Source organism: Gorilla gorilla, chromosome 1 (genome assembly GCF_029281585.2).
Source record: "Gorilla gorilla gorilla isolate KB3781 chromosome 1, NHGRI_mGorGor1-v2.1_pri, whole genome shotgun sequence".
NCBI lineage: Eukaryota > Metazoa > Chordata > Mammalia > Primates > Hominidae > Gorilla > Gorilla gorilla.
Genome location: NC_073224.2, coordinates 207,894,380 through 207,965,813, shown reverse-complemented (window position 1 = coordinate 207,965,813; position 71,434 = coordinate 207,894,380). Strand labels below are relative to the sequence as shown.

At 44.6% G+C, this 71,434-nt stretch overlaps 1 protein-coding gene across 4 annotated transcripts; it reads left to right on the top strand.

Moving 5' to 3' along the window:
• The first annotated feature begins 22,531 nt into the window (after nt 1-22,531).
• On the top strand, nt 22,532-69,800 carry KHDRBS1 (KH RNA binding domain containing, signal transduction associated 1). Of its 4 annotated transcripts, XR_010131784.1 has the most exons (12): nt 22,640-23,260; nt 39,236-39,360; nt 40,461-40,577; nt 42,127-42,273; nt 45,833-45,966; nt 46,759-46,960; nt 47,476-47,543; nt 48,443-48,501; nt 51,439-51,631; nt 54,233-54,292; nt 62,145-62,206; nt 68,758-69,800. XR_010131784.1 is itself a non-coding variant. In XM_004025352.5 (9 exons), exons 1-9 carry the CDS (start codon nt 22,879-22,881, stop codon nt 51,534-51,536), a joined length of 1,332 nt encoding a protein of 443 aa, XP_004025401.1. In that variant the 5' UTR covers nt 22,532-22,878; the 3' UTR covers nt 51,537-52,788. The 4 variants fall into 4 exon arrangements, 1 of the variants encoding a protein (XP_004025401.1); XR_010131782.1 differs by lacking the exon at nt 62,145-62,206 and having other exon boundaries at nt 69,113-69,800; XR_010131783.1 differs by lacking the exon at nt 62,145-62,206.
• The last annotated feature ends 1,634 nt before the right edge of the window (nt 69,801-71,434 follow it).

Here is a 71,434-nt window from a genome sequence, read left to right as displayed (position 1 = left end):
GCCTTATACAGTGGTGAAGATTGAATTATAATGTAAGCAAACAACATGGCACAATGCTTTGCATACAACCTAGAAAGGTAGGAATTATTACAGTTCCTGGCACCCTGCAGTCTAAACATTATTTTTGCAGCCTTGCTCATTTGCATAGCCAAATAGTAATTTATATAGACTGTGATATTTCACTATAGGTATATCTGCTTCCCAAACCTCTTGCTTTTTCCAACTTTCCATTTTTATAAATGCTACCACTGTTCCAAGGCTCCCAGGAGCAAACCTTGGCAATGTACTCAGCTTTTTCTGCTCTTTCATGGGCCAAACCCATTGGCACTTAACCATGAGCTGTCTCTAACTGTTCTGAGATGTCTTAACTCCCCATTGGGACTGTGCATGCTTTGAGAGCAGGAACCATGACCTGCACTGCCTTGGTATCTATTACACTAGCGTAGAGCAGGGACTCAATACAGATTTGTTTTCTAAAAAAATCCTATCAACAAACTACAGGGGCAGCCATGAAGGAGGTATGACAGCAATCTAAAAAAAGAATAAGATATTCTGTAATTATGTTTTATCCTCTCCTCTTTCTCTAATTCGTGTATTCCTGCTACTCATTCTTTTTTTTTTTTTCAGACAGGGTTTCACTCCTGTCGCCCAGGCTTGGAGTGCAATGGTATGACCTCGGCTCACCGCAACCTCTACCTCCCAGCTCAAGCGATTCTCCTGCCTCAGCTTCCCAAGTAGCTGGGACTCCAGGTGCATGCCACCCTGCCCAGCTAATTTTTGTATTTTTTGTAGAGATGGGGTTTCGCACTGTTGGCCAGGCTGGTCTCAGAACTCTTGGGCTCAAGCAATCAGCCCGCCTTAGCCTCCCAAAGTGCTGGGATTACAGGTATGAGCCACAGTGCCCAGCAATTTCTCCTACTCATTCTTTTTTTTTTTTTTTTTTCAGACAGTCTCCCCTAGGCTGGAGTGCAGTGGCACGATCTCAGCTCACTGCAACCTCTGCCTCCTGGGTTCAAGGGATTCTCCTGCCTCAGCCTCCCGAGTAGCTGGGATTACAGGCACCCGCCACCACACCCGGCTAATTTTGTATGTTTAGTAGAGATTCACCATGTTAGCCAGGGTGGTCTTGAACTCCTGACCTCAGATGATCCACTTGCCTCAGCCTCCCACAGTGTTGGGATTATAGGCATGAGTCACCACACCTGGCCCTCCTACTCATTCTTTTTTTTTTTTTTTTTTTGAGACCAAGTCACTCTGTGGCCCAGGTTGGAGTGTAGTGGCAAGATCTTGGCTCACTGCAAGCTCCACCTCCCGGGTTCACGCCATTCTCCTGCCTCAGCCTCCCGAGTAGCTGGGACTACAGGTGCCCGCCACCACGCCCGGCTAATTTTTTATATTTTCTAGTAGAGATGGGATTTCACTGTGTTAGCCAGGTTGATCTCGATTTCCTGACCTCATGATCCGCCAGCCTTGGCCTCCCAAAGTGTTGGGATTACAGGCATGAGCCACCGCGTCCAGCCCCTCCTACTCATTCTTTAAGGCCCAAATCAATATTCTCTCCTCCAAGGTCTGCCATAAGCATTATTTCCTTTTTTTCTTTTATTTATACTACATATTTAATTGCATAGGGATTTTACCAAATTTTTTAAATTAAAAATTGAAAAAATTAAAATAATGTAGAACTATGTAAAGTGATTATAAAGCTTTTTATCTTCTCCCCAGTTCTCAAAGGTAACAACTGGGAACACTTTGATGGGTTTCCCTCCAAATCTTTTTTCTGTTACGCTGGAAATTAATATACTAAGATAGAATATGAAAATAATCTTTTAAAAATAATTATGTTTATTGTAGATTTTGTGTGCCCAAATTGGCTATTTTGAGGTCAGGGGAAACTAAATAAATCCAATATGTGAAATAAATGAGAAAACTTCAAATCTGTTCCACAGCACCTTAATAACTCTGTTAGAGAGTACTTACCATACCATGCAGCTTATGTACACATCTGTATCCCAGTTGGCTTGTATGACAGGCAGCAACTACCGTTAATTTTTATATCCCAAATACCTAATTTGCACACAGTAACTGCTCAATAAATTTATTTTATTTTATTTTTACATTAAAAAATTCTTTTTTTGGCCGGGTGCAGTGGCTCACACCTGTAATTCTAGCACTTTGGGAGGCCGAGGCAGGAGGATCATGATGTCAGGAGATCGAGACCAGCTTGACCAACATAGTGAAACCCCGTCTCTACTAAAAGTACAAAAATTAGCCTGGAGTGGTGGCATGCACTTGTAGTCCCAGCTACTCAGGAGGCTGAGACAGGAGAATCACTTGAACCTGGGAAGCAGAGATTGCAGTAAACCAAGATGGCACCACCGCACTCCAGCCTGGGCAACAGAGCGAGACCCTGTCTCAAAAAAAAAATTATTTTTTTAGAGACAGGGTCTTGCTCTGTCACCCAGTGGCATGATCATAGCTCACTGCAACCTTGAACTCTTGCCTCAGGACTACAGAGGCATGCCACCATGCCAGGCTTCAAGTGATCCTCCTGGCCTCAAGTGATCCTCCCATCTCAATCTCCCAAAGTTCACAGGGTCTCATGCTGTTGCCCAGGCTCCAGTACAGTGGCACAATCATGGCTCAGCAGCCTCCACTTCCTGGGCTCAATCAATCCTCCCACCTCAGCCTCCCTCAATCCTTCTTAATATGTTTTATGACTTTATTATTTTATTTTATTTTATTTTTTTGAGATGGAATCTCACTCTGTCACCCAGGCTGGAGTGTAGTGGTGCCATCTCAGCTCACTGCAACCTCTGCCTCCCAGGTTCAAGCAATTCTTCTGCCTCAGCCTCCCGAGTAGCTGGGACTACAGGTGCACACCACCACATCCGGCTAATTTTTGTATTTTTAGTAGAGATGAAGTTTCACCATGTTGGCCAGGCTGATCTCAAACTCCTGACCTCAGGTGATCCACCCCCATCAGCCTCCCAAAGTGCTGGGATTACAGGCATAAGCCACCACACCCAGCATGATTAATTTATTTTTAATAATAAACTCAAGTTTATTTCAGTAATTTTGCAATTCACCATTAAATGATTGATCTGTCATTCAGGGTCTTAGCAAGAAACTGAACTAAACTCAGATAATTCAAGAAACTTTAATGAAGGGAATATTCAAGAGATACGGGTAGAGTTGTGGGAACCAAAATGGGAGGTTGAGGCAGCCAGAGGCTAGCAATAGCAGGAAGCCACCACGACTGTGCTTGCTCAAAAAGGCAAGGGGAGGAAATGCAGTTTCCTTGAACCCAATGACACGCCAAGCCCTGGAAGAGGGGCCACAGACAGGAGCTACTGTCTTGGAAGGAAGTAATCATTGCCAGAAAAAAATTAAGATGTGGCTGGGTGTGGTGGCTCACGTCTGTAATCCTAGCCTTTGGGAGGCCAAGGTGGGTGGATCACCTGAGGTCAAGAGTTTGAGACCAGCCTGGCCAACATGGCGAAACCCCGTCTCTACTAAAAATATAAAAATTAGCTGGGTGAAGTGGTGCGCACCTGTAGTCCCAGCTACTCAGGAGGCTGAGGCAGAAGAATTGCTTGAACCTGGAAGCGGAGGTTGCAGTGAGCCAAGATTGCGCCACTGCACTCCAGCCTGGGCGACAGAGCAAGACTCCATCTCAAAAAAAAAACAAAAAAAATCTCTACTGTAGCTACAGACCCTGCCACAGTGAGATGGTCGTGAGGCTGAGTTGGTCCTCATAGCTGCCTTCTTCCACTCTCTAGTCCATGTTCCCCTCACCCTTTGCCAACATGTTAGCCAGAGGAAATTCTTTACTCAGTGGAATGAACCAAACCTTCATTTCCACAGGATTCAAGCCATAAGTGGTCCTGTCTTTATTGCTTTGCTATAGTTTTACGTTGATAGTTATTAGGTATGGGAGTATTAAGAGGTACCCTAGTGTATCCACTGGGAATAAGCATAGGTCTTCTTGCCCCTGTTGGTAGCAGCAACCTAATTTCCATGCAGGATTAATCACCCTAGCCAATAGTGTAATAAACTCCTTATCTGCCATTGGCTCAGTAGTACTAAGAGTCCAAAATGACCAGTGGAAAGTCTCAGCTTCCAAATTACAAGAACCAATGTAATGTCTGTGTTCCCTGAAGGAAGCGTTTCTCCCTTCGAAATAGGACTTCCAAACCTACCGAACCCAGAGTTGCAGGGACAAAAAGGAAAAAAAACATATGAGTTATTAAGTAGAAATGTGAGAAAGATCACTCCCACTCCCACCCTGGATGCAGACGGCACTGTATACTGGTGACTTGTTTAAGGCATATGCCACATCTTTTGGCATCACCTCAAAACTTGTCTTATTTTTGTTTTCTTTTTGTGGAAACAGGGTCTCACTATGTTGCCCAGGCTGTTCTCAAATTCCTGGCCTCCAGCTGTTTTCCTGCCTTTGCCTCCCTAAGTGTTGGGATTACAGGTGTGAGCCATCATGCCCGGCTGATACCACCTCAACTTTCAGGTTGCTGTCTCCTTGATGGCATTCCCAGGAATCAGCTGGCTGTGACTTCCTAAGCCATTCCTACACTATCCAGAGTTTGTCTTAAGGTGTGACATCTGAATTGGAAATTTTCGCTGGTGGCTTAACCACTTCTCTATGAAAGTGTTCAAGGGATATTCTCGTTATTTGAGAACACTTTATATTTTCATCACCAAAAACAAAACCAAGAAAACCATAACCACTCTTATTTTGTAATTTTCTTTTTAAGTTATACAGGGCAGACCCCTACCTCAGATACTTGGGTTTTGCCATGCAATTGATGCCTAATTATCACTCATATCCTTGCTCTCATGGCTTCACCCCACACAGTGGAGAATATGTCCGCTAGGCCTATTTCAGCATTTTTCACAGAGATGTTTTAAATTTGCTATTAAGAACAATTGCAAATGACAATGTGGTAATTATTTCTGTGGATTCATAAACTGTGATACGCTCTGTAACACATCAACAAAGTGTCAAGTGGGTTTTGTGTTGGTCAAGAAAAAAAGATAATGAGGTCAGGTGCAGTGGCTATCGCCTGTACATTTTGGGAGGCCAAGGTGGGCAGATCACATGAGGCAAGGAGTTCGAGACCAGCCTAGCCAACATGGAGAAACCCCATCTCTACTAAAAATACAAAAAATTAGCCAAGCATGGTGGCACATGCCTGTAGTCCCAGTGAGGCATGAGAATCACTTGAACCTGGGAGGCGGAGGTTGCAGTGAGCCAAGTTCATGCCACTGCACTCCAGCCTGGGTGACAAAGCGAGACTCTGCCCCACCTCCCCCACCCCCAACGAAAAAGAAAAGAAAAAAGGATAATGGCCCCTTATGCTTCCCATTTCATAATTTGATCTAATATCTATGATTAAACTGAGGAGCAGTTTGTGATGAAAGAAAGGGTCTGACTTCATGTTCAAAATTCTGGGAGAAACACCCTCATTATAGTAATCAACCTCATGCATTTAAATAAGTGTTTCTTAGAGCAAATCTCCACAATTATTTGGGAGCTATGAGCTCAGACTTTGAAATCAGACAGCCCTGGATTTCAAGCTTTAGTTCACCACGTATGTGACTTGGGCAGATGATTTAAACTTTTTGAGCCTCAGTTTCTTCTTCTCTGTTAAGTGGGCATAACTATTATCCTATCTCCCAGACTTAAAGGCTTATAAAGAGACTGGCATGTACTAAATTCTTTAAAAAATATTAGCAATTGTGATTTCTAATAGTTATTACTTACTAGGCATTATAGGTATTGGGCTCGTAGATGAATGAAAGATTTCAGAAGTCTCTGCTTATAACAGGGAAATTTATCAAGAGGAAAAGACTCCAACTTAAGTTTCCTTTAGGCTGTTTCTTAGAAGGTTGGATCATTTCCCTTCCCCCGCCAAAAAAAAAAAAAAAAACACTTGATAAACTTTCAGAAAGAAAGCACAATTGCTTAATTTAAATTTTATCATAGATATTTAAAATAAAATAGTCAGAATAAATTCATTAACTTAGGTCAACATGATACAGAGAAATTCTGTTTTAACGAGTTGTAAGTTTATTTTGTAGGAGACTGAAACCACTGTATAATCATTGAAGTCAATATAAGTAAACCAAATTTTACAGAACTAGGGGCCAGAATTTTCCAATTTTGGGGGTTTATGATTAAATCTTTGTCTTTAAATCCCTAAGTAAGTCACACCTCTGATATAATGCTTAAAACATTTAGGCTCTCAGCTGGGCACAGTAGCTCATACCTGAAATCCCAGCACTCTGGGAGGCCAAGGCAGGCGGATCACTTGAGGTCAGGAGTTCGAGACCAGCCTGGCCAACATGGGGAAACCCTGTCTCTACTAAAAATACAAAAATTAGCCGGACATGGTGGTGCACACCTGTAATCCTAGCTACTCGGTAGGCTGACGCAGGAGAATTGCTTGAACCTGGGAGGCAGAGGTTGCAGTGAGCTGAGATCACACCACTGCACTCCAGCCTGAACAACACAGCAGGACTCCATCTCAAAAAAAAAAAAAAAAATTGGGCTCTTGAGTCAGACTGCCTGAATTCAAATCCCCAGTAACCTTGCAAGTGACTTAACCTCCTTGTGCTTTTATTTTTTATTTATTATTATTAATTTTTTTTTTTTTTGGAGACGGAGTCTGGCTCTGTCACCCAGGTTGGTGTGCGGTGGCGCAATCTCGGCTCACTGCAAGCTCCGCCTCCCAGGTTCACACCATTCCCGTGCCTCAGCCTCCTGAGTAGCTGGGACTACCAGTAGCTGGGACTACAGGAGCCTGCCAACACGCCCGGCTAATTTTTTGTATTTTAGTAGAGACGGGGTTTCACCATGTTAGCCAGGATGGTCTCGATCTCCTGACCTCGTGATCTGCCCGCCTCAGCCTCCCAAAGTGCTGGGATTACAGGTGTGAGCCACCGTGCCCGGCCCCCTCCTTGTGCTTTTATTTTCTCAGCTGTAAAATGGGAATAACAGTACCAGCATCACAGGACTGTTGTGAGAATTAAGTAACCAAACACATATAGATGTTGGCTATCATTATTTCTTATTCCTGCGATTCTAAGTTCCCAGTAAGTAAATGCAATGTGAACAGAAGTAGGATCAGCCTGTCCTGTCAAAAGAAGTATCTCAAGATGGGTGCAGTGGCTCACACCTATAATCCCAGCACTTCAAGAGGCTGAGGTGGGAGGATTGCTTGAGCCCAGGAGTTTGAGACCAGCCTGGGCAACTTGGCAAAACCTGGTCTCTACAAAAAATACATAAATTAGCTGGGCATGGTGGTGGGTGCTTATAGTTGTAGCTATGCAGAGGGGCTGAGCTGGGAGGATCACTTGAGCCCAGGAGGTCAAGGTTGCCATGAGCCAAGAGCGCACCACTGCACTCCAGCCTAGGGGACAGAGTGAGACCCCATCTCAAAAAAAAGAAAAAAGGTATTTTAGAGTCATAAGTGCCCTAGTGAGCTTGGCACAGGTAGTGAACTGCTGTCCCAAGAAATGCAGACCAACCATGCTGATAAGGTATCCATTTTATACACATCCTCCCCAGAGCTTAGGGACAAGCCTAGTGAGTCAGCTTATTGGGTCACACAATCAACTGACTGGTCCCAAGCTTTGAAAAATTAGATTTTCCAAAAGTTCATTTAAAAAATGTAGGCCGGGCGCAGTGGCTCACGCCTGTAATCCCAGCACTTTGGGAGGCTGAGGCGGGCAGATCACAAGATCAGGAGATGGAGACCATCCTGGCTAACACAGTGAAACCCCGTCTCTACTAAAAATACAAAAATTAGCTGGACATGGTGGCAGGCGCCTGTAGTCCTAGCTAATTGAGAGGCTGAAGCAGGAGAATGGCATGAACCCGGGAGGCAGAGCTAGCAGTGAGCCGAGATTGTGCCATTGCACTCCAGCCTGGGTGACAGAGCGAGACTCCATCTCAAAAAAAAAAAAAAAAAAAAAAAAAAACTTAAAGCAGGCCTCAAGTCTCTTTACTACACTCTACCCCTGAGCTGTGGCCTCACTGACGATAGGATGTAAGTGGTCTCAGGCAGTTTTTCGGGTAGTCCTTTTCCGATACTCAGAGACTAAAAACATCTTGATTTTTCCCTCCTTTGTTCCTTTTCACCTAGGTGGGAAGTGGGCGTGGTAGCTCACACCTGAAATCCCAGCACTCTGGAAGGCCAAGGCAGGTGGATCATTTGAGGTCAGGAGTTCGAGACCAGTTTGGCCAACGTGGTGAAACCCTGTATCTACTAAAAATACAAAAATTAGCCAGACATGGTGGTGCACACCTGTAGCCCTAGCTACTCAGTAGGACCAATATGCTCTCTTCTTTATCAACACTGAGTATAATATCAGATTCAAAGTTTCAGCTCAGCAGTTGATTGTTAAGACTAACTTGAGATTAGGGAGAAAGGCAGGTGAGAGTTGGGCAGGCCCAACCATGAACCATGTCATTCCACTGCTGAAAAACCTTTGAATGCGTTTCCTATGCAAACTTAAGAGGCTTATAAGAATAAAATAGGCCAAGCACGGTAGATGGCCAGGTGCAGTGGCTCATGCCTGTAATCCCAGCACTTTGGGAGGCCGAGGCAGGCAGATCACCTGAGATCAGGAGTTCGAGACCAGCCTGGCCAACATGGCAAAACCCTGTCTCTACTAAAAATACAAAAATTAGCTGGGCATGGTGGTGGGTGCCTGTAATCCCAGCTATTTGGGAGACTGAGGCAGGAGAATCACTTGAACCCAGGAGGCGGAGGAGGTTGCAAGGAGCCAAGATCACACCACTGCACTCCAGCCTGGGTGACAAGAGCGAAACTCTGTCTCAAAAAAAAAAAAAAAAAAAAAAAAAAGAATAAAATAAACTTAGACCAATCTCTTTTTTAACAGGATATAAACCCCTAAGATAGGTAGGTCCTCTGAACTACAGGTAGGTCCTCAAACAACCAAGTTCTCTCTTCGCTCTACAACCTCTCATGTGTCTGGGATGCGCTTCTCCAGCCCTTTACCTGGCTATCTCCTGAGGTCCTTTAAGTTCAGCCTAGATGACACCTCCTCCAGGAAGCATTCCTTAACCTGAGACTGGGTTAGGTGACCCTCCTCTGTACTCCTATAACACCTTGTACTTAATCTTATTCTTATTATTTTACCCACTCTGCTCTGCAATTGCCAGTGTATTTATCTGTGTTGCCCCCTGCCATCATCAGTATCCTGAGGATAGGAACCCACGTCTTATTCACCATTATATCCTTAGCCTCTAGCATAGTTCTGGCACATAGTAAATGCTCAATAAGTAAATATTTGTTGCTTATTTAGTGTAGTAGTCTCCTAATTGGTCTTCATGGTTTCGTTTTTCTCCCAATTTCTACACAACAGCTAGAGAAAGCTTAGCACAGCCTACAAGGCCATGCAGCATTGTGACCCTACCTACCTCACCCACCTCACTTCTACCTGCATGTGCTCACTGTCTTCCCCAGCCATACAGCCTTTCTTTTTTTTCTTAGAATTCACTCCACCAGTACCTGTCTTAGGGTAGCTGCACTCGCTGCACCGTTTGTCCAGAGAGCTCTTCCCCTAGTACTTGCCATGGCTGGCTTCTTCTCCCCGATCAGGAACCCCCGAGAGAGACCTTCCTGGACCATCCTACTTAAAGTAGCAACCCATCCCTTCTCAGTCACTCTATCACAGTATCTTGTTTTATCTTTTTTTTTTTTTTTTTTTTTTTGAGACTAGGTGTGCACCACCGCTCCCGGCTACATTTTGTATTTTTAATAGAGACAGGGTTTCACCATGTTGGCCAGGCTGGTCTCAAACTCCTGACCTCGGGTGATCTGCCCACCTCAGTCTCCCAAAGTGCTGGGATTACAGGCATGGGCCACCACGCCTGGCCATTTTATCATCTTTCTAGAACTTATTTCTACCCTGTTTACTTGGTGCTTATCTGTCTCCCCTATGTAGAAAGCAGCACAAAAGCAGGAACCCTGTCTATCCTGTTTACCGCTTACCCCACATCCAGTACAATGGCTGGCATCTATTCGGTAGGTATGTAATAAATATTCATTGAATGAATTAATGCATGCATGCCTCATGAATGGAGCAAATGCTGCCTTCGAAGTAGTCACCTTGGGCGGGTGTGTCTATCCTTGCTCTGACAGTGCCATATTGCTCAAAGGTATTTTGGGGCCTCATCTTTTAGAACTGACTTCAGGATCACTTCAAAAGTTACACAAGCTCTTAGACAAGATGGCATGAAGAAAAAAATTACAGAAGAAAATTAGATTCACAGCTGGGCATGGTGGCTTATATCTGTAATCCCAGCACTTTGGGAGGCTGAGGCAGAGGGTTGCTTGAGCCCAGGAGTTAAAGAACAGCCTGGTCATGGCAGTGAAACCCTATCTCTACAAAAGAAACAAATTTAAATTAACTGGGCATGATGGTACGTGCCTGTTGTCCCAGCTACTGGGGAGGCTGAAGCAGGAGGATCGCTTGAGCTCAGGAGTTTGAGGCTGTGAGCCATGATTGTGCCACTGTACTCAGCCTGGGCAACAGAGTGAGACGTTGTCTCAAAAATAAAAAATAAATAAAATTTGTCACCTGTGTCAATATTTTGAAGAATAAACTTTAGGCTCTAAAGGGAATTTGCAAAGAGAAATTCAGGCACCTCTCATTCTGATGTGTAAGTTCTCCAGTGTTATGTTACTTCTAAAAGATCATCTTGTTTTACAGTGAAACTCCTTTTTTCTTTAAGACAAAGTCTCGCTCTGTCACCCAGGCTGGAGTGCAGTGGTGCGATCTTGGCTCACTGCAACATCCGCATCCTGGGCTTAATTGATTCCCCTGCCCCAGCCTCCCTAGTAGCTGGGATTACAGGTGCAGACCACCATGCCCTACTAATTTTTGTATTTTTAGTAGAGACGAGGTTTCACCATGTTGTTCAGGCTGGTCCTGAACTCCTGACCTCAGGTGATATGCCTGCCTTGGCCTCCCAAAGTGCTGGGAAGTGAAACTTTATACACTAAGACAACAGCGTTTTCACTTTTGGACTGCTTTCTCATTTTAGTGATTTTTGAAACAGTTCCATTGTGAATAATTCAATTTCTAGAAAAAAAAACACAATGGTATTTACGTTAGAAGGCATCTCAGGGTCTAAACAATTGCTTCCTTCTCTCCTACAAGAATCACTCCAATCTGATAACTTTGCTATTCCTCAAGCATCTCACAGATTCTCACCAGTTTGTGCCCCTCTTTCTGTTCTTTCCTCTGACAAAATAGACCTTCTATCCTTTACCCCAGTCCCTAGTAAAATTGTATTCTTCTTTCTAGGCCCTGCTCAAACATTTGCCTTCCAGAATTCCCACCCCATCTAAACTTCCTTCAGAATTAATTCCATTATTTGCCGGGCATGGTGACTCACGCCTGTAATCCCAACACTTTGGGTGGCCAAAGTGGGTGGATCACTTGAGGTCAGGAGTTCAAGACAAGCCTGGCCAACATGGCAAAACCTGGTCTCTCCTAAAAATACAAAAATTAGCCAGGCATGGTGGCGCATGCCTGTAATCCCAGCTACTTGGGTGGCTGAGGCATGATAATCACCTGAAGTTAAGGTTGCAGTGAGCTGAGATCACACCACTGCACTCCAGCCTGGGCAACAGAGCGAGACTGTTTCAAAAAAAAAAAAAAGAATTAATTCCATCATCCCCTTACTTCCCACTTCCCACACCAGCTAGTATAAGCACCATGAGGGCAGGTGCAATATCTGTCTTTTTCATGACTATGTCCCCAGGACTGAGCACAGTGTCTGGCACATGGTACATGTTCAAAATATATTTCTTAAATGAATAAATGCTTCTCCATTCTATTATCTTGCATATATTACTTAGTTGTTGTTGTTGTTGTTGTTTTTGAGATGGAGTCTCGCTCTGTCGCCCAAGCTGGAGTGCAGTGGGCATGATCTCGGCTCACTGCAACCTCCAGGTCCCAAGTTCAAGCAATTCTCCTGTCTCAGCCTCCCATGTAGCTGGGACTGCAGGCACCTGCAACTACACCCGGCTAATTTTTGTATTTTTAGTAGAGATGGGGTTTCACCATGTTGGTCAGGCTGGTCTCGAACTCCTGACCTCAGGTGATCCACCCGCCTCGACCTCCCAAAGTGCTGGGATTACAGGTGTAAGCCACCGCACCCAGCCTATTATTTAGTTCTTTAAATGCCTTCCTTTCCCTCAAGACTGCCAGTTTCTTCTACAGCGAGGTCCACAGCTTTACTCATCTTTTATCTCTCTGAGGCATGAAGAGGACAGAGGTGAGCCTGAGCCCAGAAGGTGGCATTTATTTTGCTAAAATTCCAAAGCTTGCTCTCAGATCAGCCAGCATCACAGTGGATTCCTTTGTTTTTATATTCTCTTTGAGCCCAAACTAAGCTTCTAATGTGAAAGGGTGGCCCTAAGTTCTGAATATTATCCCCCTCCCCAGCCCCAGGCCTGAGCCTGACTGAGCCCAAATATAGTGTCCCTTGGGTCTACATATCTCCAAATTGAGGGTGAACTCCCTTCTCTCCCCGGGCTTCTCTGACTGCCATTGCAGTCTCCTCTCCCATTCCACGACCAGAATGATCTAGGACAGGATCACTACCTCAATCAAACGCTTAAAGAGGCAGGCTGGTAGCATAAACGCCTGGGGAGTTAGAGGTAGTGCCATCTAAAGGCAGAAGCTAGTTATTGCTTGGAGTATGAGCCCAGAACTCCTGTACGTCCCTAGAACATCTGATGTTTCAAGAAAAACCAGAAATCCAGAACTTTTAAAAAAATGTGAAATATCCTAATGTTTAGGTATTGGCAACTAATTCAATTTTTTAAAGTTAGGTAGGCCTAATTTTATTTTATTTTATTTTATTTTTTGAGATGGAGTCTCACTGTGTCGCCCAGGCTGGAGTGCAGTGGCACAATCTTGGCTCACTGTAACCTCCACCTCCCAGGTTCAAGCAATTCTCTGCCTCAGCCTCCCAAGTAGCTGGGATTACAGGTGCCTGCCACCACGTCCGGCTAATTTTTGTATTTTTAGTAGAGACGGGGTTTCACCATCTTGGCCAGGCCGGTCCTGACCTTGTGATCTACCCGCCTCGGCCTACCAAAGTGCTGGGATTACAGGCGTGAGCCACTGCGCCCGGCCTAGATAGGCCTAATTTTAAAACATATGGACAGGCTAAATCTAACCTGTGAGCTGTGGTGTTCTTCCCTCCTTTCCGCGTCTGACCACGTTATCTCACTATTCTCCACTGGCACTCTATCTCCTTATCTGAGCATCAAGACTCAGACTACCTTTTTTTTTTTTTGAGACTGAGTCTCGCTCTGTCACCCAGGCTGGAGTGCAGTGGCGCGATCTTGGCTCACTGCAAGCTCCGCCTCCCAGGTTCACGCCATTCTCCTGCCTCAGCCTCCCGAGTAGCTGGGACTACAGGCGCCCGCCACCGCGCCCAGCTAATTTTTTGTGTGTTTTTTAGTAGAGACGGGGTTTCACCATGTTAGCCAGGATGGTCTCGATCTCCTGACCTCGTGATCCACCCGCCTCCGCCTCCCAAAGTGCTGGGATTACAGGCGTGAGCCAGCCCGCCCGGCTCAGACTACCTTTTGGCCTTATCTCCTGCCATCTTCCATGAGCCCCTCCCCACTCATCCAAATCTAGCTCATATCCCGCAACTTGCCATTCCAGGGACCCACACCAAGTTTTGTAAAGTTTTGTTGTCTTTGCAAGTGCTGTTCCTATTGATATTCATTGAGTCAACAAATATTTACCGATCAGCCAATCCAGACCAGCACTGTGCTGGGGACATAACCTTAAACACCAAAGTTCCTGCTCTCACAGAGCTTACATTTGAGTTGCAGAGATGGAGGTTACTCAAATAATCACAAAGAGGTAAAGTTTTGTGTGGTTTTTTTTTTTTTTTTTGAGATGGGGTATCACTCTGTCACCCAAGATGGAGTACAGTGGCATGAGCTCGGCTCACCGCAACCTCCACCTCCTGGGCTCAAGCAATCCTCCCACCTTAGCCTCCCAAGCAGCTGGGACCACAAGGCTCACATCACTACACCCAGTGAATTTTTTTTTTTTTTTTTTTTTTTTTTTTGGTAGAGACAGGGTTTCGCCATGTTGCCCAGGCTGGTCTCGAACTCCTGAGCTCAAGTAATCCACCCACCTTGGCCTCCCAAAATGCTGGGATTACAGGAATGAGCCACCACATCCAGCCCCAAAGAGGTAAATTTAAAAGGTGCTGTTTTAGGAAGGAGCCATGAAAGCATGTAACAAAGGGAGCTAAGCCAATCTGCACTAGGGGGCCTAGACACCTTCCCTGAAGAAGTGGCAATTGACTATATCTGAAGAATATATAGGAATTACAGTAGCTAAAGAAAAGAGGAGGAGCTAAAGAAAGAAAAGACAAGGGACTGGATTGGAGGAAGGGGGACAGTGATTGGAGTTTTAAGCTAAGGAACCGGAATGGGTGTGCTCGAGAGGAAGCAGGAGTCTGGCTTATCTGAGGAACTGAAAAAGGCCAGGGTTGCTAAGCACAGGAACCAGGGAGGAGAATGGCATGAGATGAGGTAAGAAAGCCATGTGTAGCTGGGCACAGTAGCACCTGTAGTCCCAGCTACTTGGGAGGCTGAGGAAGGAGGATCATTTGAGGCCAGGAGTTGGAGGCTGCAGTGAGCTATGATGGTGCCACTGCATTCCAACCTGGGCAATACAGTGAGACCCGATCTCTATAAAAAAAGAAAAGAAAGTCAGGCATACAGGTAGGGGCAGGTCAAACATGTTAACAGGACTCAGGTCTTTATCCTAAAGGCAATAGGAAAAATACTATTCTGGCTTCTGGGTTGAAAATAGAAAAGGGGAAAAGGAGTGGAAGTAGGGGACCAGGTCAGAGGTGGCAGAAGTTCAAGAGAGGCATTATGGCACTTCAGATAGAGGCAGAGGCAGGGGAGACAGAGAAATGTGGATGGGATTTTCAGTATTTATGAGATAAGCAACAAAGGACTTAAGAATGGTTTGTATGTGGTGGGGGTAGAGTGATGAGGCAGAGGAGGGAAGTCAGAACAAGTCTCAGATATCCAGGGTGTGCAGTGAGTTAGGGGTGCTGTTCCCTAAGATACAGACACTGAGGAGGAGCAGGTCAGTGGCGAAGGCAAAGGGCAGAGTGGGAGTTTGTTTATTTATTTATTTATTTTGAGACAGTCTTTCTCTGTCACCCAGGCTGGAGTGCAGTGGTGTGATCTCGGCTCACTGCAACCTCCGCCTCCCAGGTTCAAGCAATTCTCCTGCCTCAGCATCCCGAGTAGCTGGGATTAAAGGCAGGTGCCACCACACCTGGCTAATTTTTGTAGTTTTAGTAGAGACGGGTTTTGCCATGTTGGCCAGACTCGTCTCGAACTCCTGACCTCAGCTGATCCACCCACCTCAGCCTCCCAAAGTGCTGGGATTGGGAGCCACTGCGCCCAGCCTATCTATTTATTTATTTTTGAAATGGAGTTTCACTCTTGTTGCTCAGGCTGGAGTGCAATGACGCGATCTTGGCTCACTGTAACCTCCACCTCCCAGGTTCAAGCGATTCTCCTGCCTCAGCCTCCCAAATAGCTGGGATTACAGGTGCCCGCCACCATGCCTGGGTAATTTTTATTTTTTATTTTTTATTATTATTATTTTAGATGAAGTCTCGCTCTGTCGCCCAGGCTGGAGTGCAGTGATGTAATCTCGGTTCACTGCAACCTCCACCTCTTGGGTTCAAGCGATTCTCCTGCCTCAGCCTCCCGAGTAGCTGGGATTACTGGCGCCCACAACCACACCTGGCTAATTTTTGTATTTTTAGTAGATATGGGGTTTCACCATGTTGGCCAGGCTGGTCTAAAAACTCCTGACCTCAAGTGATCTGCCTGCCTTGGCCTCCCAAAGTGCTGGGATTGCAGATGTGACCCACTGCACCTGGCAAGCAGCTCACTTTCTGGTTAGCAGGACAGGCAGGACAAAAAAAAAAAAAGATGATTATAATGCAAACATCACACAAGCCTCAGCGGTCTGTGGATTCAAACAAAGCCACGTGAATGCTAATCATCCCAAGTTCCTGTTCTTGCCCCAGCAAAGTCTCCTTCAAGTATTTCTGGGATTTCTCTAGGGACTTTTCACACAAGGCTGTCACCGGTCACATCAGCCTTGCTCTGATCCCCTCTGCCCCTACCAAAGGTGCCTACTGTGGGAGTGCCTGATGACCCTGTGGGCAGGACTCAGACTATTATGAGGGTGGCAAAGGGCAAGACTCAAAGTGAGTGACTCCTTCAAATCTGCGGGCCCCATGTTCTCTTTCTGCGCTGGAGCAGGCCGGAGAGAGGAAAAGTTCCATGAAAGGGGAGCTGGGCCCAGAGCAGCACTGCTAATGCCTGCAGTTTGGGTTCTACTGGGGACATGTTGAGTTTGAGGAGCCTCTGAGACATCCAGATGAGGATGTCAGTGATGCAATTGGCTTTCTGGATTTGGAATTCAGAAGTTTGAGTTGGAGATCTGAATTCCAGAGCTGTAAACATGGAGGAAGGAGTACCCGCACAGGACCAAGCTTTGCTGAATTCCCAACATTTAAATGCCCTGGCCCTCCCTCCACCTGGCCACTTCCCAAATACTCAGCTTTCCTACCTCATCTGGGCAGTTGGTCAGTCACTCTCTCCTGTGCATACCTATGTGTCTCTGCACAGTCTTCTATTACAACACCTTTCATTCTACATGGCAACTTGATTTACATATTTGCCTCCTTGAGAGTAGGGACTTTCTCTTAATGTTGAATTTTGGTCTCCCCATCTCCTTCCCCTTCCCTCCACATATTTGGCACCAAGTAGGTGTTTAAAATTGAACAAATGAACTACACTTTTTTTCTTTTCCTTTCTTTTTTTTTTTTTTTTTGGACAGTCTCGCTGTGTCACCCAGGCTGGAATGCAGTGGTGTGATCTCGGCTCACTGCAACCTCCATCTCGTGGGTTTCAGCAATTCTCTGCCTCAGCCTCCCGAGTAGCTGGGATTACAGACACCCACCACCACGCCCGACTAATTTTTGTATTTTTAGTAGAGACGGGGTTTCACCATCATGGCTAGCCTGGTCTTGAACTCCTGACCTTGTGATCCACCAGCCTCAGCCTCCCAAAGTGCTGGGATTACAGGCATGAGCCACCGCATCACCTGAACTACACTCTTGGAAGAGAAACTCTCCTGCCCAGGGCTGGGGCCTTTTGTCTCCTGGGAACTGGCTGCAATGCAGGAGAGGTAGATGGGGCCTGCAGATCTCCCACCTGCTGAGATCACACAGGTCAGGAGCTCTAGGCAAGTTTCAGTCCTTCTAGTCATTCCCGTAGGGATTCATGTGAAAGTGAAAGTCTGCAGTAGGGTGCTCAATAAATGCGTGTGGTGATCATAACAATGGCCAATATTGCTTATGAAGTACCTACTAATTGCCAGCCTCTGTGCTAAGTGCTTTATAGATACTATCATGTTAACCCTACATGTTAACCCTAACAGCCCTGGGGCAGGCATTGTTATATCCTCTGTTTTTGGTTTGTTTGTTTTGTTTGTTTTGAGACAGAGTCTTGCTCTGTCGCCCAGACTGGAGTGCAGCAGCGGCGCGACCTCGGCTCACTGCAACCTCCGCCTCCCAGGGTCCAACAATTCTCCTGCCTCAGGCTCCCGAGTAGCTGGGATTACAGGTGCGCACCACCACGTCCGGCTAATTTTTTTACTTTTAGTAGAGATGGGGTTTCACCATGTTGGCCAAGCTGGTCTCGAACTCCTGAACTCATGATCCACCCGCCTTGGCCTCCCAAAGTGCTAGGATTACAGGCGTGAGCCACCGTGCCCAGCCATCTCTGTTTTATCAAGGAGAGGGAAGAGGAGTCTGAGCTAGTGTGATGGTTAATTTTCGGTGTCAACTTCACCAGATTAAGGAATACCCAGAGGACTGATAAAGCATTATTTCTGGGTGTGTCTGTGAGTGTGTTCCCAGAAGAGAGTGGCCTGTGAGTGGACTGAATGGTACAGATCCGCCCTCAATGTGGGCGGGCGCCAGCTAATGGGCTAGGGCCCAGAATGAACACAAAAGGCAAAGAAGGGATTTCCTGTCTCTCTTCCTGAAGCTAGGACACTCTTCTTCTCCTGTCCTTGGACATTAGATCCCCATGCTCTTCAGCCCTTGGACTCCAGGACTTACACCAGCAGCCCCTGGGTTCTCAGGCCTTCATCCTCTAAGCATCACACCACTGGCTTCCTTGGTTCTGAGGATCTCAGATTTGGACTGAGCCACACGACCGGCTTTCCAGGGTCTCCAGCTTGCAGAAGGCCTCCAATGGGACTTCTCAGCCTCCATAATCATGTGAACCAATTGCCCTCACAAGTCCCCTCTTGAATGTCTATATCTATCTATATACTGTATTTATTCTGTCTCTCTAAAGAATCCTGACTAATGCAGCAAAGCAAAACACTGGGCTCAATCACCCAGCAGGTAAGAGGCAGAGCTACCAACCTCCATCTGAACCATTATGCACTGCTGCTGTACCCTATACCATAGTAACTGGATTAAGGGTAGAAGAAACTTGCTCTTTTTGGAACCTCCTCCTCCCCACAAAACAAGCCTAGCTATACTCAATGAAAATTATACAGATTAGAGAGTAGGACTTGGCCAGGCGCGGTGACTCATGCCTGTAACCCCAGCACTTTGGGAGGCCGAGGCAGGCGGATCACGAGGTCAGGAGATCGAGACCATCCTGGCTAACATGGTGAAACACTGTCTCTACTAAAAATACAAAAAAATTAGCCGGGCATGGTGGTGAGCACCTGTAGTCCCAGCTACCCGGGAGGCTGAGGCAGGAGAATGGCGTGAACCCAGGAGGTGGAGCTTGTAGTGAGCTGAGATCCCGCCACTGCACTCCAGCCTGGGTGACAGAGCAAGACTCCATCTCAAAAAAAAAAAAAAAGGAGAGAGAGAGTAGGACTTTCAGATCCACAGCCAACATAAAGCACCCACAAATCTTCATCAGGTACTAAAGGGTATAATAGTGATTACTTCTGTTTATAAGCCCTACTATCAGGAGGTTTACACTGATATTTGTTAATGTTCACAACAAGCCTTCAAGGTAGATGACATTACCCCACTTTATAGAAGAGAAAACTAAGTTTCAGAGGTCTTCCAAATGATACACAGTGAGGACAAGGCATTGCCGGGTTGTTTGACTTTGCCCCACTCCAACGTTAGTCTTTTCACATGGTTGTTAAAAGGCGGACCTGAGGCAGCATACTGTGGTGAACACAAAATAAACTCCAGACTTCTAGGCTTTCAGAGCAGAAATTACTCTTCCCTACCCCCTGAGAAGGGCCCCCAAAATAGAAGGCTGCTGCATCACTTAGTGGATACATACACTGCAACCTCAACCACTCTTGGCCTGAGATTACCTTTAGGGTTCTCGCCTGGAAGAAGAGCACATCTCTCCCGCTCAGCCTACTCTCAGGGAAAGCAAGTAAAGATCTGGCAAGCACCCAGAAAGACTGAGGGTTATTTTTTGTTTTGTTTCCAGTGTTTTTAAAATTGTATATAGTTATGGCTACAACATGTTTTGATATACATATGCAGTAACTGTTGATTCTAGTCTAGAAAGCCCATAGATACCACTACCCAGCTCCTTCTCAGACAAACCTTTATCAAAGTTTTATTAGCCTCAGCTCAAGGGATCTCTATTTGGGCATCTCATTACAGGGCAAGGACGCTTCAGCCATTTATAACACCACCACTCAAGAAGGATCTTCAAGGGTGGCAGTGGAAATGAGTTGCAAAGGAATTGTAAATTCTCCTTGCCCCTTCCCCCCTCTTCGTGCAGTTGCTCTCTCAACCCACCTATTCCTTCAAGTCTGACACTGGATTACTCCCATTCCCTGAACACATTTCCCACATTCTCATCTCTGCTCATTTATTCCACTTCCCTTTGCCTGGAACTTATTCTTCCTTGGCCAAAATCTATCTTCTGCATTGAACTCCAACAGCACTTAATTTTTTCGTTTCTTTTTTCTTTTTGACACGGAGTCTGACTCTGTTGCTCAGGCTGGAGTGCAGTGTGGCGTGATCTCGGCTCACTGTAACCTCCACCTCCCGGGTTCAAGCAATTCTCCTGCCTCAGCCTCCCAAGTAGCTGGGATTACAGGTGCATGCCACCACGTTCAGCTAACTTTTTTATGTTTTTAGTAGAGATGGCGTTTCACTGTATTAGCCAGGCTGGTCTTGAACTCCTGACCTCAGGTGATCTACCCACTTCGGCCTCCCAAAGTGCTGGGATTACAGGAGTGGGCCACCGCGCTGGCCTTTTTTTTTTTTTTTTTTTTTTTTTTTTTTTTGAGACAAGGTCTCACTCTGTCGTCCAGGCTGAGTGCAGTGGGGCAGTCGTTGCTCACTGCAGCCTCATTTCCCAGGCTCAAGCAGCGATCTTCCCACCTCAGTCTCTCAAGTAGCTGGGGACAACAGGTGCACGCCACCACACTCAGCTAATTTCTTTCTTTCTTTCTTTCTTTTCCCAAGACAGAGTCTCGCACTGTCCCCCAGGATGGAGTGCAGTGCTGCAATCTCAGCTCACTGCAACCTCCGCCTCCTGGGTTCAAGCGATTCTTCTGCCTCAGCCTCCTGAGTAGCTGGGACTACAGGCACACCACCACGCCCAGCTGATTTTTGTATTTTTAGTAGAGACGGGGTTTCACAATGTTGGCCAGGATGGTCTCGATCTCTTGACCTTGTGATCTGCCCGCCTCGGTTTCCCAAAGTGCTGGGATTACAAGCATGAGCCATCGCATCTGGCCTATATTTTATATTATATATATATATAATTTATGTAGATATGTGTTTTGTTTTCATTTCTGTGGGCAATTTGGAAATCCTCTCCCTTAACCCCTTAAAGAAGGCCTTTAGGTTCTCTAGTTAAAGGGTTCTAAGCTTCACATCCAAAAATCAAGTTTCCAGGCACTCAGAAGACAATTTCCGAATAAACCTTTTTTTTCCTTTTTTTTTTTTTTTGAGACGTAGTCTCACTCTGTTGCCCAGGCTGGAGTGCAGTGGCGTGATCTCGGCTCACGGCAGCCTCCGCGTCCCTGGTTCAAGCAATTCTCCTGCCTCAGCCTCCCAAGTAGCTGGGATTACAAGCATGCACCACCACAGCCGGCTAATTTTTATATTTTTAGTAAAGATGGGGTTTCATCATGTTGGCCAAGTTGGTCTCGAACTCCTGGCCTCAGGTGATTTGCCCACCTTGGCCTCCCAAAGTGTTGGGATCACAGGCATGAGCCACCAAGCCTGGCGGAAACTTTTTTTATTGTAGAGATGAGGTCTCATTATATTGTCCAGGCTGCTCTCGAACTCCTAGCCTCAAGTAATCCTCCCACCTAGGGCTCCCAAAGTGCTGGGATTACAGGCATAAGCCACCGCACCGGTCCCCAAAGACTTTTGAAAAGTGTGGGCTCATTAGGAGAACTAATCCAGAAGGAAAAGAGATGGGAGTGAGTGCTTTAAATGGAAGAAGAAAATAATCTGCGGAGGGAAGGGAAAGTTAGAGAGGGCACCAGGCTTTTGATGGCTTATGGGACAAGTAGGGACCTAAGGCTCCACTTGCATATAGCACACCAGGATGTGGAGAACGTCGTAGGCGACTGTCCACTGTGTACCTTGCCTTTGAGAGTAGTGGCAAGGGTCTCTTTGAGCAAGTCTGGAGTGGTAGAAGAAGCCATCCTAATGATGCAACCAACGTGGATTAAGAATCTGGTCTCTACCTCACTTTTTGAAGGAAGAAACACTTAATTGGCAATAATGACGGCGAAACAAACACAATTCAGAGAAAGCAGTAAAATATGTAAAAAGAGCTAAAATGCTGCTTAAGATTTCCCGTACCAACGATGTCAACCGTTTTAGAACCGACTGGAATATATGTAATACTGGAAATATATATACTGGAAACAACTTCTTGTGTTCCCTGATGTCTGGGACCCTTTTCTTTGCTAGACCTCAGATCTCTGATCTGAACCATCCCTCTTAGTTCAAGTACTCCAATCGCCTTCAGTGTTTCCACCAAGCCGTCCTTCCTCAATTTCTCCCTCCAGGTTTCCCTTCCCCAACTTCCCCCCTGCATCAGAGTCTCCCTCAGCCTTCCTTTCTCCCTGTGCAGTCTGTCTCACTCCTGTCTTCCTCCCCAGGCGGTCTCAATTCTCTCTCCCTCCCCTTTCCGTGTCCCTCACGGCAGTCTTTTACTTCCTTACTTCGGTGACCGCCCCCCACCCCACTCCCCACAGCCTCCCTCCACTGCTCAGCCGTTGGAGAGGGCGTGGCCCCGCGAGTAACAGGTCTCCCGCCCCACACTCCGCGGGCCCGCGCGCAGACAAAGACATTCCACAGCTCCCGCCCCCTCCACGCCAGAAAGGGGAGGAGACACGTGTCCCGCTAGCGCCGAGTCACGTGGAAAACGAAACGAACGGAGCCGGCTGCCTCCCGCGCATGCGCATCAAGCTCTGGCCTGGCGGGCGCGGAGGGAAAGCCAGAGTCGGGAGGCGACTTCTCGGACGCCGCGGCGGTGCGCAGGCGCCGTGGCCGGACTGGGGACTTTGTTCTCCGCGGAGAAACCCAAGGGCGGTGCCGGTGGCTGGCTGCGCACGCGCGCCGCCTCATTTCCGGTGCTCGCTCTCGCTGGGTCGCTCGGGTCGGCTTCGGTCGCTACCGCTCCCGCTCTGCCACCCCCGCCAACCGCCGCGCGGGCCTCCGTCGCTGCCGCGTCGCTTTCTCGCTCCTTGGATCGCACATCCTCCCAGATGCAGCGCCGGGACGACCCCGCCGCGCGCATGAGCCGGTCTTCGGGCCGTAGCGGCTCCATGGACCCCTCCGGTGCCCACCCCTCGGTGCGTCAGACGCCCTCTCGGCAGCCGCCGCTGCCTCACCGGTCCCGGGGAGGCGGAGGGGGATCCCGCGGGGGCGCCCGGGCCTCGCCCGCCACGCAGCCGCCACCGCTGCTGCCGCCCTCGGCCACGGGTCCCGACGCGACAGTGGGCGGGCCAGCGCCAACCCCGCTGCTGCCCCCCTCGGCCACAGCCTCGGTCAAGATGGAGCCAGAGAACAAGTACCTGCCCGAACTCATGGCCGAGAAGGACTCGCTCGACCCGTCCTTCACTCACGCCATGCAGCTGCTGACGGCAGGTAAGGGGGCCTCCCGTGTCCCTCTGGGTCGCCCGGCCATCTCGGGCATGAGTGGCCCTGGCTTTGTTCCTCTCGCTTCCCGCCCCCTCGGGACCGAGGTAGTCGGGAGTTCCGGTCTCATCCTCATTTTGGGGAGCCTGGATTCCACATTCCCACCTCAGCCCGGAGTGCGTGGGAGAATTTCTAGGCTGCAGTGGAGGCCCGAAGGCGACTTTGCGATCTCCTAGCGCTAATGTCTTGATGGATAGTGCTGAGCTCCCCGCCCCTTTCCCGACTCTTCCCTCCTCCCTCCTCTTGCGGCTGCCGGGCGCGCAGATTCTTCCAGAAATGAACCTTTATTTCCCCCTTTCCCTGAAGGGAAACTCTTTTTGATCGCGGGTGGCGATGAGCGCCTCGACCGAGGTGTAGGAGGTGAAGACAGCCAGAGCGGGGAGGGACCGTGGGAGGAAGGGCCGAGGTGAGGTGGGGTGAGGCTGGAATGCCCTGTCCAGTGCCTTGCTATCGCTGGGGCCGAGCCGGACTTAGCGGTAACCGCAGCTTAAGTTGCTGGGAGGAAGGAGCGATTTACGTGGATCGGAGCTTGAGGTTTCCGAATCAGATTTCCGACTAAGGCTGATAAAATAAGAATTGCTACTGAGCCTGAAGGTTGTTCTCTTTCATTTTACACCGTGTGTTCACTGTCGTTGAAGGAGTGAAATAACCCTAGAGACAGTGAAATGGGACGATAGGGACTCCCGCGTAGTTCACATGACGTTTCCCAACGAGATGGACAGAAATTGAGAGAAGTTGCATGATGCTTGTACTGAAAGGCTTGGCCTTTCTGTTGCTGTTTTCTACATTTTTGATTCAGTAGTGAAATAGATTAGAAATGAGAGTCTTTGTTCTGTAGGTTAGCGCTCTTTTCCTCATCAGCACTGGCCTATCACCTAGTCGCTCTGATTTTTCCCTAAAGCTGTCTGACTTTCGCTTCTAGTTAAAATATTATTTCAATAAATATTTTTTATGATACCTAAATTTTAGTAAGCAAGTAAAAATTCACATCCTTCAACACTGAATGAGTAGTTGGACTCTTTGGCAAGGTTAATATAATGGACAGTTCATTATGAAAATATTATCTCCCTCCCTTTGTTCTCTGTCTCCCAACACTTTAAGGTAAGGGATCTTTACCTGTGTGGTGTTCATCTTTTATGCTTTCTTAAGATAACTGTCAAAAACTGTTGATCCTTAAAAGTTACTTTTAATTTTCAGTCTCCCCTCACTGCTTAACTAAGAGAATGCTCTTTATTTTTAACTTGGGCTTTCTGGATGTATTTTTTTAAAACCCAACTGAAATTGGAGAAATGTGATTGAGGTTAATGTTGGTTTGGGATGTATGAATTCTTTCTAGCATGGGTAAGTGTTAATATATGTTGAGCCTGGCTTTTAAGGTATTTCTGAATTATCTTGCAAGGGGATTGCAGTGAAGTCACAACCCATTGTGAGGAAGTGAGACTTTGAGAAGATAGAATAGTAGTATTTAAGCTCTGGTAAGATCACATGGAAGGGGCAGGCGCGGTGGCTCACACCTGTAATCCCAGCACTTTGGGAGGCCGAGACGGGCGGATCGCGAGGTCAGGAGTTGGAGACCAGCCTGATCAACGTGGTGAAACCCCGTCTCTACTAAAAATACAAAATTAGCCTGGCGTGGTGGCGCACGCCTGTGATCCCAGCTACTTTGGAAGCTGAGGCAGGAAAATCACTTGAACCTGGGAAGCGGAGGTTTCAGGGAGCCCAGATTGCGCCATTACACTCCAGCCTGGGCAACAAGAGCTAAACTCCATCTCAAAAAAGGAAAAAAAAGAAAGAAAGAAAGAAAAGAACACACGGAAGAAAAATATAGCTAACACTTAGTGTTTGAGGTCTGAGCACTTTACATTAAATATTTAACCTATAAAATGAAATGAGAACTTACTTTTATTATCCTCACTTTTACAGATGAGGAAACCAAGACACCCAGAGATTAATAATTTGCCTAAGGTAACAAAATTAGTAAGCATCGTAACCAGGATTTTTGGTCAGTCTACACACCTTCCCCGTTCCCTCACTATAGTGCCTGCTGCAAATTGTACTTTAAGCTATAGTTGGACAAAATATTAAAATCTATCTGGGATGATAGGTGACCAAAAAAAAAAAGGTATATTTGAAAGTATCACAGTGTTAACAGGGCAGTGAAGATGATAAGGCTGAGATACAAAAAGGAAACCAGAGAGCAGAGTCTACTGCTTGGGACTGTGGCTCCTCCAGGCACCTTTGACCATTCCCAATAAGGTACCATGAGACCCTGAGCACTCTTCCTATACCACCTACACAGCTCTCCTCTTCCTTTCCTGGGTTTACTTTATTTTTCACTGTCAGCATCTGTTGCACTATATTGTCGTTATGTACAGTATTTGTTTGTTGATTACCCATTCTCCATGGCTAGAATGTCAGCTCCACCAGAGCGCAGGAATCTTTTGTCTACTTTGTTCACCGTTGTATCTTCTATGCCTTGAAGAGTGCTGCACAGAGTGGCGTCTTACTAAATATTTCATGAAAGAATACATATTCACCTTCATTGAAGATGGGACTGATGAAAAAATGATGACAGCTGGGCACGGTGGCTCACACCTATAATCCCAACGCTTTGGGAGGCTGAGGCAGACGGATCATTTGAGGTCAGGAGTTCAAGACCAGCCTGGCCAACATGGTGAAACCCCGTCTCTACCAAAAATACAAAAATTAGCCGGGCGTGGTGGCACATGCCTGTAATCCCAGCTACTTGGGAGGCTGAGGCAGGAGAATCACTTGAAACCGGGAGTTGGAGGTTACAGTGAGCCCAGATTACACCATTGCACTCCAGCCTGGGTGAAGAAGCAAGACTCCGTCTCAAAAAAAAAAAAAAAAGACAAAATTTTGAGGGATGTAGATTTTGAATGTAGACTTCTATGTTAGCCAGATTGATATTCAGCTGTGATGACTGTCGAATGTATCTGCAGACATAAGGATTCAATCATCCATCTTTGTTTTCTGGAAGAGAAATAATTTACCTTATTGTGTTAAATATATTTATATACTAAGTAAAATGCTGTTGTATATATTCGAATGTGTCTGCAGACATAAGGATTCAATCATCTATCTTTGTTTTCTGGAAGAGAAATAATTTACCTTATTGTGTTAATATATTTATATAGTAAGTAAAATGCTGTTGTATAGATACCAGTGTTCTTTTTCTACTTTTTTTTTTTTTTTTTTTTTGAGACCGAGTTGCACTCTTGTTGCCCAGGCTGGAGTTCAATGGCGCGATCTCGGCTCACCGCAACCTCCACCTCCCAGGTTCAAGCAATTCTCCTGCCTCAGCTTCCCTGGTAGCTGGGATTACAGGCATGTGCCACCACGCCCGGCTAATTTCGTATTTTTAGTAGAGACGGGGTTTCTCCATGTTGGTCAGGCTGGTCTCAAACTCCCGACCTCAGGTGATCCGCCTGCCTCGGCCTCCCAAAGTGCTGGGATTACAGGCATGAGCCACTGCGCCCGGTCTATTTTTCTACTTTCTACAATTAGGGAAATACAAGTTAGTATAAGTGACTCAAGAATAAACATTTTGAATAGATTAGCAATCTGCAAAAGATCTTGGAGGGATACTCAAAAATCCATCCTTCAAAAGCATACAGTGGAAAACATTTTACAAAGTCTGTTGAAACTTCAAAATAGTTAATTCCTTTATTTACAATATTCTCTAGAAATACATTAAGACCTTCCCAGTTCATTCTACAGGGCTAGCAAAACCTGCTATTAAAACTGGAAAATAAGGGCCGGGCCTGGTGGCTCATGCCTGTAATCCCAGCACTTTGGGAGGCCGAGGCAGGCAAAGCACGAGGTCAGGAGTTCGAGACCAGCCTGGCCAACGTGGTGAAACCCTGTCTCTACTAAAAATACAAAAAATCACCCCTGGTGTGGTGGTGGGCGCCTGTAATCCCAGCTACTCAGGAGGCTAAGGCAGGAAAATCATTTGAACTCAGGAGACGGAGGTTGCAGTGAGCCAAGATCGCACCACTGCACTCCAGCCTGGGCGACAGTGTGAGACTCCATCTCAAAAAAGCAAACAGGCCGGGTGTGGTGGCTCACGCCTGTAATCCCAACACTTTGGGAGGCCGAGGCGGGTGGATCACGAGGTCAGGAGATCAAGACCATCCTGGCTAACACAGTGAAACCCCGTCTCTACTAAAAGATACAAAAAAAATTAGCTGGGCGCGGTGGCGGGCGCCTGTAGTCCCAGCTACTGGGGAGGCTGAGGCAGGAGAATGGCGTGAACCCGGGAGGCGGAGTTTGCAGTGAGCCGAGATCACGCCACTGCACTCCAGCCTGGGGGACAGAGTGAGACTCCGTCTCAAAAACAAACAAACAAACAAACTGGAGAGTAAGGCCAGGTGCGGTGGCCCATGCCTGTAATCCCAGCACTTTGGGATGCCGAGGCAGTCGGATTACTTGAGGTCAGAAGTTCGAGACCAGTCTGACCAACATGGTGAAACCCTGTGTCTACTAAAAATACAAAAGATAGCTGGGCGTGGTGGCACGTGCCTGTAATCCTAGCTACTCGGGAGCCTGTAATCCCAGCTACTCAGGAGGCTGAGGCAGGAGAATCACTTGAACCCGGGAGGGGGAGTTTGCAGTGAGCTGAGATTGCGCCACTGCACTCCAGCCTGGGCGACAGAGCGAGACTCTGTCTTAAAAAAAAACAAACAAACAAAAAAAAAAACCAGCAACACCTTTTCTAGGAATATGCTCAAAGAAACTTATACATGAGCACTTGATTCATGAAATGGTGTACCTTGTTCACAAAATGTTGCAACTGGTTTCACCATTCATTGGATAATGTGATAGATTTACAACAGAAAATATTTGGCTGGGCACAGTTTCTCACGCCTGTAATCCCAGCATTTTGGGAGGCCAAGGCGGGTGGATTACCTGAGGTCAGGAGTTTAAGACCAGCCTGACCAACATGGTGAAACCCTGTCTTTACTAAAAATACAAAAATTAGTTGGGCGTGGTGGCAGGTGCCTGTAATGCCGGCTACTTGGAAGGCTGAGGCAGGAGAATTGCTGAAACCCAGGAGACAGAGGTTGCAGTGAGCTGAGATCTAGCCAACAAGTGAAACTCAATCTCAAAAAAAAAAACAAAAAGAAAGAAAGAAAGAAAAAGAAAATATTTGTACAGCAGTGAAAATGGATGAACTATAGCTGCAGGCAACAACATGGAGAAATCTCCAAAATCTAATGTTATATGAAGAAAGTACGTCCCATAAGACTACATACAGTATAATACTATTTCTATAAAACAAAGCCTAGTAAGATAAAGCAGAATATCATTAAGTATACATTTATCTGTGATATTGCAGGTTTTGTTTTTTTGTTTGTTTGTTTGTTTTGAGATTGAGTCTTGCTCTGTCGCTCACGCTGGAGTGCAGTGGCGCGATCTTGGCTGACTGCTACCTCCACCTTTCGGTTTCAAGCAGTTCTCCTGCCTCAGCCTCCCGAGTAAGTGGGATTACAGGCGCCCACCACCATGCCCGGCTGATTTTTGTATTTTTAGTAGAGATGGGGTTTCACCATGTTGGCCAGGCTGGTCTCGAATTCCTGACCGTGATCCTCCCTCTTCGGCCTCCCAAAGTGCCCGTGTTACAGGTGTGAGCCACCATGCCCAGCCCAATGCAGGTTTTGTTTGTTTGTTTGTTTTTTGTTTTTTACAAAACTAAATGTGCTTATTGGCTGGGCATGGTGGCTCATGCCTGTAATCCCAGGACAGGACTTTGGGAGGCCAAGGTGAGAGGATTGCTTGAGCCCTAGTGAGAGTTTGTCTCTACAGAAAATTTAAAAATTAGCTGAGAATGGCGGCACACACCCATAGTCCCAACTACTCGGGAGCCTGAAGCAGAAGGATCGCTTGAACCCAGGAGATTGGTCTTAGGCTGAGGTGGAAGAATCGCTTGAACCCAGGAGGTCGAGGCTGCCTTGAGCTGAGATCGTGCCACTGCACTCCAGCTTGGGCAACAGTGAGATCCTGTCTCAAAAAAAAAAATGTGCTTACCGTATCGTTCAACAGTTGCATTCTTGGGTATTTATTTCAGGGAAATTAAAACTCAACACAAAACCTGTACACGAATGTTCACAGCAGCTTTATTCATAGTAGCCAAAAACTGGAAACAAACCAAATACCTCCAATAAACTGGCACACCCATACCGTGGAACAGTACTGTGCAGTAAAAAAAAAAAAAAAAAAGGAACTGTTAATAAATGCAGCAACTTGCTTGATCACAAGAGAATTAAGCTGAGTGAAGAAAGCCAATCTCAAAAGGTTACATACTATATGATTTCATTAATATAACATTCTTGAAGAAACAAAATAGTGGAGATGAAGACTATATTAGTGGTTGCCAGTGGTGAGAGATGAGGGAAAACGGTGACTGGCTATCAAAGGGTAAGGATCCTCATGATGGAACTGTTCTTTATCTTGACTGAGGTGGTGGTCACATGAGTCTGATTAAATTGCATAGAACTAAGCAAACAAGTACATGTAAAGGTGGTGAAATCCTAATAAAGTCAATGAATTGTTCATTTTTTTTTCCATGAAACCTGTACAACAAATTTTCTTATTTTAATGTTAATTTTCTGATTGTGATACAGATATGCAAAATGTTATGGGGAAAACTAAAGTATACAGGATCTCTGTTATTTCTTAAAACTGCATATAAATCTAAAATTGCCTTAAAATTTAAAAAAAAAATTTCAAAGTTGCAAAGCTCTAAATTGTGCACTAAGGAAAAGATTTGGGAGACCATAGTCAATATGACAGAGTTTTCTACTGTCCTGGAATGTAAAAATTGAGCCCATATGAAAGGGCTTGTAACAGGCCTTTGGGGGATTTTTTTTTTTAACCAATACCCAGCCTTTCTATACCCATAGCCAATATTGTATATAATATATTATGAGTTTGTATTTTTTTCTGGGTTGCTAATCAGTAGCTTCCATCAAATTCTCAGAGGGACCCATGATTCCAAAAAAGATAAAGAACCTATTGGCTTTGTGCTCTTGCTTGAAACAGTAAGTAATTTGATAAATAAAACGAATGAAGTTGTTTTGCAATAGTAAGCTTACGGGACTTCTGATTCCAAAAGATGATACCAACAGAAAAGTTGAGAATTATAAATTTGGGGATGATAAAGTCATGTGAGTTGTTTAAGGGAAGTTGAGGGTGTTAACCATACTTTTTTGTATTTGTTTTTTTTTGAAACAGGTTCTCACTCTGTCACTCAGGCTGGAGTGCAGTAACGCAATCTTGGCTCACTGCAACCTCTGCTTCCCGGGTTCAAGCGATTCTTGTGCCTCAGCCTCTCAAGTAACTGGGATTACAGGCGCATGACACCACACCTGGCTAATTTTTGACAGGCACGCGGCACCACGCCCGGCTAAGTTTTGTATTTTTAGTAGAGACAAGGTTTCACTGTGTTGGCCAGGCTGGTCTTGAACTTCTGACCTCAGGTTATCTGCCTGCCTCGGCCTCCCAAAGTGCTGGGATTATAGGCGTGAGGCACCACACCCAGCGGCACATTTCTTTTTTTTTTTTTTTTGGAGATGGAGTGTTGCTCTGTCACCCAGGCTGGAGTCTGGAGTGCAGTGGCATGATCTCGGCTCACTACAACCTCCACCTCCCAGGTTCAAGCGATTCTCCTCTCTCAGCCTCCTGAGTAGCTGAGACTACAGGAACACACCACCACGCCCAACCAGTTTTTAGATTTAGCTAGAGTAAACCTTTAAATCTTTAGGAGAGACAGGGTTTCACCATAGTAGAAACAGGGTTTCACCATGTTGGCCAGGATAGTCTCGATCTCCTGCCCACCTTGGCCTCCCAAAGTGCTGGGATTACAGGTGTGAGCCACCGCACCCCAGCCGGTACATTTCTTTTAATTCGGTTAATGATTATAGATGCCTGTTGTGTATCAAGCATTGTACTGTACTAAGAATTACAGACACTCAGCAACGGAAGGAGTCCAGAGATTGTTAACAACAAGCAAAGGAGGAGTGCTGTGTTTAGAAGTGTAGAACCCAAGTATATTGGGAGTCTAGAGGAGGGTATGAAGTGAACCCTGACCTTTTAGAGCAGTTCTGAGAATCTTGCTCTCCTAGAAATACTTGCTCTGGATACTTAGAAAATCTTGACCATTGTCTTGTTCCTTATGCAGGCCATATCAAACGTTCGGTTGGCCAGGCGCGGTGGCTCACGCTTGTAATCCCAACACTTTGGGAGGCCGAGGCAGGTGGATCACAAGGTCAGGAGATCGAGACCATCCTAGCTAACATGGTGAAACCCCGTCTCTACTAAAAATACAAAAATTAGCCAGGTGTGGTGGCATGCGCCTATAGTCACCAGCTACTCGGGAGGCTGAGACAGGAGAATTGCTTGAACCCGGGAGGCAGAGGTTGCAGTGAGCCAAAATTGCGCCACTGCACTCCAGTGTGGGTGACAGAGCAAGACCCTGTCTCAAAAAAAAAAAAAGTTCAGTTAATGATATATTTGTATTGATTTTTAGTTAAGCCAGACCAGTTGATAAAGTTGGTATATAATTTTCCCAAACTTCTCTAATATTAACTTTTTTTGTGTGCGTTACATCTCTTTTTTTCTTACTATTTTTCTTATTAACATTCTCTTTTAAAGTCATACACCAAGCTTGTAGGAGAGCTGGGAATCAAACCCACTTTGTCTAGCTTCAAAACCCTTGTCTTTCCTCCAAGACATATTAAGCAACGTGGAAGCTTACAGTCTGGTTGGGATAAAATCTACAAAAAAAAAAAAAAAAGTGGGGGGTGGGAAAGGTTAAGTTATAGTAAAAGATGAAGGAAATTTTGAAAGGTTAATTGAATTTACTTTCTTTGGTATAAGAAGTGACTTGGGTTTAAGTATCTGCTATGTCGCTAATTAGTTTTGAGATCTTGGACAAGTTATATAACTTTTCTGAGTCCGGGTTTCTTCATCTGTCAAATGAAGATAATACTGGTTACAAAGACAAAGTGAAATAATAAATACAAAATTCCTGACACATAGAAGGCATTGGATAAGATATGATTATTCTGAGTGGCTGGGAAACAAATGGGTCACCTCTTGAGGTGAAAACACCTCAGCTTTGTTTTCTTTGGCCCTTGAGATATCCAAGGTCTCCAGAGACCCAAGCAAAGATTACTTAAAGGAGTCAGTTCCAAAAGGGTTGTCTAGAAAATACTTTTGCCTGAGGTTAAACCATTTTTAGGAAGCTCCTCCTTGATTTTTTGTCTTCCCATTTCAGTCTACTCTAGCTCTCCGGGGAAAGCAAGGACAAGGAGAGACATACAGAGTTGAAAAAGAAAAAAGAAAGACCATCAGACAACTGAACATCTGAGACATCCATAAAGCCCTTTCATTACCTTTAGGCCACATGCCAGTGTCTGAGGGTATAAATTGTACTTCCCAAAATTTTATAAAAGTCAGCTCTTCCTTGCTTAAATAAAGTGTGCCCCCCACAAACACACACTCATCAAGAGACAATAGGAAAAGCATGAAATTAGAAGTTAGAGGCCTGGCGCGGTGGCTCACGCCTGTAATTCCAGCACTTTGGGAGGCCAAGGTGGGTGGACCACCTGAGATCAGGAGTTGAAGACCAGCCTGGCCAACATGGTGAAACCTTTTTCCTACTAAAAATACAAAATTTAGCTGGGCGTGGTGGCAGATGCCTGTAATCCCAGCTACTCAGGAGGCTGAGGTAGGGAGAATTGCTTGAACCTGGGAGGCAGAGGTCGCAGTGAGCTGAGATTGTGCCACTGCACTCCAGCCTGGGCGACAGAGTGAGACTTCGTTTCAAAAAAAAAAGAAAGTCAGAAAAGGCCTAAAGGCCTGAGTTTTGGGGGTTTTCTAAAATTTTTTATTAATTTTTTTTTTAGAGACAGGGTCTTGCTCTGTCACCCAAGCTGGAATGCAGTGGCGCCATTATGGCTCACCACAGCCTCCAACTCCTGGGCTCAAGTGATCATCCTGCCTCAGCCTCTCTAGTAACTGGGACAACAGTTGTACACCACCACACTGAGCTAATTTAATTTAATTTTTTTTTTTAATTTTAGTAAAGATGGGGTCTCACTCTGTTGTCCAGGCAGGTCTCAAGTTCCTGGGCTCAAGCAATCCTCCCACCTCGGCCTCCCAAAGTTCTGGGATTATAGATGTGAGCCCCTGTGCCCAGCCAGGCCTGGGTTTTTAATTCTTATTCTGTTACTTTAACAATTTTATGACCTAGAGATAGTTATTTAACCTCTTTGAGTTTTTGTTGCCTCAGATGTAAGTAACTCAGTTCACTGAGTTATTTTTGAGGATTAATGAGGTAATAGTTCTATGGTATTTGATATATAGTAGGCATCAAATAAATATTCAGCCCGACCTGGGTAAGGTGGCACGCACCTTTAGTCCTAGCTACTGGGGAGGCTGAGGCGGGAGGATTGCTTGAGCTCAGGAGTTCGAGGCTGTAGTGAACTATGGTGGTGTCACTGTACTTCAGCCTAGGCAGTAGAGAACCCATCTCTAAAACAAACAAAAAAAAAGGCGGGGGGAGCATAGTAGGTCACACCTATAATCCCAGCAGTTTGGGAGGCCGAAGTAGAAGGATCATTTGAGCCCAGGAGTTCAAGACCAACCTGGGCAAAATAGGGAGACCCCATCTCTACAAATAAAAAAAATTAGCCAGGCATGGTGGCATGCGTCTATGGTTGCACCTACTGGGGGTGCTGAGGTGGGAGGATCGCCTGAACCCGGGAGGTTGAGGCTACAGTGAGCCATTATTGTGCCACTCACTCCAGCCTGGGTGACAGAGTGAGACCCTATCTCAAAAAAAAAAAAAAAAAAAATTCAGCTCCTCCTTTTTTTTTTTTTTTTTTTTTTTTTTTTGAGACAGAGTCTCGCTCTGTCACCCAGGCTAGAGTGCAGTGGCACGATCTCAGCTCACTGTGACCTCCGCCTCCCGGGTTCAAGCAATTCTTCTGTCTCAGCCTCCCAAGCAGTTGGGACTACAGGCACACGCCACCACGCCCAGCTCATTTTTGTACTTTTAATAGAGATGGGGTTTCACTGTATTGGTCAGGCTGGTCTCAAACTCCTGACCTCAGGTGATCCACCTGCCTCAGCCTCCCAAAGTGCTGGAATTACAGGCATGAGCCACAGCGCCTGGCCCCCTCCACCCTTCTTGAAAGCTCAAGTAGCTTCTTAGTCTTCTGCTTGCTTCCTTTTCTTCCCTCTCCCTCTCCCTCTCCCTTCATCCCCTCCCTGCCTCCCTTCCTGCCCCCTCCCTTCTTCCCTCCCTCCCTTCCCTCCTTCCTTCCTCCCTTTCTCCCCTCTCCCCCCCTCTCTCCCTTCAGTACCCAAGCTGGAGTGCAGTTGCACAGTCATCATAGTTCACTGCAGCCTTGAACTCTTGGGCTCAAGCGATCTTCCCACCACAGCCTCCTGAGTAGCTAGGATAATAGGCATGTACCACTACACCCAGCTAATTTAAATATATATATATATTTATTTATTTATTTATTTTTGGTAGAGACAGGGTCTTGCTGTGTTGCCCAAGCTGGTCTCAAGCTCCTGGGCCCAAAGCAGTCATCCTGCTTCAGCCTCCCAAAGCACTGGGATTACAAGCGCATGTGCCACTGTGCCCAACCAGTCCTTTGCTTTGTAGGTTAAAATTCTGATTCTCTTTTCAACCCTCTGTTTTATTTAAATGATCCTTCTCTGAATTCTCTAAAAATGCTTTCCTTTGCTTTTTTTGAGACAGGGCCTTACTCTGTCACCCAGGCTGGAGTGCAGTGGCATGATCTTGGCTCACTACAGCCTCCAACTGCTTATCCTCCTGCCTCAGCCTCCCAAATAGCTGGGACCACAGGCGCATACCACCATGCCTAATTTGTTATTTTTTATAGAGAAGGGGTCTCACTATGTTGCCCGCTCTGGTCCCAAACTCCTGGGCTCCAGTGATCCTTCTGCCTCAGCTTCCCCAAATGCTGAGATTACAAGTGTGAGCCACCATGCCTGGCCACTGCTATTCTTTAAAAAGTTGTGAAATAATTGGATAGAAGGATTCTAAGATCTGAGTAGTTCAAAAATAGAAGAATCCGTTATAGAAAGGTCTTATACTATCACACTGGTCTTTAAGAAATGAAAAAATGAAAGGCCTTAAATTCACAGAGTGCATTACATTGCATATAAACACACCTTCTTGTAGGAGTATAGCAGATTAACAGACTTTGAATCGTCTTGCACTGACCAAGGTTTCTGGAAAGTGGTATAAAATACAGCTGAAAGGTCTAACTCAGTGGTAGCCCTCGGAAGCACAAAGCGACATAGATAAGATGAAGTATCTAATTTGTTCCACATTCTTTTTTGTTGTTGTGATGGAGTCTTGCCCTGTCGCCCAAGCTGGAGTGCAGTGGTGCAATCTGAGCTCACTGCAGCCTCTGCCTCCCGGGTTCCAGCGATTCTCCTCCCTCAGCCTCCTGGGTAGCTGGGATTACAGGTGCACACCACCACGCCTGGCTGATTTTTATATTTTTAGTAGAGACGGGGTTTCCCCATGTTGACCAAGCTGGTCTCGAATTTTTGGCCTCAGGTGATCCGCCCACCTCACCCTCCCAAACTGCTGGGATTAGAGGCATGAGCCACCGCGCCCGGCCTATGTATATATTTTTTTAGTAGAGATGGGGTTTCACCACGTTGGCCAGGCTAGTCTCGAACTCCTGACCTCAGGTGATTTGCCCACCTTGGCCTCCCAACGTGCTGGGATTACGGGCATGAGCCACCTCTCCTGGCCTGTTCCACATTATTAAAAGCTCCTTAGTGATGTTCTCAGATCAGAATTATGGCATCTTTGTTCTTCTAGGACTTTGAGGATTGAATAACTAAGTTTTCCAGTCTGAGAACTTAGAAAGTGGTGTAGTCAGGTACAGTAGGCTCAAAAAGATTCATCAGAAAAAGTATATTAGCGGTAGGGGAAAAGAAGTAGAGGTCAGGATCTGCCACCAAACAGTAAGGGTTAAGGTTAGGATTACCCTCACAAGTAGACTGTTGAATGAAGCATTACTCTGTTAACTGTAAGGTCAAATTTGTTTTCTATTCCAAGCGGTGAAACAGGATTGTGAAGAGCACTGTCATTTACAGTTCTTCTCATAGGAGTAAAGGTTTTTGATTAAGGATATTTACAATTCGTCAGCAATTTTAATTGTCAGAAAACCAGGAAGTATGTGTCTATTAGTTCATGGTATAGTATAGCATCTGAAATCAGGCTTTTTAACAAACAAGCATTCAGTCTGAAATTCTAAATTCTCTAAGGCATGTCAGAGTCAAAGTTACTTTTCTTCGTCTATATATTTCACAGCTGCACCTCTCTAAATATTTATTTTAAAAACTGTTAGGCCAGTACGGTGGCTCACATCTGTAATCCCAGCACTTTGGGAGGCCAAGGCGAGTGTATCATCTGAAGTCAGGAGTTCGAGACCAGCCCAGCCAACATGGTGAAACCCCATCTCTACTAAAAATAGGGAAAAAAATTAGCCGGGCATAGTGGCGCATGCCTGTAGTTCCAGCTACTCGGAAGGCTGAGGCAGGAGAATCGCTTGAACCCGGGAAGCAGAGGTTCCAGTGAGCAGAGATTGCACCACTGCGCTCCAACCTGGGTGACAGAGCGAGACTGTGTCTCAAAAAATAATAATTAATAAATAAAAACTGTTAAGGGTATAGATTTGTGGAACATGTTTGAGGTAGGGTGTCTTTATACTTTAAGCCAATGGTTTTCAAAGTATGGTCCCTGGACCAGCAATATCAGAATTACCTGGGAACTTGTTGGAAATGCAAATTCCTAACATAAATCCCAGACTGGCTTTGAAGCCCAGCAATCTAGTTTAATAAGCCCTCTTCTAGGTGATTGTGATGCATGAAGAAGTTTGAGAAGCACCGCCTTAAAATTATAGATGGGAATGTTATGTAATATTCTATTACAGACTATTCTCTGATATTTAGAATGTTCCACTGATTTTAGGGAGTATATATATATACACATATATATATACTATATATACTTTTTTTTTTTTTTTTTTTTGAGACAGAGTCTCGCTCTGTCGCCCAGGCTGGAGTGCGGTGGTGCGATCTTGGCTCACTGCAAGCTCCGCCTCCTGGGTTCATGCCATTCTCCTGCCCCAGCCTCCCTAGTAGCTGGGACTACAGGTGCCCACCGCCACGCCTGGCTAATTTTTTTTTTTGTATTTTTAGTAGAGATGGGGTTTCACCGTGTTAGCCAGGATGGTCTCGATCTCCAGACGTTGTGATCCTCCTGCCTCAGCCTCCCAAAGTGCTGGGATTACAAGCGTGAGCCACCGCACCTGGCCTATTTTTTTTTTTTTTTTTTAACTACTCTCAGTGGATCATATAAGCTTTCAGTTGCTGCTTATCCTTGGGCACTCTGCCCTCATCTCTATTAGAACTCCTGTTATAGCACTTAACTGTACTTCATTGCCACCTCTGTAGTCTGGGAACTCCAGTATATAAACAGTGAAGACAAGAGACCAGTCTGACTCGCTCTGTTGTATCTCCTGTGCTTTGCAAGACAGATGTCTGGCTCTTATTAAGTCCTCCATAGTGGTTAATGATTGTACCTATTATAGCCCTCCCTTCATCTGCCTCTCCATACTATAGGAAGCACTCAAACACTTGCAGTCACTCAATGAATGAAGTTCCTTAATGGTAGGAAATCTTTTTGTATGCCAAGTTTCTATCTAATGAAACTGTCTTAACCCGCGAATTGAAAGTACTTTTAGGTGATGATGGATATGTCTGTGCCCATGATGGTGGTGATGGTTTCATGGGTGTATACTTATCTCCAAACTCATCATTGTATACATTAATTATGTATACTTAATTATGTATAACTTTTTACATATCAGTTATACTTCAATAAAATGTTTTTTTAAAAAGTACCTGGTGGCTGGGCGCGGTGGTTCACGCCTGTAATCCCAGCGCTTTGGGAGGCTGAGGCAGGCGGATCACCTGAGGTCGGGAGTTCGAGACCAGCCTGACCAACATGGAGAAAACCCTTCTCCACTAAAAATACAAAATTAGCCGGGCATGGTGGCACACACCTGTAATCCCAGCTACTTGGGAGGCTGAGGCAGAAGAATCGCTTGAACCCAGGAGGCAGAGGTTGCAGTGAGCCAAGACCATGCCATTGCACTCCAACCTGGACAAAAAGAGCCAAACTCCGTTTCAAAAAAAAAAAAAAAAAAAGTACCTTGTGCATTTTGTATCATTTAGGCATTGGCTGAATTTGGGCTAGATAACGGTAACGATATATTAAGTACTTTATGAAAAATTGGCCTTAATTAGGCATATCTACATATTTTATTAACTTGTCTTAGGTCACACGACTAGTGAGTAGCAGAGTAAGAACAAGGTCTTTCAGACTCTTAAGGACTAGTATCTAGAGTACTAATGTCACCGTGGAACTTTAATGGAACTATCCATTGTATATTTAGATTATTTACTTTTGTTTTTTTCAAGGTAAGATTATACTTTGTCTTGATGCAGATTTTGATTTTTTTGTTTGTTTCTTTATTCTCCTTTCCCCCATCTCACCCAATTAATTTTGTTAAATTGATTTTAGAAACATTTAAATGTCTCTGTTGTCATGGCTTCAGGTGAGGGTGGAAGAGTACACTTCTTTTATTAGAAGCAGGCTCTGGGCTTTCTAGTCAACTTCATATAGCTTTAGTGCTTTCAGGTAGTTTCTTTCTGAAATTGGCACATTTGTGTGAACTATTTGGTTTCACTATATGGTATTCCATGTTATTGCTTTAAGCAGACTTCAAAATTTGCATTTATTTACCAGGGCAAAAATAAATTGTTTTTCCTATTCAGAAATTGAGAAGATTCAGAAAGGAGACTCAAAAAAGGATGATGAGGAGAATTACTTGGATTTATTTTCTCATAAGAACATGAAACTGAAAGAGCGAGTGCTGATACCTGTCAAGCAGTATCCCAAGGTAAGGCAAAAAGTGCCTTGGATCTTTGAGTTATCTTTATAGTTATGAGAGAGTTATGGGCTATAATAAAGACTCCTGGGGATTGTGATGCTTTAGAAACTTAAGCCTGTGAAGCTTCTCTTTCATGCTTGCAGTACCTGTTACTGAGAGTTGAAATATCTAAGTTCTTAACTAATAACATAGCTATAGCCAGGAAGGAAATATAATCATCTTTTTATTATCAAAAAGTTTCTTTCTCAAATGATTGCTCAGGCTACAAGTTCAAAGAAAAAAAAATTAAAACCTGAAGAGTTGCTCTTTGTCAAAAGACTAACCTGAAATCTAAATAAAAGGAAATATAATATGAATCCTCAATTGGTTGAAGTTAATTTTATTTTCTTACTAAAAGTTTACTTTTAAGTAAATGCTTTTTTTTCTTCCTTTTTTTTTTTAGGAAAGCATTTAGTTACATTTAGTTTATCCAGCGTGTTATCAAAGGGTGCTATATAGTCTCTTCTGTTCTGAGGTCACTGCCTTAAAAATGTTGATGTATGTTAAGTGCTGGGCCAGGCACAGTGGCTTATGCCTGTAATGCCAGCACTTTGGGAGGCCGATGCAGGCAGATTGCTTGAGCCCAGGAGTTCAAGACCAGCCTGAGCAACATAGCGAAACCCCATCTCTACAAAAAATACAAAAATTAGCCTGGTGTTGTGGTGTGCACCTGTACCCAGCTACTCCGGAGGCTGGGGCAGGAGGATCACTTGAGTCCAGAAAGTTGAGGCTGCGATGAGCCATGATTGTGTCACTGCACTTTGGCCTGGGCAACAGAGTGAGAGCCTGTCTCAAAATAAAGTAAAAAATAAAATAGTAAAGGTCTTAATGTATTATGGAAGAGCACCAGAATACATCAGAAAAGCCAAATTCAGGTCTAGGAACTGCCACTTTCTAGTTTCATAACCTTAAGCTAATCACTTTATTAATATGGCTTCAGTGTCCTTCAGTAAAATGGGAATGGTAATACTCTACCTTTGCAGGGTTGTTTAAAATCAAGTGAGGTAATTTATGTGGAAATGTTTTTATATAGTAGCATGTATATTTAGAAATCCTCTATTTTCTGTCAGTTCAATTTTGTGGGGAAGATTCTTGGACCACAAGGGAATACAATCAAAAGACTGCAGGAAGAGACTGGTGCAAAGATCTCTGTATTGGGAAAGGGCTCAATGAGAGACAAAGCCAAGGTAAGCTCACATTAGTGAGGCAAGAGGACATCCTAATGCCTTCTACTTGCCCAGAATGCAGTATGGATGTCTTATAGAGGCAAGAATTTTGTATGTGTACAGAATGTGGCTCCTTTAAGTTTGCACTGGATGCAAGAGATTATACACCAAGTTAATTTACTTGCTTGGCAACCCTAGAAGAGCCTAGGTGTGCCCTGGTGATAGTTTTCTTTTGGACTTTTTGACTGTATAGTAATGGAAAAAGCAGTAGCATGTTGCGCATTGGTAGGATTGTCTGTGAAAACTTGAAAGGGGAACTGAATATACTAAAACTTAGTCTAAAGCAGACAAAAGACGCTAAAATGCAAATAGCACACCCCCTTTTTTGTAACCTGGAAAAGTGAGAACAATAATGTTGTGAGAGCAGATGAGTTTGAGGATTAGTTGGTTTGTTTTATAGCCAGTTTGGAATGTGAGGCTCACTAAAAGAATGTATTCCGAAAGGAACCATGAGTAATCCTGACTACAGAATCTAATGCGTCTTTTTTTTCCCCATGCCATAGCCGCATACGCTGTGTACTCTGTGACAAGAAACTTCTCACCAAAACAGAATAGTCTTAGCCTTCTGGGGTCACCTTATTTGATGAGATATTCCTGCTACAGTCCAAAAACCAATTCTTTCAACCCTCCTTTTATGTAGCCTAATGGACACGTGTTTGTTTTCTCAGGTCATTTCTCGCTAGATGCATATAGTTATGGCTGAAGTGTGTTCTAACTAATGAGATTTACATGAGCTTTTCTTCCCTCTGTCCTGGCTTCTTTCTTCCCCTAGCACTCCCTAGACCATATAAGCAGATAAGCAGAGCTCGTGGTGATTAACAGCTCTACCTGTGATTTAAAAACAAATGCTTGGCAAACAGCTATTATCTGAATAGAGACTAGAATTAAGTTTTTCTTCTTTATGCTTTTAGTAAGAGCTCCAGTGGATATCTCAGGGATTTAAGACAACAATTAACTGTAAGCAGCAGACCATGTGCAAGTTTAGCAGGCTGTGCAAATTACTGTTCTTCAGAGTTTGTTTTACTTTTTTTTTTTTCTTGAGAGGGAGCCTTGCTCTATTGCCCAGGCTGGAGTGCAGTGGCTCACTGCAACCTCTACCTCACGGGTTCAAGCAATTCTCCTGCCTCAGCCTCCTGAGTAGCTGGAATTACAGGCGTGCGCCACCATGCCCGGCTAATTTTTGTATTTTTGGTAGAGACGGGGCTTCATCACATTGGTCAGGCTGGTCTCGAACTCCTGACCTTGTGATCCTCCCGCCTCAGTCTCCCAAAGTCCTGGGATTATAGGCGTGAGCCACCGCGCTTGGCTGCGTGTTTTACTTTCTTAAACTTTACTGTTTTTCTTTCTTTTTTTTTTTTTTTTTGTTTAATTCTTCTCAGCTCATACCAATTAACTTTACTGTTTTTCATAGACATTAGGGGTATTTCTTGCTGTTCCTTTGGCATAGAGGTAAAGGTGGTGTTTTCTCCCTAGTTCATGTGGTGTGACATTTCTCTGCATTTTTCCATAGGAGGAAGAGCTGCGCAAAGGTGGAGACCCCAAATATGCCCACTTGAATATGGATCTGCATGTCTTCATTGAAGTCTTTGGACCCCCATGTGAGGCTTATGCTCTTATGGCCCATGCCATGGAGGAAGTCAAGAAATTTCTAGTACCGGTAAGGAAATCCGTATCCTGTGTCTTCTGAGCAAAAGAGAACTGGGATCTTATGCTGTTGTGAAGGTAGGGGTTCTTAACTAAGGTCTCTGCATAACCTGTATGTATACCAAATTCTGCACTTATGTTTATTTTCCTGAGGTAGTTCGTTACTTGCACCTAGTTCTCAAAGCATTCTGCTCCAAGGCCACTCTGTCCCTCCTTGTCTAATGTGGTTTTCATTGTGTACCGGTATCTTGTCAGTATCTCGGGTCCACAGTGTGCCTGCATTCTGATATTTGGTTAACTAAGGTTTAACAGGGTCTTCACCTAGCTGAGTATTTTGGTAGTAGTGTGGAACAAGGAGATTGTGTTAGGAAAGTGACTAAGGTGGGTCTCTGCACTCAAGAAGTTCATGCTGTAGAGAGTAGAGGCTAGCAGCAAGAAGCTTATAGCATCTAGTGTTATTGGGTTAAATTCTGACCTGAGCACACTCAGGGATTTCTTTCCTGGAGGAGTTTGCTGAGGACGAGTTTAGTTTGGAAGAGGTTGACTGTTGATGTTTAACAGATAGGTGAGCAGCTTTTTTCAGACTTTCACTGAGGACTAGATAGAGATGGGACAGGCCAGTTTATCTATCTTGCTTGTTACCACCTTTGAATACTTGGTTGGAATATTACTTTGAATAAATAGGAAATGGTACTATTTTTGCCTTTTAGCAAGGCCTGGTGGTTGTCAGAGTTAACATACTACTGTTGAATATTTAATAACAAGGATGAATCTGGAGACTTATGAAGGATTTGGAATATTATTAAGTAGAATTGAGTAAGTGTCATGTGTTCATCAGAAAACTAAGAGGAGGTAAGATACAGTCCTTGGTTTTCTTGAATGTTAAATGAGGGAATTAGAACTAAATGTGGTGTCAGATGATGTGAAAATTGATAGGGCAAAAATTTACAGGCAGTGTGGGCCAGGCACGGTGGCTTATGCCTGTAATCCTAGCAATTTGGGAGGACGAGGAGGGCAGATCACCTGAGGTCGGGAGTTCGAGACCAGCCTGACCAACATGGAGAAACCCTGTCTATTAAAAATACAAAATTAGCCAGGCATGGTGGCACATGCCTGTAATCCCAGCTACTAGGGAGGCTGAGGCGGGAGACTCGCTTGAACCCAGGAGGTAGAGGTTGCGGTAAGCTGAGATTGCACCATTGGACTCCAGCCTGGGCAACAAGAGTGAAACTCCATCTCCAAAAAAAATAAATAAATAAGTTTTTAGGCATTGTGTACCCATAATGCTGAACTCCAAGGATTCCAACAGTCTCAAATGTCTTAGCAGCTGCTTTGCTTTCAAGTACCTCATCTTCATTAGAATGTTCAACATGAGGCGGGGCGCGGTGGCTCACACCTGTAATCCCAGCATTTTGGAAGGCCGAGGCGGGTGGATCACGAGGTCAGGAGATCAAGGCCATCCTGGCTAACATGGTGAAACCCCATCTCTACTAAAAATTCAAAAAAAAAATTAGCTGGGCGTGGTGGCAGGCGCCTGTAGTCCCAGCTAATCGGGAGGCTGAGGCAGGAGAATGGTATGAACTTGGGAGGCGGAGCTTGCAGTGAGCTGAGATTGTGCCACTGCACTCCGGCCTGGGTGACAGAGTGAGACTCTGTCTCAAAAAAAAAAAAAAGAATGTTCAACATGAAACAGACCATTTAACATATCCTAGAGAAAAACACAGCTGGTTAATAATCTTAAGGAAATTCTTTTTACTCTTTTTGGGGTGTTCTACTGATCACCCAAGCCATTCAATTTCCAAAGGACTGCAGAGGGAATGCCCATCTCCTCTCTTCATTGTTAGTCTCCCTCATATTCCTCAGAAGGGTTAGGTTTGTGAGGCTTGCTTGTAAGTGAATCTTTTGAAAAAGATGCTTGCCGGGGAGATGTGGGTTTCCTCAGTGTTGATGTGGCAGTTGGAGTCTGAGCAATGGTCTGGCATTGGTTACTTGATTCTCCAAGGTGTGAGTCTCAAGCAACAGTAATGTGTAAGGTAGGAGGAGCTAGAGAGTTGAGGGGGGCATCAAAGACTAGCATCATCTATTGAAGCTGTATACGCCTGGGATATATAAAAATGCATGAAGTATTAAGACTGAATGGCTCTCAATAGGAAGTGTGAAAAGATTTGCCAATGGCATTTGATTTTTCCCTCTTGTGGAGGAAAAAAAAGTGAGGCTATTTTTGCATCTGTGACCAGAGCCCTCCATTTTCCCCTTAGAACAATTAACTATACCAGCAATGCTTCACGGTGCTGTAGGAAGAGCACTGGACTATGTATGTCTGTCTATCTGTGTCTTCCTGAACAGGTTATCATTTCACTTTTCTGAGCTTCAGGTTTCTTGTTCATCCCAAACATTTCTTAAGTATCTGTCAGATGTCTGATACTATGCTTGGGTGTAAAGTTACAAAAATGGCTCCTGAAGAGCTTACAGTTTAGTGACAGACAATTCTAAAATTATGTGGTAAGTGCTTGGGTATAGGGAATTATGTGGTACTTTGAGAAAAGAGGAGTTGTAGGGGTGGCATCAAGAGAAAGTTTTTCAAGAGACACTTATTTAGGCAAGTCTGGTGAGGATGAATTAAGAATCCCTCAGCTGGACAAAAAAGACAGTATAAGGACAAAAAAGCCTGCTGATCCAACACCTAGATTTTGAGACAGCTAATTCTGAATTCACATCTAGAGTCTGCCATTTATTAGCTCTGTGTTCTTAAGCTGGTTGATGTATACTCCTTGAGTCTGTTTTCTTAACTGTAAAATGTGGAGATCTGCCTACTTATTTCAGGGTCATTTTGAAGATTTTTTTTTTTTTTTGAGACGGAGTCTCACTCTTTCGCCCAGGCCGGACTGCAGTGGCGCTATCTTGGCTCACTGCAAGCTTCGCCTCCCGGGTTCATGCCATTCTCCTGCCTCAGCCTTCCAAGTAGCTGGGACTACAGGTGCCTGCCGCGCCTGGCTAATTTTTTTGTATTTTTAGTAGAGATAGCGTTTCACCGTGTTAGCCAGGGTGGTCTCGATCTCCTGACCTCGTGATCTGCCCGCCTTGGCCTCCCAAAGTGCTGGGATTACAGGCGTGAGCCACTGCGCCCGGCCCTCATTTTGAAGATTAAACTGAAAAATCTATATAAAGCTTATTATATAGAGCCAAGTGCATACAGCTCCATTAATGGTAGTGGCTTTTATTATTCCAGGAAAAGGAAACTATTTGCAAAGAATGGATATGTAAGAGTATGCCAGGCTCTGAACTACAAGTTGTTCAGTCTGGCTTGTGAGGAGGTTATATATAGAGAGAGAATGGAAGTGATCCGGAGAGCTAGGCAGAGACCACGTTATGAATAATGAGGGGTCTACCATCAAGACTTTTCTCAAAGAGGTGACAGATAGGGTGCCATTTGACTTCAGAGAAGGAATGACCTGAGACCTCATCTGGGCTCTCAAGAGCTCTTCTTAGAATTCAAGGCTCCCGTGGACCAGATGATTTCTCAGTAGAAAGTGTAGATATCACACAATACTCCTTGTATCTTTCGTTCCCAGGATATGATGGATGATATCTGTCAGGAGCAATTTCTAGAGCTGTCCTACTTGAATGGAGTACCTGAACCCTCTCGTGGACGTGGGGTGCCAGTGAGAGGCCGGGGAGCTGCACCTCCTCCACCACCTGTTCCCAGGTAAAAATAATGGAGACACCCAGAAATAGGATGTGAATTTGACTACTAGTGTCATCTCTTTTAGTGGTGCTCTTATGTCTAGCTTAGGAAGGGTCTCAGGATTTGTATGTTGCATCAAGAATAGAATTCTACAACCATACGCTCACACCTGTAATCCCAGCACTTTAGGAGGCTAAGGCAGGCGGATCAACTGACATTAGGAGTTTGAGACCAGCCTGGCCAACATGGTGAAACCCTGTCTCTACTAAAAATACAAAAATTATCCAGGTGTGGTGGCATACACCACACTACTCAGGAGGCTGGGGCAAGAGAATTGCTTGAACCCAGGAGACGGAAGTTGCAGTGAGCCGAGATCATGCCACTGCACTTCAGCCTGGGTGATAGAGCAAGACTCCATTTCAAAAAAAAAAAAAAAGTAGAGTTCTAGATCTTGGGCACTTTGACCATAGCCAAGTGCTGCAGTCTAGCTGAAACTTTTGGTCTTCTAATTTTGGACAGTCTTAACATTTGTTAATGGTCTGACTTTAAAATTCTACCTTTTGTGACTGACCTTTATAGAGTATTCAGACTCTCCAGACCTACCCAAGGCAGTGCAGTGATGAATTGGTCCTCTATAGGACCTGGGGGATCTTGCAGTGTGGGTCCTTTACCCTGTACATTCCTCTGTGCTTTAATAATAGCCTAGTTAAGGCTTCATAAAATCTGCCTAATTCCAGAATTTGTAAACAAATCAGAACATAAAAGTGGCCTGTTTATAAAAAGTTCCATTTAAGATAAACTTTCATTTTGTAGGGGCCGTGGTGTTGGACCACCTCGGGGGGCTTTGGTACGTGGTACACCAGTAAGGGGAGCCATCACCAGAGGTGCCACTGTGACTCGAGGCGTGCCACCCCCACCTACTGTGAGGGGTGCTCCAGCACCAAGAGCACGGACAGCGGGCATCCAGAGGATACCTTTGCCTCCACCTCCTGCACCAGAAACATATGAAGAATATGTAAGAAATTTGAACAATGTGCCATTTCCCAGTACCTAGAAGGCTGCTAAAGGAAGTTGAATGACAGGGCCTCGGTCCTTTATGTAGGTGTCATGGACTGCCTGTAAGATTTGCAATCTGCCCTCTTCTCTTGCAGTGAATGTTGAACTATTAGAAGATTTTTCCATTTTAGGCAGGGTTTTACTATACGCCTGTAGATTAAACAAGAAATAAAATGTACTTTAATGTAGTGTTTTATAATGAATTTCTTACTACTAGTACTGATAATACTAAAGCTCGATTTTGTACTTTACTGCCTGCCCACACTTGTTCTGTGGCATATCATATTTGTTTGGGTTTTCTTTGTTTAGTAACCCTTTCTCTTTTGACTATTCTACAGTAGGCATTAACATTTTGGAGGGAAATGTCATGTCCTTTTAATTCAGAAGCCTACCTACTCCCGTGGGATGTAATTACCTTTCCTACTCTCTATGATTTTGATCTTTTATTTCATTTTTTTTTTGTTGTTGTTCTAGGGATATGATGATACATATGCAGAACAAAGTTACGAAGGCTACGAAGGCTATTACAGCCAGAGTCAAGGGTGAGTCAGGCAGTATAAGCACTGTTTTTTGTCCTGAGGATGGATGGAGGGAGTTGGAGGAACAGAGAGATTTAGACAGTACAACCCTAAGGAGCAGAATGGTTCGCCTTTTGAGGGTATCTCCTCTGCAACCCCCGTGGTCCTGACTGGTCTTGAACTCTTGAGCTCAAGCAGTCCTCCCACTTTAGCTCTCTCTAGTAGCTGGGGTTACAGGTGCGTGCCACCATGCAATGCTTTCCTCTGCATTTGACATCTGTGAAGCACACACTTGGATTTGTAAATCTGGGTAACTGTGAACCTTAAATTATAATTTAGAACCTGAGAGTAACAAATGAAAAATTTCCAAGCTGTGACTACATGGAAACAAGGAGAAATGCCTTTATGTTATTTTGATTTATTATTTTAAAATATCAAAACCACATTAAAGCTGCATAAAATTTTACAAGAAACTTGAATTCCATTACCATAACTTAGGTTCTTTTCTGCATTTCTCTTTAAGACCATTTCCTTGTGTGTCCATATATATAGCTTACCTGTGAATTGATTGAAAAAGAGTTCCAGAATTCTACAGCAGTGATAAAACAGTTCTTTTTTCCTTCTGGTGAGCCCTATGAATACATGTATATATATATATGCTATATTAAAAGGGTCAATTTAGGATTGTGCTTTTTCACTTTATATTCTGTGGTATCCATTTTTCTTTGCAATAGTTGTCAATTATTTTATAAGTACGTAGTCTATACATATTTTGGAAATACTTTACGGTTTAGGGATGGGGCAGAATGAGTATTTTCCTGTATTAATACACTTAGTAAAATGACTGACTTATGGAAGTATTTGAGAGAAAGTTGAAACATAGTTACTCTGTAGCTTCCTAACACTCTGCCTTTGGCTTTCAGGGACTCAGAATATTATGACTATGGACATGGGGAGGTTCAAGATTCTTATGAAGCTTATGGTATGTCTTTATCTCTGTGGTGGGGCAGAATGTACAAGTAAGTGCCTGGGAGAATGCTGGTGACTAAAGTATTGAGAGTCAGACAAACACACCTACGGATAAACCTTTAGAAGGCCAAGATGTTGCTAGATGTGACAGTAAGAGTTCTGCTCTTACTTAAATTTTGCGGTACATGGTAGAAAGAGGGACTGCTAAAGTGAGGCGGGGTATCGTTACTCTTGGAAGGGTAGTGTTTGTCTTAAACAAGGGCTCAAGACCAGCTTGGCCCTGGTTGGAGCAGCAGACTTAAGCTAATGTTATTTTTTTTCTACTTTAGACAGGGAAATAGCTAGACCTGGGTTGTATTTCTGGGCCTTTGCTGCCGATATCTAGGCTACTTTGGTAGATAACAAGAACTTAATCATACACAACTGCACTCATCTACCCCATTTCATTAAAAAAAAAATTTAGATCTCATTGAAAAGAATGTCATTGTAAAGGAAATGTCAGCTGAAAGGGACCTAGATGGCAAGCAGCTAGCCAGACCAGGTTGCGGGGCAAGAATAGTGCCTATTAGGGCCGGGCGTGGTGGCTCATGCCTGTAATCCCAACACTTTGCGAGGCCGAGGCAGGCGGATCACCTGTGGTCAGGAGTTCGAGACCAGCCTGGCCAAGATGGTGAAACCCTGTCTCTACTAAAAATACAAAAAAATTAGCCAGGTGTGGTGGTGGGCGCCTTTAATCTCAGCTACTTGGGAGGCTGAGGCATGAGAATCACTTGAACCTGGGAGGCGGAGGTTGCAATGAGCTGAGACCGTGCCATTGCACTCCAGCCTGGGCAACAAAAGTCCGTCTCAAAAAAAAAAAAATAGTGCCTATTAGAATCAGATTAGAGGCTGTAGGGGCTAGAGCCAATAATTCAGGACAGTACTGGCACCAAGCTCCTTGTTGGCTTGAAGACATCAACACAGTCCTTGATCCCAAGAGAGCTATGGAGGCTGCAACAGCAGCAGGACAAGGCTGCCTTCCCTGAGGTTTGGTTAAAAACACATCGCTCAAGTGTGTCCTCAAGAGCCAGTTATGGCCCTGTGTTAATAGGCCTCACTGGGAATACTATGTGGCAGTGGATGCAGCGAGAGCTACCTTTTCAGTATAAGGTATTTTCAGCATACCTGAGGGACTTCCAGAGAGTCCTTGGCAGGGGCTCAGCGATTGACAATTCACGCTAAGATACTGGTTGACAGTCTCCCCTTATCCCTAGCTGAAAAAGAGGAGCCCCTTAGGGCCTCCCAGAGACAGACAAGCTGAGCCCAACTCAGCACAGTATGAAGTAGCCAATCAGCTGCTTGCCCAAGGAAACTGTTTTTACCAGTTTTAGCGAAATAGCACTGGACAGTTGCCAATCACTAACACTGTGTGTGATTGCACCCAAGTATTTCCCTCCATCAGTGAGGCAGTACAGTGGGGCCTCTGTATGTGTTTGACTAAATTGCATTTCTGTTTTGCTGGAGAAAAGACCAAACTGAAAGAGGCAGGCTTCTCTTTATGCTCCTGATACGATGTTGCCACAGTTAATCTGTTCTGATCTCTGCTTTGATTAACAGAATTAGAGAAATAAACTGTCCAGGATGATCTGTATACATCAGGAAAAAAAGAAAAAGAAACTGTCTTGTTGATACCCAGAAGCCACTTGGAAAGTGATGGACATGTGTGTTATACTAGGGGTATAATTAGGGTTCTGTGTGACTTTAGATCTATATAGGAGTTTGAGGCCTATAGAGATGGAGGCAGATACTTGTGAATACAGGCAGCTGGAAAAATACTTCAGGGATGAACTAGCCTGTGTAAGGTGTGGGAAGAATAAGTTTAACGCAATTTATTTTCATAAGAGGTCACCTCTAGAATTATGTGATCATATTCCTCAGGCTTTTCCCTGTCACAAAGGAGAACCATTTGAGGATGTGAACCACATTGTCTGGCTTCTCTCACCTGTTGACTTAAGAAAGGAGATAAGGAATTATCTTTTTTTTTTTTTTTTTGAGATGGAGTCTGGCTCTGTTGTCCAGGCTGGAGTGGAGTGGCACAATCTCAGCTCACTGCAACCTCTGCCTCCCAGGTTCAAGCACTTCTCCTGCCTCAGCCTCCTGAGTAGCTGGGATTACAGGCATGCGCCACCACGCCTGGCTAATTTTTGTATTTTTAGTAGAGATGGGGTTTCACCCTGTTGGTCAGGCTGGTCTCGAACTCCTGACCTTGTGATCTGCCTGCCTTGGCCTCCCAAAGTGCTGGGATTACAGGCGTGAGCCACCGCATGCAGCCTTGGAATTATCTTAAACAGTGCTGTCAGTGCAACATTTGATTGCACATCCCTCTACCAGAGAGAGCAGTATCAGCTCTGCTGGTGGAGGGCCCCATGGAAAGTGGCCCTTGCTTGCTTTTCCCAGGGAGCTAGAGGACACTTCTCCGTAAGGAAACATGACTTGCTGTTGCATGGAAGTGGGGCTGGCTGCCTGCTTCCAATCTGAAAGACTTCCAGAAGTGTTCCCACCTTACCTGAGGGTACCTGCCAAATTGTTTTGGGAACAGGAAAGGCCATTGCAGACTCACTAAGATTAGTGAGTTCCTCACTGTCTCAAGCAAGGTGTTGGGTATCTCCAGGTTTGGGGACTGGAGTACAGATCACATTTGTCTATGAAGAACCTCGTTGTGGGAGATTACTCCAGAGTCAATGGCAGCCTTTTTGGATTTGTTCCCTTCTGTCCTTCCACTCAAAACTGAAAAATTGCCCAGGCTGCCCAAGAGGGCCAAGCCAAGTAGAGAGCAAGGAACACCAGGGGAAGTGTCAAGACATTAGAAGAAACTCAGTGTTTTTGGTGATCTTTACTATGTGACCTATCCCTGCTTATCCCTAAGTGCTGTCGCCACGTGGTTTATAAACTGTCTTTGTTTTCCCCACAGGCCAGGACGACTGGAATGGGACCAGGCCGTCGCTGAAGGCCCCTCCTGCTAGGCCAGTGAAGGGAGCATACAGAGAGCACCCATATGGACGTTATTAAAAACAAACATGAGGGGAAAATATCAGTTATGAGCAAAGTTGTTACTGATTTCTTGTATCTCCCAGGATTCCTGTTGCTTTACCCACAACAGACAAGTAATTGTCTAAGTGTTTTTCTTCGTGGTCCCCTTCTTCTCCCCACCTTATTCCATTCTTAACTCTGCATTCTGGCTTCTGTATGTAGTATTTTAAAATGAGTTAAAATAGATTTAGGAATATTGAATTAATTTTTTAAGTGTGTAGATGCTTTTTTCTTTGTTGTTTAAATATAAACAGAAGTGTACCTTTTATAATAAAAAAAGTTGAGTAAAAAAAAAAAACACACAAACCTGTTAGTTTCAAAAATGACATTGCTTGCTTAAAGGTTCTGAAGTAAAGGCTTGTTAAGTTTCTCTTAGTTTTGATTTGAGGCATCCCGTAAAGTTGTAGTTGCAGAATCCCAAACTAGGCTACATTTCAAAATTCAGGGCTGTTTAAGATTTAAAATCACAAACATTAACGGCAGTAGGCACCACCATGTAAAAGTGAGCTCAGACGTCTCTAAAAAATGTTTCCTTTATAAAAGCACATGGCGGTTGAATCTTAAGGTTAAATTTTAATATGAAAGATCCTCATGAATTAAATAGTTGATGCAATTTTTAACGTTAATTGATATAAAAAAAAACAACAAAATTAGGCTTGTAAAACTGACTTTTTCATTACGTGGGTTTTGAAATCTAGCCCCAGACATACTGTGTTGAGAGATACTTAGGGGGAGGGAGTAGGTTTTGAAGAGGTTGATGGTGGTGGGGAGGGAAGGCCTCCTGAATTGAGTTTGATGCAGAGCTTTTTAGCCATGAAGAATCTTTCAGTCATAGTACTAATAATTAAATTTTCAGTATTTAAAAAGACAAAGTATTTTGTCCATTTGAGATTCTGCACTCCATGAAAAGTTCACTTGGACGCTGGGGCCAAAAGCTGTTGATTTTCTTAAGTTGACGGTTGTCAATATATCGAACTGTTCCCAAGTTAGTCAAGTATGTCTCAACACTAGCATGATATAAAAAGGGACACTGCAGCTGAATGAAAAAGGAATCAAAATCCACTTTGTACATAAGTTAAAGTCCTAATTGGATTTGTACCGTCCTCCCATTTTGTTCTCGGAAGATTAAATGCTACATGTGTAAGTCTGCCTAAATAGGTAGCTTAAACTTATGTCAAAATGTCTGCAGCAGTTTGTCAATAAAGTTTAGTCCTTTTTTAATCAAAGTAAATGTGATGAATTGTCATTTTTTTGGGTGGACCATAAAATAGTTTTCTCTTTCAAATAAACTTAAATTAACTCTAAAGTTAATGGGCTTGTTAAAAGTTGGAAACATTCTTAAAAGTGGTGGGGGGGATTTTATTTTAAGTTTACCAAAAAAAAGTTGATGGAGTTGTTAAGTTTTAGTTTAAAAATAACCAAAGCTTTTTCACCCCCTGGAAGTTGTTGGAAGCTGTTGTATCCAATCCTATCAAAAATTCTAATTTATGGAGAGTTTTCAACTCAGCTGAAACTTGGATTGGTTTCCATAGATAGGTCTCAGTATTTAAAAGTGCAAGCCAGCCTGGTTTGCACCTTCTGTAGAACCCCTAGGTGGCTCTAAAGTGTGACACCAAATAATTTCTGTGAGCTCAGAAGGGGACAGCATCTGCCTTTAGGCATGACAGTTCAGCCAACTCTGGGTGCCCTTGAGGGTTTTCTCTTTCAATCCCAGAAATGCTGATAACTCAGCTGGGCTGGGGCAGGATTTGGCATGATAGGCTGGCTCTGAACCCCCTCCTAAGAGACCAAGAGAGGAAGTGATGGAATTGGTTGGTACCATTTCTAGTCTATGCTGATTCTCAGGGTTCTCATGGCTTCCCTAAGAGAGCCACCTAAACTGCTCGGGGGTGAAAAATCCTCTTGTATTGAAGTGCCAAGCTGCCTGCAGCAGTGCATGATGGACATTTTTTTTTTCTTTTTAAAACACACCAACAAAAAAATGTATTTGTAGATTGTGATAAAATGTAAATAACTGAATTTTCAACCATGGTTTGAAGTCAGCTTTCAGGGCATTATGTCTTGTTTTGATGAAAAGAGATCACTCTATACCCCCCTTTTTAAAGGAAAATTATCGCAAGAGAATCAGGATGTGTAAAGCTAACATGCATCGCAAAAAACCAAAGGTAACCTAAATGTCTGATTTTAATAGCACATATTTCTCTTTTACATAAACTGTGACAGCAACTTGCATAAACAATTCTTTAGCTGTTAATTTTAATGTTAAAACTTTGCAAAACTTGTTTAATAAAAATAGCTGTAAAAAGAAAAACCATATGTTGCCGCATAAATTAGCCATAACTCTTAATAATCCTGCCCATCACAAGTGAACTGTAACGTAACCTGGGCACAAAGTCTGACATCTTAAATGACACATTGTAAAATTTCAATGACTGTAGATTAGACCTCCTGCTGCACCCCAAAAGCTTTCTGCTCAGCTATTTAAAACTGTGTAAGGATGAGTCCCTGTAGGTCCCCATATTGATATTCACAATGAAACTTTACTTAAAATTTCTTCAAAGTTGCATGTTTCTCCTGTAATGTGTAAACTGCATGCAGGATCTCTTTATCTTTTATTTTGTATGTCTTTAAAACTTCCTCTTCAAAAGACTGATCTGTTATTTCTCCATTTTCAGGTGACTGAAAACTCCTGAGGCATTTCCTGGACTAGAATGGGTAGTGAAGACCCGTGTCAGGTATGTTAAGGTGGCTTTCTATTAAGGAACATGGGCCTTTTATCATAACTGTAAAACAGTTATGCTAGGAGGTGGCCTATAAGGTGGTCAATGGGTTAATCTTTTTTGTGGTCATTTGTACCTTATTTACAACATGACCACACTTAACATGTCCATACTGAATTTACATCTAGTGGTTGATAAGGCCAGACAATATCAACTTAGATCTGTTGAATCCCACTCTCTTTATCCTGTTAATAACCTGATGAGGTGGTGTTCCACTTGGAGTTCATTGGTTGCAAGCAACAAAGTGGCTAATGTAAATGAAAAAGACTTTATTAGAAAGGTGTTAAGGGCTCAATGTTCAGTGCGAAGGCTAAAAAATCTGGTGTGGGAACTGTAGTGGCTGCAGGGAACTGGGACAACAGTGGTAGACCACAGGAACGATCTTGAAACAAGGACTGGCTCCTTGGGCACAACTCAAACTATGTCGGGTCTCTTTCTGCCTCTACTCAAGATTCAGGTTTTAGAGAGGGAATATCAGACTGGATTAGCTGAGTCACATGCGTAAGAAAAACCAATTCCTCAAAAGGCAGTTGGTGAGTTGTTAGGAAAGGGAAATGGATGCTGGGCAGCCCAGAAACAATTGTCCAGTAATATCCATATTTTACAGAAGTAACTTAGACCTAATGAAGTTAAGTAACTTCCCAGGGTCCCATAATTAGTATGGCTGGTACTCAAGCTCAAGACTTCTGTTGCCAAAACCTATCATCTTAACCCTATACTATACTGTCCTTAATCTAGGGAAAGGGTATTTCTTTTTTGTTTGTTTGTTTGTTTGGTTTTCTTTTGTTTTGTATTTTTTGAGACGGAGCCCTGCTCCATTGCCCAGGCTTGGCTGCAGTGGCGCAATCTCAGCTCACTGCAACCTCCGCCTCTGGGTTCAAGCAATTCTCCTGTCTCAGCCTCCCGAGTACCTGGGACTACAGGCACCTGCCACCACGCCTGGCTAATTTTTGTATTTTTTAGTAGAGACGAGGTTTCACCTTATTGGTCAGGCTGGTCTTGAACTCCTGACCTCAGGTGATCCACCCGCCTCGGCCTCCCAAAGTGCTGAGATTACAGGCGTGAGCCACCACACCCGGCTGGGAAAGGATACTTCTTATACTTAGGAGATCCTTCATAGGGATAATTGTGGTATAGAAGAAAGGATGTGGAGTTTGACTCCCTGGTTTGTGTAGTTGGGGGCTGTGACAACAGTGAGCTTTCCTGTTAATTGAAGCCATTAAGCAACTAACTGGCTGATTTTTTCTCTGCTCTGAGGTGTTAGGATTAGGATGACACTGAGGAGAAAGGCCTAACTAGGTAAGCCCTAGGCATATAGAACCTTTCACAGTGAAATTTGGCTTCTTGGAATTTCTTTTTCTTCCAAGCCTGCCTCTCAGCCTGTGAGAGATATGGAAGCTTTAAGAGAGGGGCATATGTACTGAACAAGATTCTGGGCACCTGGCAAGTCCTACGTTTGATGTTGGTCACATGGATGGCTAGGAAATTTAGCGTGGGGAATCCCTGAATGCAGAGAATTTAGTCTCAACTCTTCCTAGGGTAGTCTGAAGAAGAAAAATGGATTAGAAGTTTGGGGAAACCTTTCATTTGGACTGTGAACTCTGCTTGGAAAGGCAGGTTCTGTTTGTGGACCTAGGCCTGCTGGTGTTCTGCCTGTTCTGGACATGCAGCTTCGCCCATTGATCCAAGTGTTTTCTGTAAAATTCTATCACTCACTACCTGTGAACTTTATTTATTTATTTTAAGGTGGAGTTTCACTCTGTTGCCCAGGCTGGAGTGCAGTGGTGTGATTTCAGCTTACTGCAACCTCCGCCTCCCGGGTTCAAGCGATTCCCCTGCCTCGGCTTCTGGAGTAGCTGGGATTATAGGCGCACACCACCACGCCTGGATAATTTTTGTATTTTTAGTAGAGATGTGGTTTCACCATGTTGGCCAGGCTAGTCTTGAACTCCTGGCTTCAAGTGATCCGCCCACCTCAGCCTCCCAAAGTGCTAGGATCACAGGCGTGAGCCACTGCACCCGGCCAACCTGTGAACTTTTATTACAATTCTGTAAGCTTTAGAGACAGGCAAGATTGGGTATCTGTCCTGGCTCTGCTTCATGTGAGCCTTTGTCACCTTAGTCAGAAACAAAACCCTTTCAGTGCCTCATTTATCATCAAATGAAGTTGATGATAATACCTGACATCTATCACTGTATGCATCATAATATCCTAACAGAGTTAGTAAGTATCTCATTTGGTCCCTTTCTACCTTTGTTTCTGTTTTGAGGAAAAATTCACATAGCATAAAATTTACAATTTTAAAGTGTACAGTGCAGTAGTTTTTAGTATATTTATACTGTGCAACCATTTCCACTATTTAATTCCAGAATATTTCCATCACTCTAAAAAGAAATCTTACATCTGCTAATAGTCACTCCCAACTCCCTTCTCTCCCCAGCTGTTGGCAGCCACTACTCTTTCTGTGGGTTTCCCTATTCTGAACATTCCATATAAGTGGAATCATATAATATATGCTTTTTGGAATTGGCTTCTTTGACTTTGCATAGTGTTTGGTTCATCCAGGTTATAGCATGTAACATAGTACTTCATACTAGTCATAGGAAACATTACTTCCAAAAGCAGCCCATTTCATTAGAGACGGCTCTAAGTATTTTATCTCTCATTTTGAATGAGACCTGTACCTCAGTAATTTAAACTGAATCTGCTTTGGACCCCTGAAGCAATATGCTTTCAGGTATTTGAAGATCATTTTCATTACTCTGTCTTTCCCATCTCTAAAAATTTTCTTGGCTGCGCATGGCAGCTCATGCCTGTAATCCCAACACCTGGGGAGGCTGAGTTGGGAGGATCACTTGAGGCCAGGAGTTCAAGACAAGCCAGGACAACATAGCAGACTCTGTCTCTACAAAAAGTTAGCTGGGCATTAGCTGGGCATGATGGCTTGCACCTCTTATCCTAGCTACTCAGGAGGCAGGGGAAGGAGGATCACTTGAGTCGAGGAGTTCAAGGTTACAGTATGCTATGATCACAACACTACTCCAGCCTGGGTAGAAAGTTTTTAAAATACTATTGGTCCCAATAAAATACATTTGCTGCATGCCAGATGTGGCCTTTAGCTTACCAGTTTGCAGCCTGTGGTTAGCTTCTGTTAGTATAAATTAAAGGTCATGTTAGCATTTTTAAGTGATTCTTTTTGGACAGACATAACTGTCCTAGTGGCAAAGAAGTCTAGAGTTTTGGCGGAATTTTAAAATAACAACTTTATTGAGATATAATTCACATACCATACTGTTCTCTCACTTAAAGTGTATAATTCAGTGGTTTTTAGTATATACAGAGTTGTTCAGTCATCACTAGGGCCCATTTAAAATGTCTTTATCATTCCAAAAAGAAACCCCATGTCTTTTATCTGTCTTCCACCAATCTATTTATCCCCTCCAGCCGTAGGCTACTACTCTGCTTTCTGTCTCTATAGACTTGCCTCTTGTGGACATGCACTAAAGATGACAAGGGTTTAGCCTCCAGAAGGCTAAGTCCAAGGGTTTAGCCAGTCACAGAAGACCACTTTCTGTATGATTTCATACAAATGAAATTACACAATAAGTGGTCTTCTGTGACTGGCTTCCTTTTTGTTTTTTTTGTTTGTTTGTTTGTTTGGGTTTTTTTTTGAGACGGAGTCTTGCTCTGTCGCTCAGGTTGGAGTGCAGTGGTGCGATCTCAGCTCACTGCAACTGCAACCTCCGCCTCCCAGGTTCAAGCGATTCTCCTGCCTTCCTGAGTAGCTGGGATTATAGGCACGCGCCTCCATGCCTGGCTAATTTTTGTATTTTTGGTAGAGGTGGGGTTTCACCGTGTCGGCCAGGCTGGTCTCGAACTCGTGCTTCAGGTGATCCGCCTACCTTGGCCTTCCAAAGTTTGGGATTACAGACGTGAGCCATCATGCTCAGCTGACTGGCCTCCTTTCACTTCGGATGTTTTCAAGGTTCATCCATGTTGTAGCATGTATCCCTACTTTGTTCTTTTTTTTTTTATTGTTAAATGCGATTTCACTGTATGCATATACTACGTTTCATTTATTCATTGATCCATTGACAGGCATTTGGATTATTTCTACTTTTTGGCTATTATGAATAATACTGCTTTGAATATTTGTATATAAGTTTTTGTGTGGACATGTTTTCAGTTTCTTGGGTATATACCTAGAAGAATTTCTGGGTTCTGGGTCATACGGTGACTCTGTTTAATTTTTTTTTTTTTTTTTTTTGAGACAGAGTCTCGCTCTGTCGCCCAGGCTGGAGTGCAGTGGCGCGATCTCAGCTCACTGCAACCTCCGCCTCCTGGGTTCAAGTGATTCTCCTGCCTCAGCCTCCCAAGCAGCTGGGAATATAGGCATGTGCCACCACACCCGGCTAATTTTTTGTATTTTTAGTAGAGACGGGGTTTCACCGTGTTAGCCAGGATGGTCTCGATCTCCTGACCTCATGATCCACCTGCCTCAGCCTCCCAAAGTGCTGGGATTACAGGCATGAGCCACCACGCCAGGCCTGTTTAATTTTTTTAGGAACTGCCAAATTGTTTTCTGCAGAGAGCCTATACCATTCCTACCAGCAATGTATGAGGGTTCCAAATGCTCCATATCCTCACCAACATTTACTTTATTATAGCTATCTTTAGTGGGTGTGAAGTGGTACCTCACTGTGGTTTTGATTTGCATTTCCCTAATGACTAATGTCATTGAGCATATTTTCATGTGCTTGTTAGCCAATTATATATCTTCTGTGGAAAAATGTCTATCTAAATACTTTGCCCACTTTTAAATGGGATAATTTGTCTTTTTATTAGCGAGTTGTAAGTTCTTTATATATTCTGGACGCTAAACCCTTGTCAGATGTATGATTTGCAAATATTTTCTCCCATTCAGTGGGTTGTCCTTTTACTTTCTTTAAATCACCAAAATTTTCCATTTTGTTGAAGTCCAGTTTATCTGTTTTTTCTTTTTTGTCATAGGTAATAAACTGTTGTCTCATTCAAGGTCAGGATTGTACCTGTTTGTTTCTTTCTCAGTTTTTTAGTTTTAGTTCTTTTTGTTTGTTTGTTTGTTTATTTGTTTTTTGGAAACAGAGTCTGACTCTGTCCCTCAGGCTGGAGTGCAGTGGTATGATCTCAGTTCACTGCAACCTCCAGCTCCCGGGTTCAAGCAGTTCTCATGCTTCACCCTCCCAAGTAGCTGGTACTACAGGTGCGTGCCACCATGCCTGGCTAATTTTTTTTATTTTTTAGTAGAGGCAAGGTTTCACCATGTTGGCCAGGCCAGGCTGGTCTTGAACCCCTGAGCTCAGGCAGTCCACCCACCTCGGCCTCCCAAAGTGCTAAGATTACAGGTGTGAGCCACCACACCCAGCTTTAATTCTTGCATTTAGGTCTATGATTCATTTTATGTTAACTTTTGTGTGTGTGGCCTGGGGTGGGGGTTCAAATTCTTTTTTTTTTTTTTTGAGACGGAGTCTCACTCTGTCACCCAGGCTGGAGTGCAGTGGCTCAATCTCGGCTCATTGCAACCTCTGCCTCCCAGGTTCAAGTTCAAGCAGTTCTCCCTGCCTCAGCCTCCCAAGTAGCTGGGATTACAGGCGCCCACCACCATGCCCAGCTGATTTTTGTATTTTTAGTAGAGACGGGGTTTTGCCATGTTGGCCAGGCTGGTCTCGAACTCCTGACCTCAGGTGATCCGCCCGCCTCAGCCTCACAAAGTGCTGGGATTACAGGCATGAGCCACCGTGCTCGGCCCAAATTCATTCTTTTACATGTGGATATTCCATTGTCCCGGCACCATTTGTTGAAAAGACTATTCTTTCTTCATTGAATGGTCTTGTCGCCCTTATCAAAAATCAGTTAACCACAGATGTATGTAGGTGTACTGCCTTTTGAAGTAGTTATTACTTAAAAGTTATTGATATAATTTCTGGCAGTAGCTGTTCAATAATACATAATAGCTGATCAGATTATTTTTACATCACTGAGAGTTTGTAAGTGGTAGAGCTAGGATTTGATCCCAAGAATGGGTGACTACAAAGCATGCTTTTATTTCTGTATTATACTGCAGGCTGCTAAAGTGGGAATGAGGCTGTTCTAGCTGCCATGCCTGGTCATAGGTGGTTTTCCAGAGGTTCAGAGGCAGCGCTCCAGCATGCCCATCTCCCACCATCAACTTCCTCGCTTCCTAGCCCTCTCTTCCCCCACCACAGTTTCCATAGAGTCTCCAGGGTGGACACTTGGCAGTGACAGCTACTATTGAGGGAATACTCTGACCCTTCCTTACCTACGGATACAGGCTTAGGGTTTGTCCCACCTTTATACTCTCTTCCACCAAATCCCACCTCCTGTCCCAGGCTAAGAATGAAGTTAGAGATGCATTAACACCTGCTAGAACTTTGTGGCCACCAAAGATGTGGATTAGAGTGTGTTAGGCAACACATGGGCTCACTGTCTTCTTGATATGTTCCTGTACTTTGTATGACCCTACAGAGGCTGCTGTTTGCTGGCAGTACTACTAGTAAGTAGTCATTTTCATTTTTTTTTCCCTCATTTTATTCTCAGTCTATGCCATCCACTGATCTTGACCACATTTAAAAGAAGAAGAAAGTGAGATAGGGAAAATAGGCAGCTTTGTTTGGCTAAAAGAGAAGAGCTCAATTTGAATGCCTACTGTGTGTCCCTATTTTTATAGATTAGGCAACTGATACTAGAAGAGGTGAGGTAATTTACCATGGTTGCATAGCACATTAGGACAGGGTGCATATCAACATTTTTGTACAGCAAAGTCCATTCTCTGTGCTGAAAGCTTGCTGCTTCTGTAATTCCAAATTTCATTGACCCTAAGAGACTGCTTATTGTAAATTGTGTCTTTAAGTGCTGTAAAGAAAGAAAGGAAAGAAAAGAAGAAAGAAAGAAAAAAAGCTGCCAATTAAACTGACATAGTGGTTTCTTTTTTTTTTTTGAGACGGTGTCTCACTCTGTCGCCCAGGCTGGATTGCAGTGGGGCGATCTCTGCTCACTGCAAGCTCCACCTCCCAGGTTCATGCCATTCTCCTGCCTCAGCCTCCTGAGTAGCTGGGACCGCTACAGGCGCCCGCCACCACGCCCGACTAATTTTTTGTATTTTTAGTAGAGACGGGGTTTCACTGTGTTAGCCAGGATGGTCTCGATCTCCTGACCTCGTGATCCACCCGTCTCGGCCTCCCAAAGTGCTGGGATTACAAGTGTGAGCCACTGCGCCCAGCCGAGTGGTTTCTTTTCACATCAAATACAAGATGCATCCTGAAAAAAAAGTCATGTTATTACTACATTTTGTGAATTCAGACATGTATTGACTATTTACTCTGTGCCATGTAGTTTTCTCCACCAGTGAGGTAGATGTTATTATCCCATTTTTACACATGATGAAACTGAGACCAGAAAATTTTAAACAGGCCAGGCCTGGTGGTTCACCCCGTAACCCCAAGGCAGGAGTATCGCTAGAGTCCAGGAGTTCGGGACTAGCCTGGGCAACATAGTGAGACTCCCATCTCTACAAAAAAATAAAAATAAAAAGCTAGATGTGGTGGTACACGCCTGTAGTCCCAGCTACTTGAAAGGCTGAGTCAGGAAGATCTCTTGAGCCCAGGAGGTCAAGGCTGCAGTGAGTCATGATCATGACACTATACTCCAGCTTGGGTGACAGCGAGACTCTGTCTCAAAAAATAATATATCTATAAAATAATAAATTAAAAAATAGTTGCAATAGTGTATCATCATGTTCTCTTGCAGAACTGAATACCAGGGAGCCTGGAGGAGCTGCCTGAGAAAGGCTTAGGGAGTGCCAGAGAAAGGTGATAGCATTTAAGTTACATTTTAAAGGATAATCAAAATTTGCCAGGCAGACAAATGGATACCTTAGCATAATAACACTTTATTATGGCTTTAAGCAGACTAATTAAATTAATTAATTACAGGTGGGGTCTTGCTTTGCCACCCAGGCTGGGGTGCGGTGGTGTGATCATAGCTCGCTGCAGCCTTGAACTCCTGGGCTCAAGCTGTCCTCCTGCCTCAGCCTCCCAAGTAGCTAGGACTACAGGCATGGGCCACCATGCCCACTTGACTTTATTTTTTATAGAAACAAGTCTCTATGTTGCCCAAGCTGGACTCAAACTCCTGGCCACAAGCACCTTCCCAGAGTGGTAAGGATTACAGGTATGAGCCACCATACCCTGTGTAAGCAGACTACTTTCAAATTCTGCCTCAGTTTCAAGTCTCAATTTCATCATTTGTAAAATGGGGATAATATCATTTACTTCGCGACACTGTTGGGAAGATCGAGTGAGCTAATGCATATAAAACATTCACCAGGCCCGGTGCAGTGGCTCACACGTGTAATCCTAGCACTTTGGGAGGCCGAGGTGGGCGGATCACTTGAAGTCAGGAGTTCGAGACCAGCCTGACCAACATGGAGAAACCCCGTCTCTACTAAAAATACAAAAAATTAGCCGGGCGTGGTGGCGCATGCCTGTAATCCCAGCTACTCGGGAGGCTGAGGCAGGAGAATCACTTGTACCCAGAAGGTGGAGGTTGCAGTGAGCCCAGATAGCGCTATTGCACACAACAAAAGCAAAACTGCATCTCAAAAAAAAACATTTAACATGACACACAGTAAGCACTCAAATATTAGCTATAAATAGAGATTGGAAGAATAAGTTAGTGCTGATTTTGGAAGCTACATATTAGTCAAGGGGTTTGGACTTTATTCTAAAGTTTGAGCTATTTAATGCCTTAAGCATGAGAGTGACTTACATCACATCTGTTTACCAGTGTACCGGCAAGGTAGGGAAAATAAGGGAAGGAAGCCTTCTATAAAGTGGCGCTACTCCTTTGTGGGAGAGTGAAGGGGATATTCTCCCCTTCTTGTCCTCCTGCCTTCCCTCCTGCCTGAAGGCCTTTTAATTCCTGCCTTTTTCAGAAAGGAGACTCATCTCTCCTGTCTGGTACTTGGGTTGTTTGAGGATGAGATGTCTGGACTTACCTATGTTACGGGAATCTCCTTGTGTCGTATTCATTTCGCCCGCCCTGCGAAATGGAAACCAAAACTCTTGACTGTCCACTAAAAGAAACTTCGCTCTTAATGGATTGTTAAGCAAGGCTTTGCTCACCACTAGAAGTCCTCAATGGATGAGGTCCCTGCCTCCATTTTAAGCTCTTAATTATGTTCTAATTCTGTGCTGAGAGTATCATATACAGCAAGCTTGTCCATCCTATGGCCCGGGACGGCTTTGAATGTAGCCTAACACAAATTCATAAACTTTCTTAAAACATTATGAGATTTTTCTGCGATTTTTTTTTTTAAGCTCATCGGCTGTCATTAGTGTATTTTATGTGTGCCCCAAGGCAGTTATTCCAGTGTGGCCTAGGGAAGCCAAAAGATTGGACATCCTAGAATTATACAGTATCTCATTTAATTCTCACAAACAACCCTGTGAAGCAATGATTATCCATGGTATACAGAGTGAGAAATGTATGTCTAGAAGTTAGGATAACCACAGAGTCCAAGAGATGGAGTTTAGACTGAAGTCTTTATGTTCCTCCTTAGCTGCCTGCTAGTCTCCTCTGTACCTAGGGTGGCCACATGATCAGCTTACACTGAAGTAGTTCCTGGCTTTGGTGTATAGGACTGGTACTCCTGGCTTGGTTTCCAGATTCCTGAAGTTTAAAAACTTGGATCCTGGGCCGGGTGCGGTGGCTCACGCCGGTAATCCCAGCACTTTGGGAAGCCAAGGTGGGCGGATCACGAGGTCAGGAGTTTGAGACCAGCCTGGCCAACATGGTGAAACCCCGCCTCTACTAAAAATACAAAAATTAGCCGGACGTGGTGGCGCGCATCTGTAATCCCAGCTACTTGGGAGGCTGAGACAGAAGAATTGCTTGAACCTGGGAGGCGGAGGTTGCAATGAGCCACGATCGCACCATTGCACTCCAGCCTGGGCGACAAGAATAAGACTCCGTCTCCAAAAAAAGAATAGTTGGATCCATATGAGCCCTCCCCTCTTCTCTTCAGACCCACATGTACCTCCTGCTCCTCAGATTAATAGTCGTTGCATGTTTAAAGCTAGCAAGCATCTGATGAATATTTAATAGCATCGAGCAGACAGGCTGGAAACAGCTGTCTGAGACAGCAGCTGCTTAGGGGGAGAGGAGGAAGTGCACAACACTGCCTTAACTACCCATTCTTTTGTTTCCTGGCCTAGAAAATAGGTCTGGCTCTTCAAGGCCCCTTAGGAGCACAAGCCTATGGGGGCACTGCACCCTAGTCCTGTCGTAGCCTGATTGCTGCTCTTGGCTCCTAAGGAGGCTGCATTCAAGCAGGAGACTCAACCCTTTTTGGGAGGTAATGGGGAAGAATGTTCACGGACCTCTAGAATCCATTTTCCAGTCCCAGGGCTGGAGGTCTTCCACTCTATTGTCTATTCTGGCTCTGAAGCTGAGGATGCAGTCTCATCTAGTGTTCTGCAAACTGTAGCACTCTCTGTTTTTTTGTTTGTTTTGAATGTACTTTCTGCTTTCATATACAGCTCTCTTCTAAAAGGAGAGAGACATGTATCTGGAAGGGATGTGAATTTCATAGCCGTGCTGCTAAGGTTTAGCTTCTTAGCATTCCTTGATCACAGATTCACTAGCCTCTCACCAGTGACTGTACTTCTCATTCCTAGCCGGTACTGTGGTGATTGTCTTTGCATCTCAGGCAGGGAATGGGCCGATAGGAGTTCTCATGTACACACGCTAACCCCATCCTTAGACCTTGGGGAGCTTCTTGCTTCAGGGAGGCCTTGTCACTTTCAGGGCAAATTGGGGGTGGGGGCAGGGGTTGTCCAGGGACTCCTTAAAAAAGACAGCTTAGTTGAGATGTTTCTAGATAGAGTGTGAGGCACAGCCAGTCTATCAGCCCAGATTAATCAGCTAAATAGGGCACCTTGCCAGAAATTTGGGTACTATTTCTGATCTTAATATTGCATTAAGATGCCTGAATTGGCTGTTCCCTTGTCAACCTCTGGTGCCCACCTCAGGGTAGCCAGTCTCTTTCTTCTAGGCACTGTGATGTGTGTGAAAACTTGAGATAGAAGAGTTTGGGTTCAGATACAGGGCTAATTATTCCCAGGGGTCTTCTAACTCCAGCAGCCTTCATGGTTCCTATTCATGGCCTAGCTTTAGGTATAAGATGGTTGCTCCTCAGGTCTCAGGCTCTCTGGGGTTGGAATGTAGCAAACAAATTCTGCATCTGCCTTTGAGAAAGAGAAATATCTTATGCTCTGATGTGATTCTTTCTAAGCTTCTCTCTAGAAATCAGTACAAATGTCTCCTTTCATTCTTTTTAAAAATACATTCACTATTATACATTAGAACACCTACTATGTGCTAGACACGGGGGATCCAGTGGCCGGTGAACAATATAAAATGGTCCTTGGCTTCATGGAGCTTATAGTCTATTTGTGGAAACAGACACTAAACAGATAATCTCATAAATAACATAAATAATTTCAATTGTGTTAAGTTCTACAAAGAAAAGAACAGGGTGCAATGAGGGTATACAACCTAATACTGTGGTTTTCCTTGAGGAAATGATGTTTAAGCCAGCATCTAAAGGAAGACTTAGCTAGGCAGAGGGCTTGGGGAAAGGACATAGAGCAGCACATTATAGGCAGAGGATAGGACTGAAGCAAGTTGAAGCCGAGGTACGAATCTGGACCTTTTTTATTTTTATTTTTGAGACAGGGTCTTGTTCTGTCATCCAAGCTGGAGCACTTATCAATATGATGGCTCATTACACCCTCAAGTGATCCAGGCTCAAGTGATCCTCCACCTCAGCCTCCCAAGTAACTGGGACTATAGGCAGGTGGCTAATTTTTTCTATTTTTTGTAGAGACAAGATCTCAATCTGTTGCCCAGGCTGGTTTCCAACTCCTAGGCAAAATTGGTCCTCCTGTGTTAACCTCCCAAAGTGTTGGGATTTATAGGTGTTAGCCACCACACCTAGCTGGACCTTCTTCTTTTCTTTTTTTTTTTTTTTTTTTTAAAGAGATGAGGTCAGCCGGGCGTGGTGTCTTAACGCCTGTAACCCCAGCACTTTGGGAGGCCGAGGCGGGCGGATCACGAGGTCAGGAGTTCGAGACCATCCTGGCTAACACAGTGAAACCCGTCTCTACTAAAAATACAAAAAATTAGCCGGGCGTGGTGGCGGGTGCCTGTAGTCCCAGCTACTCGGGAGGCTGAGGCAGGAGAATGGCGTGAACCCGGGAGGCAGAGCTTGCAGTGAGCTGAGATCGCGCCACTGCACTCCAGCCTGAGTGACAGAGCGAGACTCCATCTCAAAAAAAAAAAAAAAAAAAAGAGCGAGATGGGGTCTCAGGGGCCGGGTGCGGTGGCTCACACCTGTAATCCCAGCACTTTGGGAGGCCGAGGCAGGCGGATCACCTGAGGTCAGGAGTTCAAGACCAGCCTGGCCAACATGGTGAAACCCCGCCTCTACCAAAAAAACAAAAAATTAGCTGAGTGTGGTGGCGGGCGCCTGTAATCCCAGCTACTTAGGAGGCTGAGGCAGGAAGATTGCTTGAACCCAGGAGGCGGAGGTAGCAGTGAGCCGAGATCGCACCACCGTACTCCAGACTGGGCAATAAGAGTGAAACTGTCTCAAAAAAAAAAAAAAAAACAGATGGGGTCTCACTGCAGTGATCATAGCTCACTGCAGCTTCTACTTCCTGGGCTCAAGACATCCTCTCACCTCAGCCTCCAGAGTAGCTGGGACTGTAGGCATGGGCCACTGCACCCAGCTTATTTTTTTATTTTTTGTAGAGACAAGGTATTACTATGTTGCCCAGGCTGGTCTTGAACTTCTGGCCTCAAGCAATCTGGCCTCAAGCAATCCTCCCACCTCGGCATCCCAAAGTGCTACGATTACAGGTGTGAGCCACTGCACCTGGCTGACCTTAAAAAAGCAAAGTTTATCATAGAGTTTTGGTTTCCGATTCACAGGGTGGGTGAAAGGAATAGAATATGAGGAGAGTCCCTTAACACATGGCAGTCCTAACATCCCACTGAAGACAACTTGAATGGGAGGAGGGGGGTGTGGAAAATGAAATTATTCAATGTCTGATTTTTAAACCTGCTGATGAGTGGAGAATGGTTATGGGGACCTGTTAAGAAACTTGCTAGTCTAGGCAAGAAATAAGAAAGGTCTAGCCGAGCATGGTAGCACGTGCCTGTAATCCCAGCTACTCGGGAGGTGGAGGCAGGAGGATCGCTTGAGCCCAGGAGGCAGAGGTTGCAGTGAATTGAGATCGTGCCACTGCACTGCAGCCTGAGTAACAGAGTGAGACTGTCTCAACAACAACAAAAAAGGTCTATAGTAGAGTAATATTGCAAACATAGAGAAGTCAATGAATTCAAGAACTTTTGTCAGGCACAGTGGCTCATGCCTGTGATAATCCTAGCGCTTTGGGAGACCGAGGTGGGCGGATCACCTGAGGTCAGGAGTTTGAGACCAGCCTGGCCATCATGGTGAAACCCCATCTCTACTAAAAATACAAAAATTAGCTGGGCATGGTGGTGCATGCCTGTAATCCCAGCTACTTGGGAGCCTGAGGGAGGAGAATCACTGGAACCCAGAAGGCAGAGGCTGCAGTACTGGAGCTAAGATTATGCCCCTGCACTCCAGCCTGAGTGATAGAGCGAGACTCTGTCTCAGAAAAAAAAAAAAAACAACAAAAAAAAAACCTTTTAGGCGATAGAATGAACATTTTAAGGCTCCAGGTTACTGACTGGAACAACTAAGGGAGATGGTAGCGCCATTTAAAAGATCGGAAGCACTGGCCAGACATGGTGGCTCACACCTATAATCCCAGCACTTTGGCAAGCCATTAAGAGGATCCCAGGAGTTTGAGACCAGTCTGAGCAACATATGGGGACAAAGATTTAAAAATTAGCCAGGGATGTTTGTGTGTGTCTGTGATCGTATATGGAGGCTGAGGTTGGAGGATCACTTTAGCCCAGGAGATCAAGGCTGAAGTGAGCCATGATGTTGCCACTGTACTCCAGTCTGAGTGACAAAGCAAGACTCTTTCTTTAAAAAAAAAAAAAAAGAAGAAGAAGAAGAAGAAGGAGGAGCATTGCTATAGGTTTTAGCATGAGATCAAGCCCCTTCCCTGTGCCGCAGATTTAAGATGTGTCTCCTCTAGTCCACCCTGAGTATTTGGTGCTGGGATGAATCCTTCATAACATCCATCGCCCCTTGAGCCTAACATTGAGTTACCAATAATAGTGATAATAAGATGCCTATTTTCTGATTTCCATTCTTCAAAAGACTTTAAAGATTTTTTTTTCATCTTTTTCACATTTCTAGGACAGCAGAAAGCATTTTTCCCTTTGTTTATAGAGGCTTCAAAGCTTGGATAGGCCCCCCAAAGGTTTTGTTGATTCTTCCCTGGATCACTCAGCTGAGGTATGGCCAAGGACAGGAGATACTGAGCGTGAGACTGCATTTTCATTACCTGACAGACAGTAAAAAGAGAATTCATAGGCTGTGGACTTCTGTTTTCTACCCATCTGTGTACCCAAGAAACTTGTGTACTGAATGAAACAAGTAGAGTTGTGCTGTGGGATGGGGCAACTGTGAGGGAAGCATCCTGGTCAGGTGGAAGGCTGGGAAGCCCCCTAATAGGGGAGCTTTCTTAATTTTCTACCTTGTGTCTTTGCAGCTATCAGAGGACTCCTGAAACCTGGAGAGCTACCTGCTGTATAAAGGCTGGCCTGAGGGCATTTGCTGAACACAGAGAAACCCAGGAGAGGAGATCAGCAGTTTTCTTTCACTCTACTTGATCTGTCAGATTTACCCACAGAAAGCCAGTCAGGATCTCTTAAGAGTCTTTAGGCCCAGAATGGAGTCCTCAGGGCTGCAGGGGACTGTGGTGCTAACAATTAAACTGTTCAAGACTTTAAAGAGTTGAAGGGGACTAATGGGTATCCCTAGCATGGCCTCCTAGATGGGAATTAACTGGCAACTCCTACTGTGCCATTCCCAGTATGTGTGCTTCCCTTTAGCCTCCCATAGAATTGGCTGAAACACCCTACCACCATTTTCTGTTTCCCCACTACCACACCTGTGTTATGGGTGTCAGCCTGTGAGTCCTTGAACCCTTCCAGAGGGCTCCCAAGGGAGGGTGATCACTGCCCCTCCATAAAAGGCTGAGGAAAGCCAAGTGAGAAGATTCAATTAATTTGGGCAAGTTATTTAACATCTGAACCTGTTTTTCTCTTCATTGTTTATTACTTACCTTGTCCAAAAAGGTCATAAAGGGTAGGGCTTTTTCTGTTCCACCTCTGTACTATATTTCTCCCCAACAAATATCTGCCCCTGAGGACCTCAATAAAGGTTTGGTCAAGTGATGAATGGTCCCACTCTGGTAGCTTCTATCAGCTTTGGGAGAGAGCCAAAGCCCCCTTGTTTAGCTCTCACTTTCCTTCCAGCTATACTAGGCCAGCTGTTTGTTCTGCCATTTTCCCTTGAAGGACTGGAAAGTCAGCCTTTGATAGGCTTCTGGTTTCCTCTGGCCTATTTCTAGGTTGATTTATACTCAGCTTCCTGAGAGGCTAGGGACTTCTGATACTGTACTCTTCCCTAATGCCTTCTGGTTATTTATCCTAACAAAGGAACAAGGGGAAGGACTGAGTTTAGGGAGAGAATAGAGCCTATCTGCATTTTAACTGTGCCTGGGGCATTCTAGTGAGCTTGGATTCATCCTTAGCAGGAACAGAAGTATAATGGAAAGGGATTTTTTAAAGTCAGTTGATTTACACTGGGCAAGCTATTTAATCTCTGAGCCTGTTTCTGTCTTCATTGTTGATTACTGTAAATAACAGCTAATAATTTACTGATTTCTTCGTATGTACCAGGAAAATGAGAAAAACTGAGACTCAAGGAGGATAAAAAATTTGCCTATGGTTAGAAAAAGACTTCATGGTCTATACTATCAGACTTCATGGCCTATTCTTTTGACCTGTTTGTACCTCTCACAGCCACAAGTGCTTTGAAATATTAAAGCATTATGTTTGCATGAGGGGTTCGTCTAGGATGACAGATCATCTAGGTTTACCCAAGAGAGAGTTTCTGGGATATGGGACTATCCAGTGCTAAAACTGGAAAAGTCACAGGCCAGCCTCGATGAGTTTGTCACCCTGTTGTTTACATTGGATGCTCTGAGTCCAGGGCTGACAAGGGAGGAGTTTGGGGTGGGGAATTAGGGAATCAGATGGCATCCTCATCATATATAAATGGAGGCACAGAACCTGAGTCACTGACTGAGGAGCCGGTGTTAGGTTCCTAGACCGCTATACCTTCAGTCTGCTAGGATTTCTACTCGGGAGCCACAGAATTTTATCGGAAAGCTTACAGGGCTGAAGCCAAACAGATCTGAATTCAAATGCCAGCTCATCATTTGCATATTTCCAGAGCTTGTTTTAATTTTTTTTTTTTTTTTTTTTTTTGCTTTTTGCTTTAAGAAGAGCTGTAGGGCCTGTTTACTCCATCAAAGTAGGATAAGAATTGCTACCTACTGGCCAGGTGCAGTGGCTCACGCCTGTAATCCTAGCACTTTGGGAGGCCGAGGTGGGCAGATCACGAGGTCAGGAGATCGAGACCATCCTGGCTAACATGGTGAAACCGCGTCTCTACTAAAAATACGAAAAATTAGCCGGGCATGGTGGTGGGCGCCCGTAGTCCCAGCTACTCAGGAGGCTGAGGCAGGAGAATGGTGTGAACCCAGGAGGCGGAGCTTGCAGTGAGCCAAGATCACGCCATTGCACTCCAGCCTGGACCACAGAGCGAGACTCCATCTCAAAAAAAAAAAAAAAAAAAGATTTGCTACCTACTGAATGGGATCTGAGAAGCAAATGATGTGTCTGAAATGCCTGGCATGGGGTCTAGACACAATACTGCTCAACCCTTAAGTTTCCCTCCTCCTTTTTTCCCAGGCTTGTGGGTCTTATCCAGTCCTGTCACCTGTCACAGTCTTCGTCCTCCT

Excerpts from the sequence above, each read along its gene's own strand:
- KHDRBS1 (XM_004025352.5), top strand. The coding sequence starts at position 22,879 with ATGCAGCGCCGGGACGACCCCGCCGCGCGCATGAGCCGGTCTTCGGGC. Across the intron at positions 47,544-48,442 it reads TATTACAGCCAGAGTCAAGG|GGACTCAGAATATTATGACT; the intron begins GTGAGTCAGGCA and ends TTTGGCTTTCAG. Across the intron at positions 48,502-51,438 it reads AGATTCTTATGAAGCTTATG|GCCAGGACGACTGGAATGGG; the intron begins GTATGTCTTTAT and ends TTTTCCCCACAG.